Source organism: Protomyctophum bolini, assembly GCF_963924005.1.
Source record: "Protomyctophum bolini genome assembly, chromosome: 7".
NCBI classification, from domain to species: Eukaryota; Metazoa; Chordata; class Actinopteri; order Myctophiformes; family Myctophidae; genus Protomyctophum; species Protomyctophum bolini.
The window spans coordinates 17837274-17909362 of NC_137868.1; the positions used below are offsets into that span (position 1 = coordinate 17837274).

Below are 72089 nucleotides of genomic sequence, written 5' to 3' on the forward strand. Positions count from 1 at the left end.
ACCCAATGTGTATTTGCTGTGCACATTTGACAATTAACAAACCTACCAGTCTTTGTATTATTTTTTTGGTAATATTCTTCTTTCATTATTTATTTCTGTGTGAAAAGATGATCAGTATCTCTTTGGAGGCCATGTTCACTGAGATTACCATGCTGCGTTCAATTTATATATACATGTATACGTATAACACTACAAGTAAACACTAAAGTCTGCACCTAAATTGTTAAGGGACAAAGAGGCAAACACAATTCAACACGCCCTTACTAACAATTACTGACAGTTCAGCCCTACTGATTGATTGATTGATTGATTGAAATTTGTATTCAGTTAGAATGTGTACATATGGTTCAAATGAAGGTACAGGTCAATACAAAAATGCTACGAGGATGAAAGCAGAAAAAGCACTAAGACGTTTATTAAAACATTGTCTGCTGTTAAGTATATGAAAAAGATTAGATTGAAACAGAAATGCCGTGTGTTCGTTTCTGGCTGTCTGTCTAAAGATAATCTTGCAAACCGCCAGACTAAACTTCATATGCACACTGCCAATAGGCCTCATGTTACATCGACTTTTTTCATAGATCGACGACTGACAGATATAGAAGAGGTTTTATGTGGTTTTGCAGTGATACTGGTTCTGTGTTTATAGGTTCGAGAAAATAGGAGGTTTCAAGATGTGTGTCTTAGCAATTCTGAGTAACAGTAGTATGCAGATTGCCATTGTTAGGCATGAATGGCGTTGGTTTGTGTTGGTGAGTGATGTCAGACCAGCCTATATAGAGTGCGGCAGATGGCTTGTCAGGATAGAGATACCTATTACCATCACTACCACCACCATCTAGATTGCCACCTGCCAAACATACTATAGAACCCAGACACCACCGGCATAAACCATTACCAACCGGCAAGCATGAGCGGGGAACAACCACCACAGCCTGCTGCCGATGTAGAGAGCCCATGCACCCTGACAGGCTTAGCTTCCACAGGGGAAAAGAAGGTTATCGCAACAAGAGTCTTGGGTACAGTGAAATGGTTTAATGTCAGGAATGGATACGGTTTCATCAACAGGAATGATTCCAAAAAGGATGTTTTTGTACACCAGACGGACATAAAAAAGAACAACCCAAGGAAATACCTTCGCAGTGTGGGAGATGGAGAGATTGTGGAATTTGATGTGGTTGAAGGGGAGAAGGGAGCAGAGGCAGCCAATGTCACCGGCCCAGGCGGTGTTCCAGTCAAAGGTAGCAAGTATGCCCCTGATTGGATGCCCAATCGCTTCAAACGCTACCCCCGCAGGATTGGCCCATCCCGTGACGGGAACTTTCCAGACAACCACCAGAGTGATGATGTGGGTGAATCTGGTAGTGGAGGTCGGCCAAGGTTCAGACCAAGGGGTCCAACTCATACCAGACTCCAGCAGGACAGAGAGGAGGACAAAGAGAACCAGACTAGCAAGGGTGGCCAGGACCAAGAGACCCTACCAGCACAGCTATCACCAGAACTACGCTCACAGAAACCCAGAGGCTGGCGGCAAGCCAGGGCACTATGACCAGGCACGTGCACACACAGACATCAAAGGGGGCTGAAGGCCCTGCCCTTTACCGGTCTGTAAAAAAGCCCTTTCCAGACCATGAATACAGAACTTACTACGGTGAAAGAAATGTACACGCCACACCCGACGGCAGCATTCAGGAGAATTTGTTCTGTGTAGAAATCCATGTTGCACATGGAGATCTACAATCTCACAACACGTCACATTGTGACGTGTTGTGAGCTTGTAGATCTGCTATTTTCACAATTGTGCCCTTTTAGGGAATTTCAGCTCCTGCCTTTAACATTCTCTGCACGTCCCTGACTATGACAAGGAGGCCAAGACATCGATTTAGAAAAAGTCGGATCCGGAGTACAAAAGAAGGAATCAAAGAGAACTATTCGTGATACTTGTCCTATAGGGCCTCTTTTTGTTCTCATTAGCTCAACATCCGCCATGCCGCAACGGCCGGAGGATTATGTTTTCGCCCCTGTCTGAGCAGCATCTTGACACCACTGCACGCACACTGCCAGTAAGCCATGGAAGAACCGATTAAATAGATTAAAATCAATTAGTTGGCAACTATAATTCAATAGTTTCTCACTTCAGCTAAACGAATGAGCCATTTGTATTTCCTCTGTACATATATACACAGTAGCGACCGTGAAGCAAAATTTCACAGAACTGTCTGAGCCCATAATACAGCGTTGAAAAATCTGGGAGCATTTCACCCTCAACATGATTTTCTGAATAAGATGGACTTTGCTCAGCATGGGAGCACGTCCACAGAGCACATACGGTAGCTTGTTCGATAGCGAAATTGTCCGTGGATCCCGTCTGGGGTGGAAACAAGTTGTGCGTAGTGTTATCTGCTGTGTATGACCAGAAACAGCAGGTCGGCTCTTGGCCGGATCAGAGCACTAAGAGCAGTAAATAGAAACCAGGCTTCCTGAAAAGCCTGATGATGCGAGGTGGTTACTTCTATGGAATATAACTGTATGGATATGAATCCAGTTAAAACTTTCAGCGGAACATCATTTAGTGTTGCTTAGCCACTCATTAATGTTAATATGTTTATTCAGAGAGTCTGTATATGAACGTTTCTTTTTTCAAATGACCCATTTGAGTTTAAAAGAGTAATATTAACCTTTAGCCTATAACAAATGTATTTATAATCAAATGCATGCAGACATAATACGACTATAAGGTACCATGGGTGGCTTTTATTTAGATTTTCTTTGTCTAAAACAGTCTCAGACTAAGACTAAGAGTCATAATCCGATGAATCATTTAAATAATCACAGATTATAAAATACACCTATCAGTTACTTACACATATTACCATACTCAAACTAGTTTGCGTGTCTAGTAGAGTTGCATATATCCTATAGTAAATATTGCTTCCCCCAAATATTTCCCCCCCTGTTTTATTTTTTATGAGACACCAGTACCAGTCTACAGCTAGCCTGGGACGCATACCATTTTTGGGTTTCTGATGCGGTCAGGAGCAGAAATAACTTGTCATGTTGTAGTCACTGGTTTGTAGTCATCAGGCCGGAACCACCAAACCGGTAGCAGAATTACCCTAAATAATTCCCAGCGATAAACATACATCATAATGTTAGGGTTTCTGATCTTCTATTCCAACTCGCAGCGACTGGCGAGACTAAACTATAGTAGTTATACTCGATTCAGCATTTCAATGAGGAATGCCGAAAAACCGAAACCATGCATCAAAAAGGAACCACTGTTTTTTTGCCGTGGCATGGATCACATGGGACAGTTTGGAATGAAGTCCAGCTAGGCTTTCTTCCGACCTGGAAAGTCTGGTGATGCAGGGTTTCTATGGCCATAAAATGATCTATGTAGTGGGTTGAGCTTCACGGGTTGCCCCTAGCAAGATTTATGGGAGCCGTGAACGGCTGGCGTGTAGGTGACATTGTTTGTCTGTTTGTGCGGGGAGTCGTAGGCAGGAGCATCTCTGGAGTCTAGTGCTTGGTATAGAACTATAGATAGCCCTTTAGGCCAACATTAAGCGTGAAGCTTTTAACTGGAACTTGAGTTCATTTTTCCTGCAGCTTAATTGCAGCACATTTGCAACATGGCTCATTCAACAGCTGATCAAAAATGCTAAAATCACTTGAGTTTAGTTTGTTTACTAAAACAAATCAGTTAACAATAATGATTTTAACACTGTAAGAAAGGACATGGGTGTTTTGGTACAGTTAGTTATCCCTGTGCACCAACAACAACTATATTAATGGTAATGTAATTGACTAATGGTGCTCAGATAAAGTTATAGTCATTAAGAGAAGATACAAGTTTTAACTTGACTGTAACTGCCTCTGTGTCAGTCAGTGCAGTATTTCTGAGTTATTTATTTTGGTAGGAACCAAAGTTCTCTAAGGCGGAACCTTTGTCCTTTATTAGCTCGTTTCCGTAAGTACGTATTTTAGCGTAACACTCTCCAAGAATGTCCGCGGATTTAGTACATGTTTCTCAGTGTATATTGCATCTGCAAGCTAGTTCATAGCATCAAGATAGACAATCATAAAGAGTAATACCAAGCTACACAATTCTCCTCATACAATGCAGCTACTAAGGTACAGTTTGCTGACGTTTTGTGTGTTGTTTGTATTGAATTGTTGGATGTTGTTAAACAGCTAAGGGCTAACAAATGTATTTGCTGCAGTCAATTATATGTTGGGCTGTAGTTTGTCAGATGTGGTCTTTGTGTTTAATGTGGATTATGTAACCAAGGTTCATTTGTGTATACAGTAATTGAAAGTGACGACATTATCAAGACAATGTTGAGAGATTACTGTATGTGTTTGTTTATTATTTTGACTAGTGATTATTGTATTTGTGTACATGTTTTTTGATTACAGTTTTCACGGTCTGGATGAACCAATAAATCCTGCCAGTAAATTAAAAACTCGTTGCTGTCGTCTGTACTGAGGGAATTACATTGACAGTAGTCGGGGATCCACAGGCCCAAAAGCTCTTGAAAATGGGTTGAACCTGTGATGTCATGCTATACTTTTTTTTGGTGTTTTTTCTATTAATTTGGTCATTAAGGTCCATAGAATAAGAGGGCTGCTCTGCCGGAAACATCGCGAAAAAAAGTTATGGCCATTTTAGTATAATGAAGCCTTTATTTTTTTGCCCATTTTCGCCTATTGTAAAAAACTAGGTTTCTTTTCTTAAAGTGCTCAGTAGGTTGTGTAGGCTGTCAATAAATGATTCCCAGATACACAGAACACATATGTGAACAACACCAAGTCCAGAAATACACTCTCAAAGCCTTTCCAAATGATTTATAGCCATTTTTGGTACCAAAAATTCATCCGTTTTTTGCATTTTTCCCAATACTTTCATCTTTACTTCAATAGTAATCAACTTTGCCATGGGTTATGACATCAGCCAATGTCTCATTCTTTTCATCAATCTTTATAGTCATTCCACATTTTTTTTAATTAAAATCAACCCTAAATTAAAGGAACTGTGGTGACTTTATTACCCTAATGCTCAAAATTCCCAGAGCCTTTTTTTTCTTGAAAACAACTGTACCCCCACAAAATAAAAGTGTAACACAACAAATTCAAAACAACACAAGTATTTTGTTTGATGTGCACAGCTGATTCTTTATGTTAGTTGAAATATCACACCTAGTGTGAAGTGAGCTGTGCTATTTATGAATACTAATATATATTGTCTCTGTTGTGATAATAGTGATGAAATTGCTATCCTTGATCTTGATTGGCGTACATACATGCTAAACGTCCCATGACGCTTGGAGCTATACTCCTTCCAGAAGCACAGCTCAAAAAAGGAAATTAAACATTGTCTGAATAAAATAATGTCTAATATCACGAAAATGAAAATGATCAGGAAAATGAAAACGACTAACTAATCAACTCACTCACTGTCACTGTCTTCGAGTGTGAGTTCAACTCGTGAACATCTTTTGGGGTCCCCAGTGCAGAGACAGGCAATGACATACTTGACACCGGCTCTTGCACAGGAGCATCCTCTGGCACACTTGCTTTTCTTGCAGTGGCAATATTTGGTGCGCTTGTATTGTGCAGGTTTTGCATCCTTCAGCATCATTGTTGCCACCAGCTTACCATTGACAAGCTCTCTGCCAAAGTTGGTTGCCACAGGGTAGGTTGGCTGAGACATGTGTGCCCTCTTACATACAACCAACTGATGCAGGGCTCTGAGAAGGTGTAATTTGAAGGCAGATCTTCAGTAGGTGGAAGGCAACGCATGTCTCCTTTGATGTTGCCAAAAAGATGGGCTCGCAGTGTATCCAAGTTACCACTGAAGTCACTCCTCTCATACAGTGAAGCCATGTATCATCTAGCCGCTGTCCCGACATCTTGTGTAACATCCAGACTTTCCCCAGAGTCACCATTTTGGCACAGAGGCAGAAGGTCTTTCAGGTGATCTACGGCAGCTTTGTAGGCACGTCTTTTTCCTCTTCTGTAAAGATAGCTCACTGTGTCACATCCAGTCAGTATGTAGGTGCTGAGGAGTATGGATGAAAGATCGGAAGCTTCAACATCATACTTCACTGCCAGGGCATCCACAATTGCATGAGCAGGTAGGTAGATATCCATCTTCTTTACCCATAGCTCCTGTAGGCCATCCATGTGTGTGATGTAATATGCACATCATGATCACATATGTGTCAGTAGCCACAACTACAGCCCGTTCGTGGTGCAGATGTTCTACTGAGTATGCAATGTGGGCAAACATCCTAGTATCTGCCTCCTCATGCTTCTCACAGGACAGTTCTGGAAGCTCAACCTGACAATCTGCTGATAACAAGACATCATAATTGCTCGTGTTATGTCAGGCTCTGCCCAATTAAAAGCACAGATAATTAATCCAATCATGTTCAACAGACTGTAGGGCAGTCCCAGTACTCTGACTCCCTGTGTGCTCACGTAATTAAATAGATTCAGCTGTGCCCCCAGAACTGCCCATCACCTTCAAAACAAAAGCTTTAGCTGCAACAGAAATAATGGATGTAAACAAACCAATTAAGCAAAGCAAATTAAACTAAAAATAAGAAATGCATTAAACATATAACAAATACTGAAATAGCAAATTACTGAATATAGCTCCCACACTGTACTTTAAAGCGCAAATAACATGAATTTTAAAACTGCTTTTAATATCATATTGTCTATGTCCCTCAAAGTTATTTCTAATGGTTTGATCCTCAATCACCACTCTGATATAACCAGTCCTTGTCATTTCTTTCTGGACATCGAAAGCAGTTTTAGCTGCAGTACCACAATGTCCTGAGGTGCAGATATGCAGATTATTTAATATTTGAGTCATTATAATACTGATGCTAGATAAAACCAGGCTTGTTTCCATTCCATGCCAGCTTGGAAATTCTCTAAGCCAAAAAATGGCTTGAAAAAGAACACCATAATGAAACACGTTCCTTAGATCCACCTCTGGGGGGTGCTCCTGGGCTGCTGCTGATCTCTGTCCCAGAGTGTTGCAGCAGCTCGGAGACCCCCAGCAGCTTTCTAGGCTGTACAGTTGGAGGTGCTTGAGTCATTGGCGTGTGAGAACAGTCCACCTGCTCCTCAGACCACAGAGCTGCACTGGCCCTAAACCGGACTCGTACCAGTGTAGACTTGTCTGGGGAGCGGACAGATATTAGCAGCTCAGCCAAAAATCATTGCATGATGTTACTTTGTGCATGTCTGGATATCAATTTTATCATTCCTGAGGAATGGATGTATGGCTAAGTATGAAGAAATATAAAAAATGTCATAGTTTCAAATGTTATACAGTATGTGATATTAGTTGCATGAATAATCCTCATCTACAGTATATGACCTAGCATGAAGTTTTACACCCCCCAATGCCCCCATGATGCATCATCTCAGACCCGATTCTCAATAGTGTCCTTTTCTGTTTTACAGGCAGAAGATATATATTTCTTAACATGAGGAATGCACTGATTCCACCTTTTCCACTCTTAATTCAGAGAAAGATGTCTAAAGGCTTTGTGGTCCACTAATGGCACATTTTAATTTAAATTTGGACTATTACACAGTGCCTTCTCATCACTGGGAAATGAACTGGATAAGTTGTAACCACTATGTCTTTAGAGTGTTTTTTGTCCATATAGTCCTCTGCCAGGGAGTGTCACACTGATATCTCAATCTCTACTTATCCTAATTATATCCTTTTCTGTATCTGCCCCCTGTCGCTCTGCCACTCCAGGTTTCTTTGCCGTCGTGACGAGTGCTGTGGCGGTGGCCGCGGCCGCGTACCTGGGCGTCGACCTCACCTACATCCACAGCCACTTCCTGCAGCTGGGCGCGGCCACCCTCCTGGTCTCTTTCCTGCTCAGCGTCTACCTGTACGTCCGCTCCCGCTATCGGCCTGCGGACCAGCTGGCACTAGGAGGGAACTCTGGTATGGAGAAAAAAGGAAGAGTGTGTGTGTGAGAGAGAGAGAGAGAGAGAGAGAGAGGGGGGGGGGTGGGTGGGGGTTTGGCAGGACTCTCATTAATGTACCTGTACTCGTGAACCATTCTTGACTCTTGATTCTCTTCATGAGTTATGTTACAGAGGAAAGTTTGAAGCACCAGTTAGTAATTGTAGTTTGACGCCCCCTTGTGGTTGTACTGAAATCCTGCAAAAGGACTTCATTGAATTGAAGATATTTTTCACGTTCAATGTACTGAACTTTCAGTGCAAGAGTTGTATATTACATACATATATGTAATATACATCCACGTTTATCCACAGCAGACCATAGTGACATAACATAATGTAAGCCTGCCATCTCATTGCGGAGTCTACAAAGTGAACCGTGTCCAAATAAAGAAAAACTGATGGCTGTGTGGTTAAGTTTAGTGAATGATATGCACCACAGACCAATCAGAAGCCAAGGGTTGATTTAACCCGTCTACCTTGGAGATAGGACCCTTTCCAGACTGAGTAGTGAGTGAAAACACAGATTAACGGAACATAGCGTTTCAGGCTGGAACCCAGGCTAGTGGTTTCTTAGACAATTATTCATCAGCTACGTTGTCAGAGCAAAGCTTTTCGTTTAAAAATGAAAGCAGTACATTAGAATGACACATTTGTAGAACTCTGTCAAATACAGAGAACAATGAACAGTCACTTTGCAAAACTTGGAACTGATAGTTTTATTTTGAGAATTTTTAATCTATCATATCACTCGTCACATCTACAGCTCCAGTAGATGTTAACAATTTTATTTCTCTCATTCTGTTTTTCCAGGCAATGTGGTCTATGACTTCTTCAAAGGACATGAGCTCAACCCACGCATCAAAAACTTTGATCTGAAGTTCTTCTGTGAGATGCGCCCTGGTCTCATTGGCTGGGTGAGTTGTCAATGTCATGGGTACATACACACAGCCTGCATTGATTAAAGTTCAGTCGCCGCGACTGATTTCAGTCATATGGTGTGTGTGTGTGTGTGTGTGGGGGGGTCTCCTTTCACAAATCACACATTAGGGCTTGGCCATACAAACATTTTCAGTCTTGCTTTAATCCATGAGTCTGGGTCACACTTCGTATCATACGCACAAATGTAATCTTCACCACCTGTGTCTTTAAGCATGGATTTCACTTGAAGTCTTTTGTTTTAATATAATAGCATCTTAAAAACAATGTAGCAACATTTCATTTGAAAGTGTCAGTGTTGAAATATCAATTTCTCAAGTCATAAAAATGATAAAAGCATGGCGTGTCCCTTTACTACAAACCCTTTTATAACCAAGGTGTAAATGTATTCCACCAGCTGCGGTTAACCATTCTTACACAGACTGTTCCCATCAAAGGGCAGTTTAGAAAGTGGCTTATTGTGTGTCCAGCTGGCGCAGCGTAATGTGGAGACTGGGGCTCTGTGGATTCCTTCACAGTGCCTTCAAACACTTGACACATTGGTCACAATTGGCCATGTTCTCTGGGTGGCAAGCTGGCTTGGGTTTGTGTTCTGTTCTGTTCTGTATTGCTGCACTAGCGACTTAATTTGCCTGTCAGGGCACCTGTTCACCCGTGAATAGAACTGGGGAGAATAGCATGTTCTACCGCCCACACATACTCTTGGTGAAACCCTTCGCTGTCAGGTGAAAAGAAGCAGCTTGTGACTCAATAAGAGATGTAAGAGATGTGGTTGTCTACAGACCAACAAGGTTTAATTGTTTCAGGAGAATTGGCATGAGAATAATTTGAATTGGGGAGAAAAATAAAAACTTGAAAGTGGCTTTTTAGTTTTTAACAGGTGTGGCAAACTTTAATGGAAAAGTACATCTATATTATACAATAACTCTGAAATGTTGCCAGAGTTATGGTGTACGATTCTAGCTGATGAAGTGCAGCTGACAGCTTTGTAGCCAGCTATTCATCTTGCCCAACATAAACACTGAACAGTGAGTCTGTGCCAGGATTGTTGCTCCACAGTCATTCTGTATATCCTTTGCACCCTCTGGTGGTTAATATGAAACTGCAACCAGCTTTGTTGGATACCCTACTACTACCCTAACCCTTTAGGGTGAAGTTAGCTGCTCAGATTTTGGGACAGTGGCTCAGTGATTTGACTCTGCACACCTATAGGTCTTGAGTATGAAATGGTACAGTAACAATGAAATGGTACTGTAAAACAATGAAACGGAACTGTAACAATGAGACTATGAACTTGAATGTAAGGCTTTTTCATTTTGAACTACAACCTTTCTTGTACACAGTCACACTGATATGTCAGGATATTAAGTGTGTGGACTGATTAAAGTTGTATTCAAATGAAGAACAATTTTTTCAGACCTAAAATGATTTATCTTTTAAGTGTACAACCTTGAACCTACAGTATATAAACTAGCACTAGCAGGCTTTCAATATTGATATGACTACAGGAACAGTTGATGTACACCATTAATGTAATTCATTGATTCATTCCAGGTGGCTTTTCCCTACAGAATCGGTACTAGGCCCAGGGGTGCACAATAGTACTTGTAGCGGCCCTCGATAGTTGAAATGATGATAAAGATCGATGTGGTCTCAACGGGTGTTTATTTGTTACAACACCGTGAAAACTATAAAAGGAAAGAAGCACTGTTATGATCATATCAAACAATTTCATAGCTTTCACTCAACAATAAAAGCTGTGCATTAAGTTCATCACTTCAATATTACAACCAACAATAAAATGGTTAATTCATAGCAATTATAATACAGTGATAAAAGAAATCAGTCCACTTCAATACATGACCAATAAAATACCAAAGGAAAAATGCACAGTAACTAAATATCATACACCAAAACATAGCATAAACAAATACAATTAATTAAGTACCAAACAAATTATGAATGAGACTCTAGTCTAAACCAAAACAAACAAGCATGTACCTCACTCCGCTTTAGTCTGCTTATCAAGGGCGCTAAAGGGCTGCATGAACCAGTTGATCAGGGCACATCATCAAACAGTCACAGGTACACCAAACCAAACAGTCACAACGTAGTGCGACAGGCGCTGTAGAACAATATAAACAACTTCAAATCAATCATTCAATCAACTGTTCAACTGCAAGTTACTGGCAACCTTACTTTGAGTACAAAAGTGCATGATGCATATAAATACCTTGCTGTGCAGTGTAACAAAGTCACAAACAAATGCTGGGGTGTGTCTCTTCCTCTCTGTCACTGACTCAGTGTGTGTGTGAAGCTAGCAGCCTCAGCTAAGTGTGGTGCGGTAACAGGAAGTTTCAAAGTAAAAGTGAACCGAAATACAGGAAGCTTCAAAATAAGATGAACAAAGTAAGAAAAGTAAATAACAAATTAACTTCAACTTAGGAAATGATTGAAGTTCGAATAACCAGTATCCCGGCAGTTACAGTACTTGTATGACCTCACTTAGGAGTCAGACACCACATAAAAAAATTCCATACAATATTTTGTGCAGGTTCCATTCATTTGCATTTGCTATGTGAGTGTATGTATTTTCCCACCCTGAGAGTTGGTGATTAAAAGCAATGGCGTTTTCCATGTCGGGTTCATTTTGCACTGCTCTAGCCTGTTGCCTCCCTTTCCCTGCTATCTTTCTCTCTGCTGGCACACCGGGTTCATGTGTTTGGTCCGACGGAGCATTGGTCCGAACGACAACCTACCTCAAACCCTAACCTCCCTCTTGAGCTTAGTCCAGTTACTCTGGGTAAACAATACATAGTACCTTTCCTTTCCCCCGGGGCAGCACAACTAAACCTAACCCCAACCCTCTCCCGACCCCCAACCCACTCTGACCAATGCGGACCATAGTATGCCTCCCAGCACACCAGCTCTCACTCTCCCTCTCCCACTCCCTCCCTACACTCTAGTTCATATCTCCCTGAACCCCATATGAAACATGCCAAGTTTCACTTCTTTGTCTTGTTTCCTAGAAAATAAATGTTTTTCCCAGGACAGGATTCCTCAATTAGAAAAGAACGTACTCTTGTCAAAGATCAGTTTTACGCTGGCGATGTATTCATGGAATATTTCATCTCCTGGTTTTGGGGGGAAATGGAAGGCGGGGGTTTTCAGAGTAAAATATATATAACACAAATAACACTGACGGATCACACTTTGCACTCAGTAAAACTAAAGCCATTCAAGAATGAAGTAGCTAATGTGAAGAACAAGAGACTTTGTTAGAAAAGCCAGTGGTTGTATACAAAGTATGATTGATAATTGATTGGCTCAATTGCAATATTCTGTGGCAACACTAGTTTTGACTAAATCAAAGTGCTGAGTGCTGGCCAATCGGAGACTCAAACCTCTGTTTGAACATCAATATTTCTTATTGATTCTGACACTTTTTATTTAAAAGCTTGACTACTAACACTTAAAAAAGGTTTATGTCAGTACCATTAGCAATCTTATTTGCCTTGGCCCTTGTGAGACTGAAGGCATGGGGGAAAGGCTGTTTTTTCACTGCAAGGCCCAGTTTTATTTATTTAGGATAAAATGTGTGTATGTGTGGATGGAGGGTGGCTCTGCTTATTGGACCACATGCTTCTTCTGAGTTTTGAGGAACAAGTTTTAATCTTGACCCGTCAAATATTTGTGCACGTCTCCTTTCTCTCTGACCACAATTTCCTGGCACTTTACTCTCTATCTAATAATGCAAAAACAAATTGCCCAAAGAAATAAGCTTTGGAGAAAAGAAAAGGTCTGCAAGGTCCAAGTATCGAGTGTTCGGCAGGCTTCACCAATGCCAAGAACACAAAATTATTCACAATATCAAGTATGAATTTAACTCAATCTCATATGGGTTTTCTTTGTCTGTATCTCCATCTGTCTCTGTCTCTCTCAGTGTGTGATCAACTTTGCTATGGCCTTGGCTGAGATGAAGGTGCAGGGCCTGGAAGCTCCGTCTCACGCCATGATCCTGGTCAACCTGTTCCAGCTGCTCTATGTGGTGGATGGACTCTGGAACGAGGCAAGCTCACTGCAACGCAAATATAGAATTAACACCACTGCTAGTATCGGAACCAAACCTCAGAACCAACCCTATAAGTCATTTGTTTTGATTATGGGTTCAGTAGTGGTGAAATCAGCAAGTGCTGCAAACTACTCATGCAAATAGTGGTAACTCAATAGTGTATTCCACCATCTAGCTCTAGCGGCTCTACTCTCTTTTAATGCATCTTGGCACTTTTGTAGTTGGATACTTAATCCGGCCGGACTTTAAATTGTGTTATTTCCATTATTTCCATTTTACTTTTGACTTTCATTTTGATGAATTGTGCTCCATTTATAGCTGTATTATTATTATCGCACTACAACAAATTCCTAACTGTTCACATTGAGTTAGCAATAACAAGTATTGAATGTGATACTGAACTGTATTCCTTTTCTGTATTTTGCAGGAAGCCATTCTGACCACCATGGACCTGATGCATGATGGCTTTGGCTTCATGCTGGCCTTCGGTGACCTGGTGTGGGTTCCCTTCACCTACTCCCTGCAAGCTTACTACCTGGTGGGCCATCCCAACCCCCTGGGCATGCCTGCACTCCTGGCCATCATCACCATGAAACGTGAGTAGTAGGTGTAGTGGCAGCAGACCAGGGACGTTAAGAATTGACAGAACATTTTAGTGTAAGGCATTTAGTTGATTTATTCAGAGCGACTTGCAGTCCAAGCTGAAGGCTTTGCTGTCTCAGGAGAGGAATTATACATTAATTATACATTACGCCCTTGTGTCTCAAAGGCTGTGTTTGTGTTGCTTGTATAGGAGGCTCTTGAATGATACCATCACGTTGTTTATTGGTTGAAAATGTATTATAAGGCGTCTGTGTGTCCGTCTGTCCGAGGACTAATTTTATGTTTCTATCTTGATTCCTTTTGTATCTCTTAGTCTTCGGTTTCTACATCTTCAGGATGTCTAACTCTCAGAAGAACAACTTCAGGAGAAACCCCACCGACCCCAAACTAGCCCGTAAGATGTGTTGCTGTAACTTGTTCTTTTGTTTTTTAGGGGAATGCACTTTTTTTTTGTCTTTCTGCATCTCTCTCTCTCTCTGGTTGTCTCTTTCTAACTCTCACTCATTGGCTATGTCTTCTCTTTTCTCTCTGTTTCTGTGATTCCAGATCTGAAGACCATCCCCACAGCCACAGGGAAGAGCCTGTTGGTGTCTGGCTGGTGGGGCATGGTGCGTCACCCCAACTATCTTGGAGACCTGATTATGGCTCTGGCCTGGTCCCTTCCTTGTGGTGAGCTTGCATTCACAGCACAATGTATCAATGTTCATCTATGGTGACTCGGGTGATGCTTGGGTTATAATCTGTTGTGGTGAACCTGCATTCACAGCGCAATGTATCAAATGTTACCACCTTTTGTGCTACACATCTTTTCTAATCAAACCGCAGGGTGCCTATGACGTGTATAAGCGTCTTTAGGTCCTTTTTAATTATATCAAACGGGATCGCTGATTTTTGGCCATGCCTTCTTCAGCGATCCTAGACATGTTTCGCGCATGCGCACTGCCGTTCACTTCCTTGTTTACGGCCCGACTAAACGGTCTCTTTACTCCATGGTTTTGATCAAAACGGCAATGTTCTGTCTTTTCTGACTTAACCTAGCATCTCGTTTGGAATATAAACGCTTCTAGAGAGACTTCAGATGGGACAGCACAAGGTAGTAACGGAAGATTATGCCTCCCGGTTTTGGGGTGTAATGGAAGGCGGAGCTTTTCAGAGTAAAATCTGCCTCATCTGCTTGGCACTATGGCGTCATTATTTTTTATTTATAATATACTATATATACTTTAGTTTCCACAATAAATAATTTCTCAATTTACCAATATTTGAATCCTGCATAATAGCAGCATAGTTAGAATTTTGAGCACAAGTTGACTGTTCACTGTGAGGGATCGATGAACAGAGGCACAAAGTGCACATAGAGTAAACAAATATTTCTGTACAACAAAACCATTCAGCCTAATTTCATATCATATCAAATCACACAAATAAATAATTTATATATATATATATATATATATATATATCACATCTGATTCACCCATTTGGAAAGATATTACAGATATTCCTTTTTGGAGTCCATAAGCAATTAAGTAAAATGACTTTTCCCTGGTCTACCCTCAGGTTTCAGCCACCTCCTGCCATGGTACTACATGATCTACTTCATCATCCTGCTGGTGCACAGGAATTCGCGCGACACGAACGACTGCCGGAGGAAGTATGGCTCGGCGTGGGATGAGTACTGCCGGACCGTACGCTACCGGATCATTCCAGGTGTGTACTGAGGTCCTCTCTACCCGACAACCCACCTCCCCACACACCGGACACTCCTAGCTCTGGTCCATAGCTCTAATGCGTGCCTTAGAGCTATGTTACTCTCAACTTCCGCCGCTCGCATGAATGCAGACCAGCCTCTACTCTTTAGTGTAAATAAAAAGAACGTTTTTGCTACTCACCAAAAAAAAGGCGGGTTGTGTCAATAGAAAGACTACTTTCCTTAGTGGAAGCACTCTGAGCCCCCCACCACACGTATAAACTATACTTTTTGGCCAAAAAGGGATTTTGTTTCCACCGGAAAAAAAACATTTTTAGTTACTCCGCTGCGCCCTCTACTGATATTGCCCAGAGAACTGCCTCATAGAGGATATTTTTCCTCCGGTGAAAAAATATCCCTTTTTGGCCAAAAAGTACCGTTTATACGTGTGGTGGGGGGCTCAGAGTGCGTCCACTAAGGAAAGTAGGCTTTCTATTGACACAACCCGTGTTTGTATTGGTGAGTAGGTCAAACGTTCGTGAGATTTCCACTAAAGAGGAGAGGCTGGTCTGATTTCGATTTGAGATTTAATAGGGAAAGTCCCATAGCCTTAATGCAGGAAAGAAATTCGCAGAATCGAAGCATTAAGGCTATGGACCAGAGTTAGGACACTCCCAAGCTTGAGGCCTTTTAGACCCCATATCATCAATTAAGTTGCGTGACAAGAGGCTAATTTGGGACGACAAATTAACATTTTCCATTTTAAACATGGATGGACTGTTTGGGTAAAAGAACATGAGTTTCAAATTATTTTGAAGTTTTAAGGAGCTACGATATGTTATGGATTTTGGTATAAAAAAAACGACAACAACACTGAAATGAAATTTCACTGTTTTACTGTTTGAAAGGCTGCCTTTTGTTTTATTTTTTCACTTGAAAAGCATAGTTTTAAAAGTTTACAAACTCGAAGGAATGACTAACACAAAAAGCCACTGCTGGGAAGTCTTGTTAAGATGTATATTTTTGTATATACAGTACACTTTTTTCTACTCTTTAAGAGACATAAGTACACTTTTCTCTAAACTTAACAATTTCATAAATAATATCTTTTGATAGGCTTTACTTTTCGCACCCACTCAATATTCAAATTATCACAATATCTGCTTGGCTATCATTTTGAAGGAATTTGTAAGTACTTCCCCTATTTGCTTGTGTATATTGAGAAGAATTGTATTAAAATGCTTTTTTTTTATGCCTGTACAGTGGAACTACTAGTATTAACGTTCTCTCTCAGGATCCAGGGCATTGTCATAAAGTTGCATTGGAAGTTTACTTTTCTTTTGTCTTGATAATTTTGTGTATACTTTTATAGCGATGTAGTGTTAAAAACTTGAGTGTAAATTATATTTTTGGTGTTAATGAAAATGCACTATTGCGATAAAAGGCATTGCTTTGGCATTATTATTATTTTTTACATGCATGATCAAATACAAAGTCTAGATTTGGCTTTGCTACCTCAGGTTCCACTCATGCCCTCTGGGGGGCAGCGTTGTATAGTTTTGAGCATGATGTAGTCACTGTTTCAGAAGGAAAATTAGTTACCCTGTTTTTTCACCATGCCCTCCCCTGACAATAATCTGACCTGAGCTGTTAGAAGCTTGCAACACCCCACACCTTGTACTGGGATTTACTTTGTGTTAGAACTTTACAAAGGCTGCTTCGAGCTTACCATAGTTTTTACATACGGGGAAAATGTTTACGTACACTTAACTGCATACATGTGCTTAGAAGACTGTATTCGACCGTCAATACGTACTTTTACAGTTTCAGTTAGTACTTCATAATAATTTGTAAGGAGTATTGTATGCTGGAAAGAGGCCTTTGTAAATTGTTCACCACAATACCCAGTTATCCGTAATTCCTGTGGTTTTTAGAACATGTTTATCATTTCAAAGTGAGCACTTGTTGCTGCCACTGCCATATAGAAATGCTTTTATCCATTTAGCTTTAAGGTTGTATGACAATGACCATCGGAATTAAGCTTACAATTAATACTGTGACATCCTGACTGAACTACGCTCTGCAGTAGTAGGATTGTACAACCAACTATACATGAGCTACTATTTGGCATCCTGTGAATTAGTAAACCCAGGCAATTGTCTTTCTTTATTTTTGCCCGTGCAGCTGTAGATGAGCAAGTAGCAATATGTTTAACTAGACTAGGAAGCTTTTCCTATGCCATGCTGACTGAATGCAATGTAAATACATTTTTTTGTTTTGTTTTTAATTACGATATATTTTAATTATATTAAGAAATAATAGTAGCAACAAATAGATATTGTTTCTTGGTAGGTATTTAAATAGCTTTTTCTGGTTTAAAACTTTGTTTTGTGAAAGCCTAATTTTGGCAACTGTAGCCCGTGTATGTCAACAGCTAGATCTACCTATACTAGGTTTCTGGACCATATTCCAACACACAAGCTGTACCACAAGAAGAAATTGTTGAAAATGGCTTTCCCATCTTGTCGCTTACTCCTTTGTTTTTATTTATTTATTTTTTCATCAGCTCTGATCGCAAACATTTGGACAGGATAGAGAGATGAGTCCGCTACAGTGACTAACCATTATTAGAAGAGAGGTACATAATTTAGATTTAGAAAAGCCTATCCTTGTGTCATTTATCTATCTGACACCAGATAATATTTGTTGATCATGAGCATATTTTTCACACACACACACACACACACACACACACACACACACACACACACACACTGTTTTGTTATATCCGTTTGTTTAATAGTACCTCTAGCAGTATTCATTCTCTGGCTTTTGCTGTCAACGACAAACATTTCGACTTGATTTATACTTTGTTACATGCTGGTGTCGCACACAGAAAATGGCAAATCTACAAGTTCACAGATGAGCTATTGTCGGCATGCAACCAATTATTAATCAGGCTTTCGAGCCAATCACAGTTAATGAAATAAAAAGAAAATTCTGAATGGTTCCAGATGGGACAGGTGTTACATTGGCTAAAAAATAACTTGTACAAATGTTTTGGCTGAAAATAAAGATTTACAGTGTCTTTTTCGCCCCTTCATTTTACAGCACCCTTATGCTGCTTTTCAGGTTGATGAAAGGATATAGTATCCGAGGTCTGCTACGTGATCTAAGTCCTTCTTAGCTTCATTCCGTCGTAACTTGCGTAGGCATTGATATTTATGGTGTTGGGATGTCAAGGGTGATGTCACCCTGACGTCCCGGTTGTGATGTCAGAGAGGCATCGTAACACCCATCGGTTTTTATCCTCGTTTCTCATTATGGGCTATAGCCCATATCGTACGGCATACTATAGCACGCCGTTTTTCACAATTTTTGAGGATTTGGAAAAAATGAAAAAAACGATGGGTTATAGCCCATGTTTTTTTTAATTTTGACCACCATCCCCACCATCTGGAGATGTTCTGGGATGAAAGGGGCGAAACATCAAGGAAGGATGGCTCCCAGCTGATGACCCTGACAGCTGGTACTCGCAATGCTCAGATCATCCATCCACCGAGGATTACCAACACTTGTAACCTGCAACACCTGTAAGTAGCTCTAGCAGATTCTGCTTGTAGCAAAGCATCTTCAATGTTTACTTCACCTATAGCCCATGTTTTTTGAAACTTTGAAAAAAAAAGTTAGCCTCGTTTCTCATCATTTTGGACCATGGGCTATAGCCCATATCGTACGGCATACTATAGCACGCCGTTTTTCATCATTTTTGAGGATTTGAAAAAAATGAAAAAAACGATGGGTTATAGCCCATGTTTTTTGAAATTTTGGAAAAAAAAGTTAGCCTCGTTTCTCATCATTTTGGACCATGGGCTATAGCCCATATCGTACGGCATACTATAGCACGCCGTTTTTCATCATTTTTGAGGATTTGAAAAAAACGATGGGTTATAGCCCATGTTTTTTGAAATTTTGAAACCTGGGCCTGCAGTTATGCACACTGCCTGCCAGTGTTGATTTCGTCGACTAAGGGCCGATTCTTGCTCCTATTTTACCGCTGTAGTGCCAAAATGATTTCGCCTCTAAAATAGGAGTATGAATCGCCCCTAATACTATGACGAAAAATGTTCGTCGACTATCCTTTTTCACTGACTCACTAAATGGAAACTACATGAAAACTAAGCTACGATGACTAAAAGTAAGACTAAATATATTGACAACAAATTAAAACTAGACTAAAATGTTAGGAAGGGACAAGTGGACAAGAAATCCAGTATGAGTAATTTTACACTTGCTTGCATGCTGAAAATAGCAGATCTACAAGCAACGAGTTGTGCTGCGACACGTTGTGAGCTTGTAGATGTTGTACGAATCTACAAGCTTGTAGCCTTAGCCTATGTCTGCTATTTTCACCGAGCAACACTGAAGAAGTATAAATCAGGCTACATGCTTGTGGATGATGATGATGATAATAATACAGACTTTCAACAGATGAGCCATTGAGGAAGCCAGTACCAGTCCACGAACAGACGGTGAAGGATGAGAAGGGCCGTTACAAGAGGTTTCATGGAGCCTTCACTGGAGGCTTTTCTGCTGGATACTTTAACAGCGTTGGCACCAAAGAGGGTTAGTGGTGATATTGATGTTTTTTGGTATATACTGTATATATATCGACACACACAGCTAGGGGGTTTAGATTTCGGCCGAACTGCACCATGGAATACTACTAGTATTTTATATTCCTAGTGGGGGTGGGAGGTGGACATTTTTCTTTGAAGTCATGTTGCACGGATCGGACGGATACAGCCCTTAATGTGAAGTGTGTCGTTCTACGTATTTAAATGACAAAGTCTGATCCATCCTTTGCTCCTCCCAACAGGATGGGCTCCATCGACCTTCGTGTCGTCGCGGGAACAGAAAGCGGAGAAAGGGCGCGCCAGACCTGAGGATTTCATGGATGAGGAGGTCCATAATACTATATACATAATCTGTGTAGATAAAATAATATGCATTTTTACCCTACATGCTATTTAGCAGACGCTCTACCCACTCAAAATAAGCAAAGATAAACGCATCAAATGCAGAGAGACATTGTAGTGCCTGTCTCTCTGTATTTGATGTGTATGACATACTGTGTGTGTGTGTGTGTGTGTGTGTGTGTGTGTGTACTGTATTACATACAGCATACTGTACACACTGCATATAAATGCCTGTGTACATCTAGGGCTCTGTTTTCGTCACCGCTAAACCCCTCATCCCTAAACTTCTTTGCCTTTTTTCTTAAAAAAAAAAAAAAACAATTTTGCAAAACATTTTTTAATAGTTAAATTGGCCACTCTACAAGCTCACAACGTGTCAATGTAGTGTACTATTTAGTTGAACTATTCAAAAATGTTTTGCAAAATGGTTAAAAAAAAAAAAGGCAAAGACGTTTAGGGATAAGGGGTTTAGCGGTGACAGAAATGGAGCCCCTAGTCTAAAAGGCTATACAATACAAAGTGTAAATGAATGTTCCAACCCTCTAGGATGTCTAATGACTATTCTAACGTTGACCGCAGTGTCTACATGGTCTCTCTCTCTCCAGGATTTCAGTGAACATGGCATTGCTCCCAGCGAGATCAGCCGGACAGAGGAGTTTGGCTCAGGGAGGAGAGACCAGCTGCAGGAGAAGGCCAGACTCATCAGCTCTCTGTCAGCTACCATACCCGGAGACACTCTGCTGAAGGAGCTCATCCCTCCAGCCAGGTAAGTACACAACACCAGTGGTTCCCAAAGTGGGGTCCCCAGCTAAATTATAATTAGGAACCAAATGGACCCTTCTGGGTCTGTAACTCTGAGAGTGTACAAATGGAACCTAACAGGTTCCATTTGTACACTCTCAGAGTTAAATTAACATTGATTTTACAATATAAATTGGGGGTTCCAGAGATAGAAATGCCATTAAACGCGGGTCCGTAGACGGCGTAGACTAATGTGCATGTCAAACTGGTTCATGTTTTATGGGTGCAATTTAGCTTAGAAAACCTAAACAAACAGCCCGTACGACGTGTGGGAACGTCATAACTAATCCAACCGACGGATCCAAAGGACGTGTACACACGTCCTAGCGCATTTTCATTGATATCAAACGAGAGAAAAATATTCTGCTTTTGTTTTTGTTGGCCTCTCCTTCTGCACCATACTCCTTGCTCTTTCGCGCATGCACGTTGTCGATCACTTCCCTGTTTACCGCTCAGAAAGAAAGGCTCGGCGTGCGTAATCTAAGGAGCTCTCTGTGGTTTTGACCAGATATACTAAACTCTTCATTTCTGACTTCAACATGCCTCTCATTCAAAATATGAACGGGGGATTATTCAGCGACTTTATCGTAATGTTAGCGAGGTAAGCAAGCAAAAAATATGTCTCCCGTTTTTTGTCCGGAACGGAAGCGGGGGTCTTACAGAGTAAAAGCGGCCATATCTTCCCGGCACCCTGAGTTTCTATTTTGAAAGAAATCCTGGCGCTGATTGTGTCAACGGCAACGCGGTAGTGTCAATCTGTGTTATTTAAAGGAGCTTGTTTGTTTTGCATGTCAGGACCTCCATAGGGGTGGAACTACTGAGGAAAATGGGTTGGAAGGATGGCCAAGGCGTGGGTCCTCGAATGAAAAGGAAGAAAGGCAAGCAGAAAACGAGTATGTTACCCATGGAGACAGACAGGGTGATTTCACCTGTACCAGATTCTCACTTTGAGTGATTCTCACTAAACATACTCTTTCTCTCCTGTTAGAATCATCTGGTAACAGGATATACCGCTGTGCTCCACCTCGCGCTGGCTCAGAGGACTCTGAGGTACTGTATGTCTGCATTACTGTGTGCGCAAAACGGGCATTTCCTGGGAACTATATTCACATTCGTATTCGTAACCAGGGACTGTGTGGTCGCAAATTAGCCTCGGCTATAAACCCCATATACAATGCAACAGTTTCATGTTTTATAACTTGATACATTGTTTTTTTGTATTGTCTCTGTTAAATAAACGTATAAAAATAAAAAAACTGGCTGATGGCCAGTGACGTGCCAGACGTAGTGAAATCATTAATACATATTTTATCGAATATATTCCCCCCCTCTCCCTGTTGTCCAGGAGGATGATGAGGACGATGAAGAGTTTGCCCCAGAGAACGTGACCTTTGCCCCCAAAGATGTCGCGCCCATTGACTTCACCCCTAAGGAGAACGTCCACGGGTTGGGGTACAGCGGTCTCAACCCCCTCAAGGCCCTGCTGGGATCCTCCGGGTCCAGCTCTGCCTCTGGACACATCAATCTGTTCTCCCTGGACTCGGACAGAACCACACAGCTGTTTGGACAACAGGGAGGAGCGCACAGGAGTAGGAAAGGCCCGACGGGACAGGTAATGAAATGGCTATGTTGGTTATTATTTATATGTTGGTCATGGTCAATGAAATGAATGGGCTGTCACTGGTGTCTAGATGATTGATTGACGGGCACCTGTTCACCTGCTGAGCACACAGTGAGAGAGAGGGGGTGTGTGGGACTCCGTACTTTTGTTGACCGCTTTACACCGCTTTAATATGGTTTTATTTTATTAACTTTATTTAAGTTGAAGCTTTATTTTTGCTTTACGTTTGAGCACCGTTATGAGTCATTTATATTGCTTTAAAAGTAAAACCCTGGATCCAGCGAATTCCTTTTGTTTGCGGCGGAGAGCGTCTGACAACATGGCGCATCCCATCGCCTCTCAGCGACTTTAAGTTTATTTCTCATGTAGTCGCTTTACAGGTAAGCTGTGTGCGCGCCTACAGTAGGTGCATTTATTTTGTCCTGGATTGCTTATTGTCGCATTTTCTCGAATCTTCCTTTTATTAAACAATTCAACCAGACCACTCCATGTTTTATGTCTTTGTTGAAATCAGACTTCTGAGTTCAGGGGGGAGAAGATTAAGATCAGATGATTTGGGTGAATCGCCTTTCTTTCCGGTGTTGAAATGTGCAATGAAAATGATATTAAATTTGTCATTAATATTGTGCTTACACTGATATACTGCATCAAATTGGAGAATTCAATATAATTGCCCGGCAACACACAATCTGTTTTCTGATGCTCACTTCTGACCTTTTACCTTTTTAGGCATTTGGGGTGGGGGCGATGGAGGACGATGATGAAGACGTGTACCACAGAGACTCCATGTCCAACTATGACAGGGTCCTGGGGGGGAAGGAGTCAGGGGACGGACTCTATGGATGGACCGCCCCCCAGCAGTACAAGAAAAACAAGACAAGTGAGACTATTCAAACATAATGTAGTGCTATAGCGACGATGAATCAGCCATTATTATACAAAGAAATACTTGTACAATATCAGCATCAGCATTGATACAATTATACAACTTTTTCGATAATAAACAAATACTAAATGGCTAATTTACAAGCTCCATAAATATAGCAAGCTCAAGCGCTTTGCCATAAGTTATTTATGCTCACTTTTGGTTTACTGCTGTTCAGCTGTGTTGTCACTGTTGTTTTAGTCGACTAAAAGAAAAAAAGTTTGTCGACTTCCTTTTTTCACTGACGAAACGAAATGAAAACTAAGCTATGATGACTAAGACTAAATATACTGTACTGACAATTTCTAAAGCCTAAAACTAGACTAAAATGTTAGGAAGGGACTAGTGGACAAGAGATCCAGTATAAGTAATTTTACACTTTGTTGCATGCTGAAAATAGCACATCTACAAGCTCACAAAGCGTCATACTGCGACACGTGAGCTTGTAGATGTGTAAAAGTGTAAAATCAGTCATTATGACGGCATCAAGGCCCGCCAAAATACATTTTAGTTAACTAAATCAACTGTACATTTAGTCGACAAAAATCTTAGACTAACTAAATAACACTAAAACCTTCCAGGTGACTAAAATGTGACTCAAACTAAATGAAAACTATTCAAGAGACTATGACTAAAACTAAAATCAAAATGTTCTGCCAAAAACAACACTGTTGTCACTCCCTTCAGTAGAAATGATTCTCTCCAAGAGAGATTGACATTACTAATTTGGTCGTACTGTTTATCCCGGTTTTATCTGGATTTCTTAAACGGCCTAAGTCGTTGTGTAACAACTGGTCTCGTAAACCTAGGGTATGTTCCCAGCTGTATCATCAGTGGGACTTGAGACCAGCTATTAGTTTTCACCACATCACTCAGCTGCATTATTCCTCCTTCCTTTGTCCCAGGCATGAGTGTAGATGCAGCTTATCTGGGGAAGATTCTGGAAGGATTCACTCTGTCCTCTCTGGCGGTTGAGCAGAAAACAGTGAGTGTTCAACCTCATTGAGTGAACATACAGTGTCTTCTTTTCAATATTATACTTTCTCACATATCTTCCTACGTTTCATTTTTCATTTTCTCTTCCACTTTCCATCCCTTTCCTCTTCCTCCTACCGCTTCCTTTATCTTTCTCCTCCATCTCTCTCAATACATCTCTTCGTCCCTCTGTCTCTCCTCCCTCTCTCTCTGTCATGCTACTCAAGGTCTTTCCACCTCCAGTCCTGCCCAGTGACTATCGTCCAGTTCATTACTTCCGCCCGGTGTTCAATGTGTCTGGTGTGAGTCCTGCCCTTGCCCAGGCTTCCAAAGGCCAGCTGACCACAGACAGTGGCCCTCAGCCAGGCAGACACCAGCTAGATTCAGCCCAGAGAGGACAGCTGCTGGGAGAGACAGCCCTACAAGGTACTAATCAGCCTTGTACATAAAAAATAAAAAAAACGATGGGTTATAGCCCATGTTTTTTGAAATTTTGAAAAAAAAAAGTTATCTTTGTTTCTCATCATTTTGGACCATGTGCTATAGCCCATATCGTACGGCATACTATGGCACGCCGTTTTTCATCATTTTTGAGGATTTGAAAAAAATGAAAAAAACGATCGGTTATAGCTCATGTTTTTTGAAATTTTGAAACAACCAAAAGTGTCAAATAATTGTTAGAAGCTGTTTTTCAACAACCAAAAGTGTAAAATAATGGTTAGAGAAAGTTAAAAAAAATCAAAGCAAATACAGGTAATTCGAAAATGTTATTTTTGTACTTTTGTGTTTCTCTTCTTTATATATTACTTTACTGTTGAAATGTAAAATTTACATGATGAAAAACAGCGCGCTATAGTATGCCGTACGATATGGGCTATAGCCCATGGTCCAAAATGATGAGAAACGAGGCTAACTTTTTTTTTTTAATTTAAAAAAACATGGGCTATAACCCATCGTTTTTCATTTTTTTCATTTTTGTCAAATCATCAAAAATGATGAAAAACGGCGCGCTATAGTATGCCGTACGATATGGGCTATAGCCCATGGTCCAAAATGATGAGAAACGAGGCTAACTTTTTTTTTCAAAATTTCAAAAAACATGGGCTATAACCCATCGTTTTTTTCATTTTTTCATTTTTGTCAAATCATCAAAAATGATGAAAAACGGCGCGCTATAGTATGCCGTACGATATGGGCTATAGCCCATGGTCCAAAATGATGAGAAACGAGGCTAACTTTTTTTTTCAAAATTTCAAAAAACATGGGCTATAACCCATCGTTTTTTTCATTTTTTCATTTTTGTCAAATCATCAAAAATGATGAAAAACGGAGCGCTATAGTATGCCGTACGATATGGGCTATAGCCCATGGTCCAAAATGATGAGAAACGAGGCTAACTTTTTTTTTTCAAAATTTCAAAAAACATGGGCTATAACCCATCGTTTTTTTCATTTTTTCATTTTTGTCAAATCATCAAAAATGATGAAAAACGGAGCGCTATAGTATGCCGTACGATATGGGCTATAGCCCATGGTCCAAAATGATGAGAAACGAGGCTAACTTTTTTTTTCAAAATTTCAAAAAACATGGGCTATAACCCATCGTTTTTTTCATTTTTTCATTTTTGTCAAATCATCAAAAATGATGAAATACGGCGCGCTATAGTATGCCGTACGATATGGGCTATAGCCCATGGTCCAAAATGATGAGAAACGAGGCTAACTTTTTTTTTTTTAATTTCAAAAAACATGGGCTATAACCCATCATTTTTTCATTTTTTCATTTTTGTCAAATCATCAAAAATGATGAAAAACGGAGCGCTATAGTATGCCGTACGATATGGGCTATAGCCCATGGTCCAAAATGATGAGAAACGAGGCTAACTTTTTTTTTTCAAAATTTCAAAAAACATGGGCTATAACCCATCGTTTTTTTCATTTTTTCATTTTTGTCAAATCATAAAAAATGATGAAAAACGGAGCGCTATAGTATGCCGTACGATATGGGCTATAGCCCATGGTCCAAAATGATGAGAAACGAGGCTAACTTTTTTTTTCAAAATTTCAAAAAACATGGGCTATAACCCATCGTTTTTTTCATTTTTTCATTTTTGTCAAATCATCAAAAATGATGAAAAACGGCACGCTATAGTATGCCGTACGATATGGGCTATAGCCCATGGTCCAAAATGATGAGAAACGAGGCTAACTTTTCTTTTCAAAATTTCAAAAAACATGGGCTATAACCCATGGTTTTTTTTATTTTCCCGTCTCATCCACGCTCAGAACGGCCTTATGGGACACCTGTAGAAGAACCAGGAAGGTGTGGTGAAAAGATCTTTGACTACACTTGAACATTGTCTTGTCTGTAGAAATACTTCAGTTTAATAGATCTATAGAATTTAAACATTTCAACTTTAAGTTTGAAAGGATCAAGTTTAGGTGTAGGTACATACGACAGACCTTTGTTGAGAAGGCCTTTTTAGAAGACGACCAGGCCTCGGCTCCACAAGGCCCACCACGGCCCAACGACCACGCCCATGCACAACGAGGCCCACAGAGGTCCAACGAGACACGGCGACCCACCAGATACAGAAGAAACGACGCCGGGGCAAAAGAGGCTCGAGACAACCCACGACGATCGGAACGACGACCCAACAAGGGCAGGGACTGATCTACAACCTGTCGGACAGTCCTCTTTCTGGTCCTGAACAAGGCCTTCTCAACAAAGGTCTGTCGTATGTACCTACACCTAAACTTGATCCTTTCAAACTTAAAGTTGAAATGTTTAAATTCTATAGATCTATTAAACTGAAGTATTTCTACAGACAAGACAATGTTCAAGTGTATTCACCATCGAACACTCCCCCTTTGAGAGTCAAAAGTAAATTTTGCCCTCCAGTCAATGCCCCTACCATTGATACATTCATGAAATTGGTAGACAAAGATATTGACAATCTAACAAAGAACAACAATCAGAGAGATGTGGGGAGAAATGAACGTGATATGCTTATAGCTTTGTCTAAAAAACAAGATGTGATTTGTCGTCCAGCCGACAAAGGTGGAGGCCTATGTGTACTAAATAGAACAGATTATGTCAATGAAGCTCTGTCTCAACTTTCTAACACTTCTTACTATGTCAAATTAGACAAAGATCCTACACCTTCCTATAAGAAGGAAATAGACAACTTCCTCCAGGATTCATTGCTGGAGGGTTGTATAACTCCGGCAGAGTGCAAATTTCTAACCAAAGACAAACCCTCTGTCCCTCTATTTTACTGTGTTCCAAAAATTCACAAATCTCTTTCTCACCCTCCAGGCAGACCCATAGTGGCTTCTAATGACAGCCTTACAGAGCCCCTCTCTCAGTTTGTTGATCGCCACATGAGACCCATTGTAACCAAATTGCCCTCTTATTTAAGAGACACAGGAGACTTCATACAACAACTTTCAGAGGTAAATATTCTCAATTCCACTGCCAATATTATTTTGGCTACCCTTGATGTGGTCTCCCTATACACTAATATCCCCCATGATCTAGGCACAGAGTCATTAAGATTCTATTTAGACTTAAGGGATGAATTGACACCTCCAACTAACTTTCTGGTAGAAATGACATCCATGATTTTACACCAAAACTATTTTCTATTTGAGAACTCCTATCATCTCCAACTGCAGGGGGCACCAATGGGCTCAGTATTCAGTCCAGATTATGCAGGCATTGCCTTGGGCTTCCTTGAACACAATTCAGTGTGGCACAACAATCCTTATGCCCACAATATGTTGTTATTTAAGAGATACATTGATGACATTATCCTTATCTGGCAAGGTACTGAGGAAGAGCTTCATAGCTTTGTGTCCTACCTGAACAATCTGGCACCTACCATTAAATTCAACATGGAATTCAGCAAACATGAAATTCCATTTCTAGACACCCGTGTACTTTTTCAGGATGGCAAATTGTCCACCACTCTGTACACCAAACCAACAGACAAGAATAGTCTTTTACATGCCACCAGTGCACATCCCCCTGCTCTGAAGAAAGGTTTACCATATTCTCAATTCCTCAGACTGAAACGAATCTGTAACAGTCAGTCAGATTTTGAAAAAGAGAGAGACATCATGTACAGAAACTTTGTTGATAGAGGGTACCCCAGAAAATGGCTTGACTCTGCTTTAACTAAATTAAATAATCCTAACCAGGTTGCAAAGACCAAAAAGAAACACTCATGTGCCTGCATTACTACTTATAATCTTTTGAGCAATGATATACGTAGCATCATAGAGAAACACTGGCATGTTTTGTCAGCTGATCCTGAAGGTGCTAAAGTGTTTACTGACCCTCCTCTTTTCTCTCATTATAGATCTCAAAGCATCAGAGACTATATGGTGAAAGCAGACTGCTATATACCCCCCCAGCAACACACGGGGCGGTTGGATGGAGTCACCGGCTTCTACCCTTGTCTACATTGCGTGGCCTGTAAAAACTCCAAGAAAACTAACACATTTACTAGTGCAGTTACTAACAAACAATACACTATCAGACAATTTGTAAATTGTAGTTCCTCGAATGTAGTCTACATGATTACATGTAAATGTAATCTGCAGTACGTAGGCAAAACATCCAGGGCAGTCCGCACACGCATCATAGAACACATGAGTGCCATCAGACGCAAGGACATCAAATCTCCTGTCGCCAGACACTTCAATGAAGCCGGTCACTCCATAGCAGATCTGTCTTACACAGTCATTGATCAAGTTAAGAAATCTAGAAGAGGGGGTGATTTAGACACCAAACTCCTCCAAACTGAATCTAGATGGATTTTTTATTTGAAGTCTGTCAATCCAGGTGGCTTGAATGAGGATCTCTCCCTCCAGTGCTACCTATAGAGTAAAAAGTTATATTCAAAAAGTGATTATATAAGTCTGTCAACATGTGATGTATGCAATATTTTTGTTTCATATATAACTTTGATTTTGTATATTTATCTCTTCTGTAATGTCGTCCACGCCCACAATCTGGTGATGTCACCAATTAGTAATGCACAGCACCTGAGCTGTATTATTTGGAAGCTGTTTAAAAGCAAGTTCTTTGTCTGTAAAAAACCATAGCACTGACGAAGGTCTGAGGACCGAAAACGTTTTGCTTTTTAATCTCACCATGAGCACAGAGCACCATGAGCACAGCATCTTAAAATAAAAGAAAATATATTTTTCTAAGTCTCAAGTCTAAGGAGTTTTACTTCTTTGTTTATACGGTGAGCGAGTCTTTTCCTGTCAAAGTTCCTTTATGTTTTTGAGACCACCGCTACCGTAGTCAACTTTAAAGAGAAAAAAAGGAGGAAGAAAGGCGCAACAGTTTTCTCAGTGAAAAAAAAAGTTAGCCTCGTTTCTCATCATTTTGGACCATGGGCTATAGCCCATATCGTACGGCATACTATAGCGCGCAGTTTTTCATCATTTTTGAAGATTTGAAAAAAATGACGAAATGACAAAAACGATGGGTTTATAGCCCATGTTTTTTGAAATTTTGAAAAAAAAGTTAGCCTCGTTTCTCATCATTTTGGACCATGGGCTATAGCCCATATGGTACGGCATACTATAGCGCGCCGTTTTTCATCATTTTTGAGGATTTAAAAAAAATGACGAAATGACAAAAACGATGGGTTATAGCCCATGTTTTTTGAAATTTTGAAAAAAAAAGTTAGCCTCGTTTCTCATCATTTTGGACCATGGGCTATAGCCCATATCGTACGGCATACTATAGCGCGCAGTTTTTCATCATTTTTGAAGATTTGAAAAAAATGACGAAATGACAAAAACGATGGGTTTATAGCCCATGTTTTTTGAAATTTTGAAAAAAAAGTTAGCCTCGTTTCTCATCATTTTGGACCATGGGCTATAGCCCATATGGTACGGCATACTATAGCGCGCCGTTTTTCATCATTTTTGAGGATTCAAAAAAAATGACGAAATGACAAAAACGATGGGTTATAGCCCATGTTTTTTGAAATTTTGAAAAAAAAAGTTAGCCTCGTTTCTCATCATTTTGGACCATGGGCTATAGCCCATATCGTACGGCATACTATAGCGCGCAGTTTTTCATCATTTTTGAAGATTTGAAAAAAATGACGAAATGACAAAAACGATGGGTTATAGCCCATGTTTTTTGAAATTTTGAAAAAAAAAGTTAGCCTCGTTTCTCATCATTTTGGAACATGGGCTATAGCCCATATCGTACGGCATACTATAGCGCGCCGTTTTTCATCATTTTTGAGGATTCGAAAAAAATGACGAAATGACAAAAACGATGGGTTATAGCCCATGTTTTTTGAAATTTTGAAAAAAAAAGTTAGCCTCGTTTCTCATCATTTTGGACCATGGGCTATAGCCCATATCGTACGGCATACTATAGCGCGCCGTTTTTCATCATTTTTGAAGATTCGAAAAAAATGACGAAATGACAAAAACGACGGGTTATAGCCCATGTTTTTTGAAATTTTGAAAAAAAAAGTTAGCCTCGTTTCTCATCATTTTGGACCATGGGCTATAGCCCATATCGTACGGCATACTATAGCGCGCAGTTTTTCATCATTTTTGAAGATTTGAAAAAAATGACGAAATGACAAAAACGATGGGTTATAGCCCATGTTTTTTGAAATTTTGAAAAAAAAAGTTAGCCTCGTTTCTCATCATTTTGGACCATGGGCTATAGCCCATATGGTACGGCATACTATAGCGCGCCGTTTTTCATCATTTTTGAGGATTCGAAAAAAATGACGAAATGACAAAAACGATGGGTTATAGCCCATGTTTTTTTAAATTTTGAAAAAAAAAGTTAGCCTCGTTTCTCATCATTTTGGACCATGGGCTATAGCCCATATCGTACGGCATACTATAGCGCGCAGTTTTTCATCATTTTTGAAGATTTGAAAAAAATGACAAAATGACAAAAACGATGGGTTATAGCCCATGTTTTTTGAAATTTTGAAAAAAAAAGTTAGCCTCGTTTCTCATCATTTTGGACCATGGGCTATAGCCCATATGGTACGGCATACTATAGCGCGCCGTTTTTCATGATTTTTGAGGATTCGAAAAAAATGACGAAATGACAAAAACGATGGGTTATAGCCCATGTTTTTTGAAATTTTGAAAAAAAAAGTTAGCCTCGTTTCTCATCATTTTGGACCATGGGCTATAGCCCATATCGTACGGCATACTATAGCGCGCAGTTTTTCATCATTTTTGAAGATTTGAAAAAAATGACGAAATGACAAAAACGATGGGTTATAGCCCATGTTTTTTGAAATTTTGAAAAAAAAAGTTAGCCTCGTTTCTCATCATTTTGGACCATGGGCTATAGCCCATATCGTACGGCATACTATAGCGCGCAGTTTTTCATCATTTTTGAAGATTTGAAAAAAATGACGAAATGACAAAAACTATGGGTTATAGCCCATGTTTTTTGAAATTTTGAAAAAAAAAGTTAGCCTCGTTTCTCATCATTTTGGACCATGGGCTATAGCCCATATGGTACGGCATACTATAGCGCGCCGTTTTTCATCATTTTTGAGGATTCGAAAAAAATGACGAAATGACAAAAACGATGGGTTATAGCCCATGTTTTTTGAAATTTTGAAAAAAAAAAGTTAGCCTCGTTTCTCATCATTTTGGACCATGGGCTATAGCCCATATCGTACGGCATACTATAGCGCGCAGTTTTTCATCATTTTTGAAGATTTGAAAAAAATGACAAAATGACAAAAACGATGGGTTATAGCCCATGTTTTTTGAAATTTTGGAAAAAAAAGTTAGCCTCGTTTCTCATCATTTTGGACCATGGGCTATAGCCCATATGGTACGGCATACTATAGCGCGCCGTTTTTCATGATTTTTGAGGATTCGAAAAAAATTACGAAATGACAAAAACGATGGGTTATAGCCCATGTTTTTTGAAATTTTGAAAAAAAAAGTTAGCCTCGTTTCTCATCATTTTGGACCATGGGCTATAGCCCATATCGTACGGCATACTATAGCGCGCAGTTTTTCATCATTTTTGAAGATTTGAAAAAAAGGACGAAATGACAAAAACGATGGGTTATAGCCCATGTTTTTTGAAATTTTGAAAAAAAAAGTTAGCCTCGTTTCTCATCATTTTGGACCATGGGCTATAGCCCATATCGTACGGCATACTATAGCGCGCAGTTTTTCATCATTTTTGAAGATTTGAAAAAAATGACGAAATGACAAAAACGATGGGTTATAGCCCATGTTTTTTTAAATTTTGAAAAAAAAAGTTAGCCTTGTTTCTCATCATTTTGGACCATGGGCTATAGCCCATATCGTACGGCATACTATAGCGCGCAGTTTTTCATCATTTTTGAAGATTTGAAAAAAATGACGAAATGACAAAAACGATGGGTTATAGCCCATGTTTTTTGAAATTTTGAAAAAAAAAGTTAGCCTCGTTTCTCATCATTTTGGACCATGGGCTATAGCCCATATGGTACGGCATACTATAGCGCGCCGTTTTTCATCATTTTTGAGGATTCGAAAAAAATGACGAAATGACAAAAACGATGGGTTATAGCCCATGTTTTTTGAAATTTTGAAAAAAAAAGTTAGCCTCGTTTCTCATCATTTTGGACCATGGGCTATAGCCCATATGGTACGGCATACTATAGCGCGCCGTTTTTCATCATTTTTGAGGATTCGAAAAAAATGACGAAATGACAAAAACGATGGGTTATAGCCCATGTTTTTTGAAATTTTGAAAAAAAAAAGTTAGCCTCGTTTCTCATCATTTTGGACCATGGGCTATAGCCCATATCGTACGGCATACTATAGCGCGCAGTTTTTCATCATTTTTGAAGATTTGAAAAAAATGACAAAATGACAAAAACGATGGGTTATAGCCCATGTTTTTTGAAATTTTGGAAAAAAAAGTTAGCCTCGTTTCTCATCATTTTGGACCATGGGCTATAGCCCATATGGTACGGCATACTATAGCGCGCCGTTTTTCATGATTTTTGAGGATTCGAAAAAAATTACGAAATGACAAAAACGATGGGTTATAGCCCATGTTTTTTGAAATTTTGAAAAAAAAAGTTAGCCTCGTTTCTCATCATTTTGGACCATGGGCTATAGCCCATATCGTACGGCATACTATAGCGCGCAGTTTTTCATCATTTTTGAAGATTTGAAAAAAAGGACGAAATGACAAAAACGATGGGTTATAGCCCATGTTTTTTGAAATTTTGAAAAAAAAAGTTAGCCTCGTTTCTCATCATTTTGGACCATGGGCTATAGCCCATATCGTACGGCATACTATAGCGCGCAGTTTTTCATCATTTTTGAAGATTTGAAAAAAATGACGAAATGACAAAAACGATGGGTTATAGCCCATGTTTTTTTAAATTTTGAAAAAAAAAGTTAGCCTTGTTTCTCATCATTTTGGACCATGGGCTATAGCCCATATCGTACGGCATACTATAGCGCGCAGTTTTTCATCATTTTTGAAGATTTGAAAAAAATGACGAAATGACAAAAACGATGGGTTATAGCCCATGTTTTTTGAAATTTTGAAAAAAAAAGTTAGCCTCGTTTCTCATCATTTTGGACCATGGGCTATAGCCCATATGGTACGGCATACTATAGCGCGCCGTTTTTCATCATTTTTGAGGATTCGAAAAAAATGACGAAATGACAAAAACGATGGGTTATAGCCCATGTTTTTTGAAATTTTGAAAAAAAAAGTTAGCCTCGTTTCTCATCATTTTGGACCATGGGCTATAGCCCATATGGTACGGCATACTATAGCGCGCCGTTTTTCATCATTTTTGAGGATTCGAAAAAAATGACGAAATGACAAAAACGATGGGTTATAGCCCATGTTTTTTGAAATTTTGAAAAAAAAAGTTAGCCTCGTTTCTCATCATTTTGGACCATGGGCTATAGCCCATATCGTACGGCATACTATAGCGCGCAGTTTTTCATCATTTTTGAAGATTTAAAAAAAATGAGAAAATGACAAAAACGATGGGTTATAGCCCATGTTTTTTGAAATTTTGAAAAAAAAAGTTAGCCTCGTTTCTCATCATTTTGGACCATGGGCTATAGCCCATATGGTACGGCATACTATAGCGCGCCGTTTTTCATGATTTTTGAGGATTCGAAAAAAATGACGAAATGACAAAAACGATGGGTTATAGCCCATGTTTTTTGAAATTTTGAAAAAAAAAGTTAGCCTCGTTTCTCATCATTTTGGACCATGGGCTATAGCCCATATCGTACGGCATACTATAGCGCGCAGTTTTTCATCATTTTTGAAGATTTGAAAAAAATTACGAAATGACAAAAACGATGGGTTATAGCCCATGTTTTTTGAAATTTTGAAAAAAAAAGTTAGCCTCGTTTCTCATCATTTTGGACCATGGGCTATAGCCCATATCGTACGGCATACTATAGCGCGCGGTTTTTCATCATTTTTGAAGATTTGAAAAAAATGACGAAATGACAAAAACTATGGGTTATAGCCCATGTTTTTTGAAATTTTGAAAAAAAAAGTTAGCCTCGTTTCTCATCATTTTGGACCATGGGCTATAGCCCATATGGTACGGCATACTATAGCGCGCCGTTTTTCATCATTTTTGAGGATTCGAAAAAAATGACGAAATGACAAAAACGATGGGTTATAGCCCATGTTTTTTGAAATTTTGAAAAAAAAAGTTAGCCTCGTTTCTCATCATTTTGGACCATGGGCTATAGCCCATATCGTACGGCATACTATAGCGCGCAGTTTTTCATCATTTTTGAAGATTTGAAAAAAATGACAAAATGACAAAAACGATGGGTTATACCCCATGTTTTTTGAAATTTTGGAAAAAAAAGTTAGCCTCGTTTCTCATCATTTTGGACCATGGGCTATAGCCCATATGGTACGGCATACTATAGCGCGCCGTTTTTCATGATTTTTGAGGATTCGAAAAAAATTACGAAATGACAAAAACGATGGGTTATAGCCCATGTTTTTTGAAATTTTGAAAAAAAAAGTTAGCCTCGTTTCTCATCATTTTGGACCATGGGCTATAGCCCATATCGTACGGCATACTATAGCGCGCAGTTTTTCATCATTTTTGAAGATTTGAAAAAAAGGACGAAATGACAAAAACGATGGGTTATAGCCCATGTTTTTTTAAATTTTGAAAAAAAAAGTTAGCCTTGTTTCTCATCATTTTGGACCATGGGCTATAGCCCATATCGTACGGCATACTATAGCGCGCAGTTTTTCATCATTTTTGAAGATTTGAAAAAAATGACGAAATGACAAAAACGATGGGTTATAGCCCATGTTTTTTGAAATTTTGAAAAAAAAAGTTAGCCTCGTTTCTCATCATTTTGGACCATGGGCTATAGCCCATATGGTACGGCATACTATAGCGCGCCGTTTTTCATCATTTTTGAGGATTCGAAAAAAATGACGAAATGACAAAAACGATGGGTTATAGCCCATGTTTTTTGAAATTTTGAAAAAAAAAGTTAGCCTCGTTTCTCATCATTTTGGACCATGGGCTATAGCCCATATCGTACGGCATACTATAGCGCGCAGTTTTTCATCATTTTTGAAGATTTGAAAAAAATGACGAAATGACAAAAACGATGGGTTATAGCCCATGTTTTTTGAAATTTTGGAAAAAAAAGTTAGCCTCGTTTCTCATCATTTTGGAACATGGGCTATAGCCCATATGGTACGGCATACTATAACGCGCCGTTTTTCATCATTTTTGAGGATTCGAAAAAAATGACGAAATGACAAAAACGATGGGTTATAGCCCATGTTTTTTGAAATTTTGAAAAAAAAAGTTAGCCTCGTTTCTCATCATTTTGGACCATGGGCTATAGCCCATATCGTACGGCATACTATAGCGCGCAGTTTTTCATCATTTTTGAAGATTTGAAAAAAATGACGAAATGACAAAAACGATGGGTTATAGCCCATGTTTTTTTAAATTTTGAAAAAAAAAGTTAGCCTCGTTTCTCATCATTTTGGACCATGGGCTATAGCCCATATCGTACGGCATACTATAGCGCGCAGTTTTTCATCATTTTTGAAGATTCGAAAAAAATGACGAAATGACAAAAACGATGGGTTATAGCCCATGTTTTTTGAAATTTTGGAAAAAAAAGTTAGCCTCGTTTCTCATCATTTTGGACCATGGGCTATAGCCCATATCGTACGGCATACTATAGCGCGCAGTTTTTCATAATTTTTGAAGATTTGAAAAAAATGACGAAATGACAAAAACGATGGGTTATAGCCCATGTTTTTTGAAATTTTGAAAAAAAAAGTTAGCCTCGTTTCTCATCATTTTGGACCATGGGCTATAGCCCATATCGTACGGCATACTATAGCGCGCCGTTTTTCATCATTTTTGAGGATTCGAAAAAAATGACGAAATGACAAAAACGATGGGTTATAGCCCATGTTTTTTTAAATTTTGAAAAAAAAAGTTAGCCTTGTTTCTCATCATTTTGGACCATGGGCTATAGCCCATATCGTACGGCATACTATAGCGCGCAGTTTTTCATCATTTTTGAAGATTTGAAAAAAATGACGAAATGACAAAAACGATGGGTTATAGCCCATGTTTTTTGAAATTTTGAAAAAAAAAGTTAGCCTCGTTTCTCATCATTTTGGACCATGGGCTATAGCCCATATGGTACGGCATACTATAGCGCGCCGTTTTTCATCATTTTTGAGGATTCGAAAAAAATGACGAAATGACAAAAACGATGGGTTATAGCCCATGTTTTTTGAAATTTTGAAAAAAAAAGTTAGCCTCGTTTCTCATCATTTTGGACCATGGGCTATAGCCCATATGGTACGGCATACTATAGCGCGCCGTTTTTCATCATTTTTGAGGATTCGAAAAAAATGACGAAATGACAAAAACGATGGGTTATAGCCCATGTTTTTTGAAATTTTGAAAAAAAAAGTTAGCCTCGTTTCTCATCATTTTGGACCATGGGCTATAGCCCATATCGTACGGCATACTATAGCGCGCAGTTTTTCATCATTTTTGAAGATTTAAAAAAAATGAGAAAATGACAAAAACGATGGGTTATAGCCCATGTTTTTTGAAATTTTGAAAAAAAAAGTTAGCCTCGTTTCTCATCATTTTGGACCATGGGCTATAGCCCATATGGTACGGCATACTATAGCGCGCCGTTTTTCATGATTTTTGAGGATTCGAAAAAAATGACGAAATGACAAAAACGATGGGTTATAGCCCATGTTTTTTGAAATTTTGAAAAAAAAAGTTAGCCTCGTTTCTCATCATTTTGGACCATGGGCTATAGCCCATATCGTACGGCATACTATAGCGCGCAGTTTTTCATCATTTTTGAAGATTTGAAAAAAATTACGAAATGACAAAAACGATGGGTTATAGCCCATGTTTTTTGAAATTTTGAAAAAAAAAGTTAGCCTCGTTTCTCATCATTTTGGACCATGGGCTATAGCCCATATCGTACGGCATACTATAGCGCGCGGTTTTTCATCATTTTTGAAGATTTGAAAAAAATGACGAAATGACAAAAACTATGGGTTATAGCCCATGTTTTTTGAAATTTTGAAAAAAAAAGTTAGCCTCGTTTCTCATCATTTTGGACCATGGGCTATAGCCCATATGGTACGGCATACTATAGCGCGCCGTTTTTCATCATTTTTGAGGATTCGAAAAAAATGACGAAATGACAAAAACGATGGGTTATAGCCCATGTTTTTTGAAATTTTGAAAAAAAAAGTTAGCCTCGTTTCTCATCATTTTGGACCATGGGCTATAGCCCATATCGTACGGCATACTATAGCGCGCAGTTTTTCATCATTTTTGAAGATTTGAAAAAAATGACAAAATGACAAAAACGATGGGTTATAGCCCATGTTTTTTGAAATTTTGGAAAAAAAAGTTAGCCTCGTTTCTCATCATTTTGGACCATGGGCTATAGCCCATATGGTACGGCATACTATAGCGCGCCGTTTTTCATGATTTTTGAGGATTCGAAAAAAATTACGAAATGACAAAAACGATGGGTTATAGCCCATGTTTTTTGAAATTTTGAAAAAAAAAGTTAGCCTCGTTTCTCATCATTTTGGACCATGGGCTATAGCCCATATCGTACGGCATACTATAGCGCGCAGTTTTTCATCATTTTTGAAGATTTGAAAAAAAGGACGTAATGACAAAAACGATGGGTTATAGCCCATGTTTTTTTAAATTTTGAAAAAAAAAGTTAGCCTTGTTTCTCATCATTTTGGACCATGGGCTATAGCCCATATCGTACGGCATACTATAGCGCGCAGTTTTTCATCATTTTTGAAGATTTGAAAAAAATGACGAAATGACAAAAACGATGGGTTATAGCCCATGTTTTTTGAAATTTTGAAAAAAAAAGTTAGCCTCGTTTCTCATCATTTTGGACCATGGGCTATAGCCCATATGGTACGGCATACTATAGCGCGCCGTTTTTCATCATTTTTGAGGATTCGAAAAAAATGACGAAATGACAAAAACGATGGGTTATAGCCCATGTTTTTTGAAATTTTGAAAAAAGAAGTTAGCCTCGTTTCTCATCATTTTGGACCATGGGCTATAGCCCATATCGTACGGCATACTATAGCGCGCAGTTTTTCATCATTTTTGAAGATTTGAAAAAAATGACGAAATGACAAAAACGATGGGTTATAGCCCATGTTTTTTGAAATTTTGGAAAAAAAAGTTAGCCTCGTTTCTCATCATTTTGGAACATGGGCTATAGCCCATATGGTACGGCATACTATAACGCGCCGTTTTTCATCATTTTTGAGGATTCGAAAAAAATGACGAAATGACAAAAACGATGGGTTATAGCCCATGTTTTTTGAAATTTTGAAAAAAAAAGTTAGCCTCGTTTCTCATCATTTTGGACCATGGGCTATAGCCCATATCGTACGGCATACTATAGCGCGCAGTTTTTCATCATTTTTGAAGATTTGAAAAAAATGACGAAATGACAAAAACGATGGGTTATAGCCCATGTTTTTTTAAATTTTGAAAAAAAAAGTTAGCCTCGTTTCTCATCATTTTGGACCATGGGCTATAGCCCATATCGTACGGCATACTATAGCGCGCAGTTTTTCATCATTTTTGAAGATTCGAAAAAAATGACGAAATGACAAAAACGATGGGTTATAGCCCATGTTTTTTGAAATTTTGGAAAAAAAAGTTAGCCTCGTTTCTCATCATTTTGGACCATGGGCTATAGCCCATATCGTACGGCATACTATAGCGCGCAGTTTTTCATAATTTTTGAAGATTTGAAAAAAATGACGAAATGACAAAAACGATGGGTTATAGCCCATGTTTTTTGAAATTTTGAAAAAAAAAGTTAGCCTCGTTTCTCATCATTTTGGACCATGGGCTATAGCCCATATCGTACGGCATACTATAGCGCGCCGTTTTTCATCATTTTTGAGGATTCGAAAAAAATGACGAAATGACAAAAACGATGGGTTATAGCCCATGTTTTTTGAAATTTTGAAAAAAAAAAGTTAGCCTCGTTTCTCATCATTTTGGACCATGGGCTATAGCCCATATCGTACGGCATACTATAGCGCGCAGTTTTTCATCATTTTTGAAGATTTGAAAAAAATGACGAAATGACAAAAACGATGGGTTATAGCCCATGTTTTTTGAAATTTTGAAAAAAAAAAGTTAGCCTCGTTTCTCATCATTTTGGACCATGGGCTATAGCCCATATGGTACGGCATACTATAGCGCTCCGTTTTTCATCATTTTTGAGGATTCGAAAAAAATGACGAAATGACAAAAACGATGGGTTATAGCCCATGTTTTTTGAAATTTTGAAAAAAAAAGTTAGCCTCGTTTCTCATCATTTTGGACCATGGGCTATAGCCCATATCGTACGGCATACTATAGCGCGCATTTTTTCATCATTTTTGAAGATTTGAAAAAAATGACAAAATGACAAAAACGATGGGTTATAGCCCATGTTTTTTGAAATTTTGAAAAAAAAAGTTAGCCTCGTTTCTCATCATTTTGGACCATGGGCTATAGCCCATATGGTACGGCATACTATAGCGCGCCGTTTTTCATGATTTTTGAGGATTCGAAAAAAATGACGAAATGACAAAAACGATGGGTTATAGCCCATGTTTTTTGAAAATTTGAAAAAAAAAGTTAGCCTCGTTTCTCATAATTTTGGACCATGGGCTATAGCCCATATCGTACGGCATACTATAGCGCGCAGTTTTTCATCATTTTTGAAGATTTGAAAAAAAGGACGAAATGACAAAAACGATGGGTTATAGCCCATGTTTTTTGAAATTTTGAAAAAAAAAGTTAGCCTCGTTTCTCATCATTTTGGACCATGGGCTATAGCCCATATCGTACGGCATACTATAGCGCGCAGTTTTTCATCATTTTTGAAGATTTGAAAAAAATGACGAAATGACAAAAACGATGGGTTATAGCCCATGTTTTTTGAAATTTTGAAAAAAAAAGTTAGCCTCGTTTCTCATCATTTTGGACCATGGGCTATAGCCCATATGGTACGGCATACTATAGCGCGCCGTTTTTCATCATTTTTGAGGATTCGAAAAAAATGACGAAATGACAAAAACGATGGGTTATAGCCCATGTTTTTTGAAATTTTGAAAAAAAAAGTTAGCCTCGTTTCTCATCATTTTGGACCATGGGCTATAGCCCATATCGTACGGCATACTATAGCGCGCCGTTTTTCATCATTTTTGAGGATTCGAAAAAAATGACGAAATGACAAAAACGATGGGTTATAAGCCCATGTTTTTTTAAATTTTGAAAAAAAAAGTTAGCCTCGTTTCTCATCATTTTGGACCATGGGCTATAGCCCATATGGTACGGCATACTATAGCGCGCCGTTTTTCATCATTTTTGAGGATTCGAAAAAAATGACGAAATGACAAAAACGATGGGTTATAGCCCATGTTTTTTGAAATTTTGAAAAAAAAAGTTAGCCTCGTTTCTCATCATTTTGGACCATGGGCTATAGCCCATATCGTACGGCATACTATAGCGCGCAGTTTTTCATCATTTTTGAAGATTTGAAAAAAATTACGAAATGACAAAAACGATGGGTTATATGTTTTTTGAAATTTTGGAAAAAAAAGTTAGCCTCGTTTCTCATCATTTTGGACCATGGGCTATAGCCCATATCGTACGGCATACTATAGCGCGCAGTTTTTCATCATTTTTGAAGATTTGAAAAAAATGACGAAATGACAAAAACGATGGGTTATAGCCCATGTTTTTTGAAATTTTGAAAAAAAAAGTTAGCCTCGTTTCTCATCATTTTGGACCATGGGCTATAGCCCATATGGTACGGCATACTATAGCGCGCCGTTTTTCATCATTTTTGAGGATTCGAAAAAAATGACGAAATGACAAAAACGATGGGTTATAGCCCATGTTTTTTGAAATTTTGAAAAAAAAAGTTAGCCTCGTTTCTCATCATTTTGGACCATGGGCTATAGCCCATATCGTACGTCATACTATAGCGCACAGTTTTTCATCATTTTTGAAGATTTGAAAAAAATGACGAAATGACAAAAACGATGGGTTATAGCCCATGTTTTTTTGAAATTTTGAAAAAAAAAGTTAGCCTCGTTTCTCATCATTTTGGACCATGGGCTATAGCCCATATGGTACGGCATACTATAGCGCGCCGTTTTTCATCATTTTTGAGGATTCGAAAAAAATGACGAAATGACAAAAACGATGGGTTATAGCCCATGTTTTTTGAAATTTTGGAAAAAAAAGTTAGCCTCGTTTCTCATCATTTTGGACCATGGGCTATAGCCCATATCGTACGGCATACTATAGCGCGCAGTTTTTCATCATTTTTGAAGATTTGAAAAAAATGACGAAATGACAAAAACGATGGGTTATAGCCCATGTTTTTTGAAATTTTGAAAAAAAAAGTTAGCCTCGTTTCTCATCATTTTGGACCATGGGCTATAGCCCATATCGTACGGCATACTATAGCGCGCAGTTTTTCATCATTTTTGAAGATTTGAAAAAAATGACGAAATGACAAAAACGATGGGTTATAGCCCATGTTTTTTGAAATTTTGAAAAAAAAAGTTAGCCTCGTTTCTCATCATTTTGGACCATGGGCTATAGCCCATATGGTACGGCATACTATAGCGCGCCGTTTTTCATCATTTTTGAGGATTCGAAAAAAATGACGAAATGACAAAAAACGATGGGTTATAGCCCATGTTTTTTGAAATTTTGAAAAAAAAAGTTACCCTCGTTTCTCATCATTTTGGACCATGGGCTATTGCCCATATCGTACGGCATACTATAGCGCGCCGTTTTTCATCATTTTTGAGGATTAGAAAAAAATGACGAAATGACAAAAACGATGGGTTATAAGCCCATGTTTTTTTTAATTTTGAAAAAAAAAGTTAGCCTCGTTTCTCATCATTTTGGACCATGGGCTATAGCCCATATGGTACGGCATACTATAGCGCGCCGTTTTTCATCATTTTTGAGGATTCGAAAAAAATGACGAAATGACAAAAACGATGGGTTATAGCCCATGTTTTTTGAAATTTTGAAAAAAAAAGTTAGCCTCGTTTCTCATCATTTTGGACCATGGGCTATAGCCCATATCGTACGGCATACTATAGCGCGCAGTTTTTCATCATTTTTGAAGATTTGAAAAAAATTACGAAATGACAAAAACGATGGGTTATAGCCCATGTTTTTTGAAATTTTGGAAAAAAAAGTTAGCCTCGTTTCTCATCATTTTGGACCATGGGCTATAGCCCATATCGTACGGCATACTATAGCGCGCAGTTTTTCATCATTTTTGAAGATTTGAAAAAAATGACGAAATGACAAAAACGATGGGTTATAGCCCATGTTTTTTGAAATTTTGAAAAAAAAAGTTAGCCTCGTTTCTCATCATTTTGGACCATGGGCTATAGCCCATATGGTACGGCATACTATAGCGCGCCGTTTTTCATCATTTTTGAGGATTCGAAAAAAATGACGAAATGACAAAAACGATGGGTTATAGCCCATGTTTTTTGAAATTTTGAAAAAAAAAGTTAGCCTCGTTTCTCATCATTTTGGACCATGGGCTATAGCCCATATCGTACGGCATACTATAGCGCACAGTTTTTCATCATTTTTGAAGATTTGAAAAAAATGACGAAATGACAAAAACGATGGGTTATAGCCCATGTTTTTTTGAAATTTTGAAAAAAAAAGTTAGCCTCGTTTCTCATCATTTTGGACCATGGGCTATAGCCCATATGGTACGGCATACTATAGCGCGCCGTTTTTCATCATTTTTGAGGATTCGAAAAAAATGACGAAATGACAAAAACGATGGGTTATAGCCAAGGGGCCAGCTATGCACTCCAATGTTGAAGCGCTGGGCCCTAGTGGTAAGAGGAAGGACTGCAGGCGGACCCGTGGATTCTTGACGAGGAAACCCCGTGCAACCGAGCGCCCAATGTAAAGCCCAGGTGCACTCTGGGTGCACTTCCGCATTTGGACACCAAAATTTGGTGTCCAAATGCGGAAGTGAAATGCTGAATCAGCGAAAAGACAGTACTTCCGGCAGCCTTCCGGGTGCTTCAAAACGCCACTGAGCAACTTCCACTGACATGAATAGCGGAGGGGGCGGAGCTTCGCGCTAGTTTAGTCTCTATCCTTTTAATACTCTATGGTTATAGCCAGTGTTTTTTGAAATTTTGAAAAAAAAAGTTAGCCTCGTTTCTCATCATTTTGGACCATGGGCTATAGCCCATATGGTACGGCATACTATAGCGCGCCGTTTTTCATCATTTTTGAGGATTCGAAAAAAATGACGAAATGACAAAAACGATAGGTTATAGCCCATGTTTTTTGAAATTTTGAAAAAAAAAGTTAGCCTCGTTTCTCATCATTTTGGACCATGGGCTATAGCCCATATCGTACGGCATACTATAGCGCGCAGTTTTTCATCATTTTTGAAGATTTGAAAAAAATGACGAAATGACAAAAACGATGGGTAATAGCCCATGTTTTTTGAAATTTTGAAAAAAAAAGTTAGCCTCGTTTCTCATCATTTTGGACCATGGGCTATAGCCCATATCGTACGGCATACTATAGCGCGCAGTTTTTCATCATTTTTGAAGATTTGAAAAAAATGACGAAATGACAAAAACGATGGGTTATAGCCCATGTTTTTTGAAATTTTGAAAAGAAAAGTTAGCCTCGTTTCTCATCATTTTGGACCATGGGCTATAGCCCATATGGTACGGCATACTATAGCGCGCCGTTTTTCATAATTTGTGAGGATTCGAAAAAAATGACGAAATGACAAAAACGATGGGTTATAGCCCATGTTTTTTGAAATTTTGAAAAAAAAAGTTAGCCTCGTTTCTCATCATTTTGGACCATGGGCTATAGCCCATATGGTACGGCATACTATAGCGCGCCGTTTTTCATCATTTTTGAGGATTCGAAAAAAATGACGAAATGACAAAAACGATGGGTTATAGCCCATGTTTTTTGAAATTTTGAAAAAAAAAGTTAGCCTCGTTTCTCATCATTTTGGACCATGGGCTATAGCCCATATCGTACGGCATACTATAGCGCGCAGTTTTTCATCATTTTTGAAGATTTGAAAAAAATTACGAAATGACAAAAACGATGGGTTATAGCCCATGTTTTTTGAAATTTTGGAAAAAAAAGTTAGCCTCGTTTCTCATCATTTTGGACCATGGGCTATAGCCCATATCGTACGGCATACTATAGCGCGCAGTTTTTCATCATTTTTGAAGATTTGAAAAAAATGACGAAATGACAAAAACGATGGGTTATAGCCCATGTTTTTTGAAATTTTGAAAAAAAAAGTTAGCCTCGTTTCTCATCATTTTGGACCATGGGCTATAGCCCATATGGTACGGCATACTATAGCGCGCCGTTTTTCATCATTTTTGAGGATTCGAAAAAAATGACGAAATGACAAAAACGATGGGTTATAGCCCATGTTTTTTGAAATTTTGAAAAAAAAAGTTAGCCTCGTTTCTCATCATTTTGGACCATGGGCTATAGCCCATATCGTACGGCATACTATAGCGCACAGTTTTTCATCATTTTTGAAGATTTGAAAAAAATGACGAAATGACAAAAACGATGGGTTATAGCCCATGTTTTTTTGAAATTTTGAAAAAAAAAGTTAGCCTCGTTTCTCATCATTTTGGACCATGGGCTATAGCCCATATGGTACGGCATACTATAGCGCGCCGTTTTTCATCATTTTTGAGGATTCGAAAAAAATGACGAAATGACAAAAACGATGGGTTATAGCCAAGGGGCCAGCTATGCACTCCAATGTTGAAGCGCTGGGCCCTAGTGGTAAGAGGAAGGACTGCAGGCGGACCCGTGGATTCTTGACGAGGAAACCCCGTGCAACCGAGCGCCCAATGTAAAGCCCAGGTGCACTCTGGGTGCACTTCCGCATTTGGACACCAAAATTTGGTGTCCAAATGCGGAAGTGAAATGCTGAATCAGCGAAAAGACAGTACTTCCGGCAGCCTTCCGGGTGCTTCAAAACGCCACTGAGCAACTTCCACTGACATGAATAGCGGAGGGGGCGGAGCTTCGCGCTAGTTTAGTCTCTATCCTTTTAATACTCTATGGTTATAGCCAGTGTTTTTTGAAATTTTGAAAAAAAAAGTTAGCCTCGTTTCTCATCATTTTGGACCATGGGCTATAGCCCATATGGTACGGCATACTATAGCGCGCCGTTTTTCATCATTTTTGAGGATTCGAAAAAAATGACGAAATGACAAAAACGATAGGTTATAGCCCATGTTTTTTGAAATTTTGAAAAAAAAAGTTAGCCTCGTTTCTCATCATTTTGGACCATGGGCTATAGCCCATATCGTACGGCATACTATAGCGCGCAGTTTTTCATCATTTTTGAAGATTTGAAAAAAATGACGAAATGACAAAAACGATGGGTAATAGCCCATGTTTTTTGAAATTTTGAAAAAAAAAGTTAGCCTCGTTTCTCATCATTTTGGACCATGGGCTATAGCCCATATCGTACGGCATACTATAGCGCGCAGTTTTTCATCATTTTTGAAGATTTGAAAAAAATGACGAAATGACAAAAACGATGGGTTATAGCCCATGTTTTTTGAAATTTTGAAAAGAAAAGTTAGCCTCGTTTCTCATCATTTTGGACCATGGGCTATAGCCCATATGGTACGGCATACTATAGCGCGCCGTTTTTCATAATTTGTGAGGATTCGAAAAAAATGACGAAATGACAAAAACGATGGGTTATAGCCCATGTTTTTTGAAATTTTGAAAAAAAAAGTTAGCCTCGTTTCTCATCATTTTGGACCATGGGCTATAGCCCATATGGTACGGCATACTATAGCGCGCCGTTTTTCATCATTTTTGAGGATTCGAAAAAAATGACGAAATGACAAAAACGATGGGTTATAGCCCATGTTTTTTGAAATTTTGAAAAAAAAAGTTAGCCTCGTTTCTCATCATTTTGGACCATGGGCTATAGCCCATATCGTACGGCATACTATAGCGCGCAGTTTTTCATCATTTTTGAAGATTTGAAAAAAATGACGAAATGACAAAAACGATGGGTTATAGCCCATGTTTTTTTAAATTTTGAAAAAAAAAGTTAGCCTCGTTTCTCATCATTTTGGACCATGGGCTATAGCCCATATCGTACGGCATACTATAGCGCGCAGTTTTTCATCATTTTTGAAGATTTGAAAAAAATGACGAAATGACAAAAACGATGGGTTATAGCCCATGTTTTTTGAAATTTTGAAAAAAAAAGTTAGCCTCGTTTCTCATCATTTTGGACCATGGGCTATAGCCCATATGGTACGGCATACTATAGCGCGCTGTTTTTCATCATTTTTTAGGATTCGAAAAAAATGACGAAATGACAAAAACGATGGGTTATAGCCCATGTTTTTTGAAATTTTGAAAAAAAAAGTTAGCCTCGTTTCTCATCATTTTGGACCATGGGCTATAGCCCATATCGTACGGCATACTATAGCGCGCAGTTTTTCATCATTTTTGAAGATTTAAAAAAAATGACGAAATGACAAAAACGATGGGTTATAGCCCATGTTTTTTGAAATTTTGAAAAAAAGAGTTAGCCTCGTTTCTCATCATTTTGGACCATGGGCTATAGCCCATATGGTACGGCATACTATAGCGCGCCGTTTTTCATCATTTTTGAGGATTTGAAAAAAAGTGACGAAATGACAAAAACGATGGTTTATAGCCCATGTTTTTTGAAATTTTGAAAAAAAAAGTTAGCCTCGTTTCTCATCATTTTGGACCGTGGGCTATAGCCCATATCGTACGGCATACTATAGCGCGCAGTTTTTCATCATTTTTGAAGATTTGAAAAAAATGACGAAATGACAAAAACGATGGGTTATAGCCCATGTTTTTGGAAAAAAAAAAAAAAAAAAAAATAGCCTCGTTTCTCATCATTTTGGACCGTGGGCTATATCCCATATCGTACGGCATACTATAGCGCGCAGTTTTTCATCATTTTTGAGGATTTGAAAAAATGACGAAATGACAAAAACGATGGGTTATAGCCCATGTTTTTTGAAATTTTGAAAAAAAAAGTTAACCTCTTTTTTCATCATTTTGGACCATGGGCTATAGCCCATATCGTACGGCATACTATAGCGCGCCGTTTTTCATCATTTTTGAGGATTTGAAAAAATGACGAAATGACAAAAACGATGGGTTATAGCCCATGTTTTTTGAAATTTTGAAAAAAAAAGATAGCCTCGTTTCTCATCATTTTGGACCATGGGCTATAGCCCATATCGTACGGCATACTATAGCGCGCCGTTTTTCATCATTTTTGAGGATTTGAAAAAAGTGACGAAATGACAAAAACGATGGGTTATAGCCCATGTTTTTTGAAATTTTGAAAAAAAAAGTTAGCCTCGTTTCTCATCATTTTGGACCGTGGGCTATAACCCATATCGTACGGCATACTATAGCGCGCAGTTTTTCATCATTTTTGAAGATTTGAAAAAAATGACGAAATGACAAAAACGATGGGTTATAGCCCATGTTTTTTGAAATTTTGAAAAAAAATAAATAGCCTCGTTTCTCATCATTTTGGACCGTGGGCTATATCCCATATCGTACGGCATACTATAGCGCGCAGTTTTTCATCATTTTTGAGGATTTGAAAAAATGACGAAATGACAAAAACGATGGGTTATAGCCCATGTTTTTTGAAATTTTGAAAAAAAAAGTTATCCTCTTTTTTCATCATTTTGGACCATGGGCTATAGCCCATATCGTACGGCATACTATAGCGCGCCGTTTTTCATCATTTTTGAGGATTTGAAAAAATGACGAAATGACAAAAACGATGGGTTATAGCCCATGTTTTTTGAAATTTTGAAAAAAAAAGTTAGCCTCGTTTCTCATCATTTTGGACCGTGGGCTATAGCCCATATCGTACGGCATACTATAGCGCGCAGTTTTTCATCATTTTTGAAGATTTGAAAAAAATTACGAAATGACAAAAACGATGGGTTATAGCCCATGTTTTTGGAAATTTTGAAAAAAAAAGTTAGCCTCGTTTCTCATCATTTTGGACCATGGGCTATAGCCCATATCGTACGGCATACTATAGCGCGCCGTTTTTCATCATTTTTGAGGATTCGAAAAAAATGACGAAATGACAAAAACGATGGGTTATAAGCCCATGTTTTTTTAAATTTTGAAAAAAAAAGTTAGCCTCGTTTCTCATCATTTTGGACCATGGGCTATAGCCCATATGGTACGGCATACTATAGCGCGCCGTTTTTCATCATTTTTGAGGATTCGAAAAAAATGACGAAATGACAAAAACGATGGGTTATAGCCCATGTTTTTTGAAATTTTGAAAAAAAAAGTTAGCCTCGTTTCTCATCATTTTGGACCATGGGCTATAGCCCATATCGTACGGCATACTATAGCGCGCAGTTTTTCATCATTTTTGAAGATTTGAAAAAAATTACGAAATGACAAAAACGATGGGTTATATGTTTTTTGAAATTTTGGAAAAAAAAGTTAGCCTCGTTTCTCATCATTTTGGACCATGGGCTATAGCCCATATCGTACGGCATACTATAGCGCGCAGTTTTTCATCATTTTTGAAGATTTGAAAAAAATGACGAAATGACAAAAACGATGGGTTATAGCCCATGTTTTTTGAAATTTTGAAAAAAAAAGTTAGCCTCGTTTCTCATCATTTTGGACCATGGGCTATAGCCCATATGGTACGGCATACTATAGCGCGCCGTTTTTCATCATTTTTGAGGATTCGAAAAAAATGACGAAATGACAAAAACGATGGGTTATAGCCCATGTTTTTTGAAATTTTGAAAAAAAAAGTTAGCCTCGTTTCTCATCATTTTGGACCATGGGCTATAGCCCATATCGTACGTCATACTATAGCGCACAGTTTTTCATCATTTTTGAAGATTTGAAAAAAATGACGAAATGACAAAAACGATGGGTTATAGCCCATGTTTTTTTGAAATTTTGAAAAAAAAAGTTAGCCTCGTTTCTCATCATTTTGGACCATGGGCTATAGCCCATATGGTACGGCATACTATAGCGCGCCGTTTTTCATCATTTTTGAGGATTCGAAAAAAATGACGAAATGACAAAAACGATGGGTTATAGCCCATGTTTTTTGAAATTTTGGAAAAAAAAGTTAGCCTCGTTTCTCATCATTTTGGACCATGGGCTATAGCCCATATCGTACGGCATACTATAGCGCGCAGTTTTTCATCATTTTTGAAGATTTGAAAAAAATGACGAAATGACAAAAACGATGGGTTATAGCCCATGTTTTTTGAAATTTTGAAAAAAAAAGTTAGCCTCGTTTCTCATCATTTTGGACCATGGGCTATAGCCCATATCGTACGGCATACTATAGCGCGCAGTTTTTCATCATTTTTGAAGATTTGAAAAAAATGACGAAATGACAAAAACGATGGGTTATAGCCCATGTTTTTTGAAATTTTGAAAAAAAAAGTTAGCCTCGTTTCTCATCATTTTGGACCATGGGCTATAGCCCATATGGTACGGCATACTATAGCGCGCCGTTTTTCATCATTTTTGAGGATTCGAAAAAAATGACGAAATGACAAAAAACGATGGGTTATAGCCCATGTTTTTTGAAATTTTGAAAAAAAAAGTTACCCTCGTTTCTCATCATTTTGGACCATGGGCTATTGCCCATATCGTACGGCATACTATAGCGCGCCGTTTTTCATCATTTTTGAGGATTAGAAAAAAATGACGAAATGACAAAAACGATGGGTTATAAGCCCATGTTTTTTTTAATTTTGAAAAAAAAAGTTAGCCTCGTTTCTCATCATTTTGGACCATGGGCTATAGCCCATATGGTACGGCATACTATAGCGCGCCGTTTTTCATCATTTTTGAGGATTCGAAAAAAATGACGAAATGACAAAAACGATGGGTTATAGCCCATGTTTTTTGAAATTTTGAAAAAAAAAGTTAGCCTCGTTTCTCATCATTTTGGACCATGGGCTATAGCCCATATCGTACGGCATACTATAGCGCGCAGTTTTTCATCATTTTTGAAGATTTGAAAAAAATTACGAAATGACAAAAACGATGGGTTATAGCCCATGTTTTTTGAAATTTTGGAAAAAAAAGTTAGCCTCGTTTCTCATCATTTTGGACCATGGGCTATAGCCCATATCGTACGGCATACTATAGCGCGCAGTTTTTCATCATTTTTGAAGATTTGAAAAAAATGACGAAATGACAAAAACGATGGGTTATAGCCCATGTTTTTTGAAATTTTGAAAAAAAAAGTTAGCCTCGTTTCTCATCATTTTGGACCATGGGCTATAGCCCATATGGTACGGCATACTATAGCGCGCCGTTTTTCATCATTTTTGAGGATTCGAAAAAAATGACGAAATGACAAAAACGATGGGTTATAGCCCATGTTTTTTGAAATTTTGAAAAAAAAAGTTAGCCTCGTTTCTCATCATTTTGGACCATGGGCTATAGCCCATATCGTACGGCATACTATAGCGCACAGTTTTTCATCATTTTTGAAGATTTGAAAAAAATGACGAAATGACAAAAACGATGGGTTATAGCCCATGTTTTTTTGAAATTTTGAAAAAAAAAGTTAGCCTCGTTTCTCATCATTTTGGACCATGGGCTATAGCCCATATGGTACGGCATACTATAGCGCGCCGTTTTTCATCATTTTTGAGGATTCGAAAAAAATGACGAAATGACAAAAACGATGGGTTATAGCCAAGGGGCCAGCTATGCACTCCAATGTTGAAGCGCTGGGCCCTAGTGGTAAGAGGAAGGACTGCAGGCGGACCCGTGGATTCTTGACGAGGAAACCCCGTGCAACCGAGCGCCCAATGTAAAGCCCAGGTGCACTCTGGGTGCACTTCCGCATTTGGACACCAAAATTTGGTGTCCAAATGCGGAAGTGAAATGCTGAATCAGCGAAAAGACAGTACTTCCGGCAGCCTTCCGGGTGCTTCAAAACGCCACTGAGCAACTTCCACTGACATGAATAGCGGAGGGGGCGGAGCTTCGCGCTAGTTTAGTCTCTATCCTTTTAATACTCTATGGTTATAGCCAGTGTTTTTTGAAATTTTGAAAAAAAAAGTTAGCCTCGTTTCTCATCATTTTGGACCATGGGCTATAGCCCATATGGTACGGCATACTATAGCGCGCCGTTTTTCATCATTTTTGAGGATTCGAAAAAAATGACGAAATGACAAAAACGATAGGTTATAGCCCATGTTTTTTGAAATTTTGAAAAAAAAAGTTAGCCTCGTTTCTCATCATTTTGGACCATGGGCTATAGCCCATATCGTACGGCATACTATAGCGCGCAGTTTTTCATCATTTTTGAAGATTTGAAAAAAATGACGAAATGACAAAAACGATGGGTAATAGCCCATGTTTTTTGAAATTTTGAAAAAAAAAGTTAGCCTCGTTTCTCATCATTTTGGACCATGGGCTATAGCCCATATCGTACGGCATACTATAGCGCGCAGTTTTTCATCATTTTTGAAGATTTGAAAAAAATGACGAAATGACAAAAACGATGGGTTATAGCCCATGTTTTTTGAAATTTTGAAAAGAAAAGTTAGCCTCGTTTCTCATCATTTTGGACCATGGGCTATAGCCCATATGGTACGGCATACTATAGCGCGCCGTTTTTCATAATTTGTGAGGATTCGAAAAAAATGACGAAATGACAAAAACGATGGGTTATAGCCCATGTTTTTTGAAATTTTGAAAAAAAAAGTTAGCCTCGTTTCTCATCATTTTGGACCATGGGCTATAGCCCATATGGTACGGCATACTATAGCGCGCCGTTTTTCATCATTTTTGAGGATTCGAAAAAAATGACGAAATGACAAAAACGATGGGTTATAGCCCATGTTTTTTGAAATTTTGAAAAAAAAAGTTAGCCTCGTTTCTCATCATTTTGGACCATGGGCTATAGCCCATATCGTACGGCATACTATAGCGCGCAGTTTTTCATCATTTTTGAAGATTTGAAAAAAATGACGAAATGACAAAAACGATGGGTTATAGCCCATGTTTTTTTAAATTTTGAAAAAAAAAGTTAGCCTCGTTTCTCATCATTTTGGACCATGGGCTATAGCCCATATCGTACGGCATACTATAGCGCGCAGTTTTTCATCATTTTTGAAGATTTGAAAAAAATGACGAAATGACAAAAACGATGGGTTATAGCCCATGTTTTTTGAAATTTTGAAAAAAAAAGTTAGCCTCGTTTCTCATCATTTTGGACCATGGGCTATAGCCCATATGGTACGGCATACTATAGCGCGCTGTTTTTCATCATTTTTTAGGATTCGAAAAAAATGACGAAATGACAAAAACGATGGGTTATAGCCCATGTTTTTTGAAATTTTGAAAAAAAAAGTTAGCCTCGTTTCTCATCATTTTGGACCATGGGCTATAGCCCATATCGTACGGCATACTATAGCGCGCAGTTTTTCATCATTTTTGAAGATTTGAAAAAAATGACGAAATGACAAAAACGATGGGTTATAGCCCATGTTTTTTGAAATTTTGAAAAAAAGAGTTAGCCTCGTTTCTCATCATTTTGGACCATGGGCTATAGCCCATATGGTACGGCATACTATAGCGCGCCGTTTTTCATCATTTTTGAGGATTTGAAAAAAAGTGACGAAATGACAAAAACGATGGGTTATAGCCCATGTTTTTTGAAATTTTGAAAAAAAAAAGTTAGCCTCGTTTCTCATCATTTTGGACCGTGGGCTATAGCCCATATCGTACGGCATACTATAGCGCGCAGTTTTTCATCATTTTTGAAGATTTGAAAAAAATGACGAAATGACAAAAACGATGGGTTATAGCCCATGTTTTTGGAAAAAAAAAAAAAAAAAAAAATAGCCTCGTTTCTCATCATTTTGGACCGTGGGCTATATCCCATATCGTACGGCATACTATAGCGCGCAGTTTTTCATCATTTTTGAGGATTTGAAAAAATGACGAAATGACAAAAACGATGGGTTATAGCCCATGTTTTTTGAAATTTTGAAAAAAAAAGTTAACCTCTTTTTTCATCATTTTGGACCATGGGCTATAGCCCATATCGTACGGCATACTATAGCGCGCCGTTTTTCATCATTTTTGAGGATTTGAAAAAATGACGAAATGACAAAAACGATGGGTTATAGCCCATGTTTTTTGAAATTTTGAAAAAAAAAGATAGCCTCGTTTCTCATCATTTTGGACCATGGGCTATAGCCCATATCGTACGGCATACTATAGCGCGCCGTTTTTCATCATTTTTGAGGATTTGAAAAAAGTGACGAAATGACAAAAACGATGGGTTATAGCCCATGTTTTTTGAAATTTTGAAAAAAAAAGTTAGCCTCGTTTCTCATCATTTTGGACCGTGGGCTATAGCCCATATCGTACGGCATACTATAGCGCGCAGTTTTTCATCATTTTTGAAGATTTGAAAAAAATGACGAAATGACAAAAACGATGGGTTATAGCCCATGTTTTTTGAAATTTTGAAAAAAAATAAATAGCCTCGTTTCTCATCATTTTGGACCGTGGGCTATATCCCATATCGTACGGCATACTATAGCGCGCAGTTTTTCATCATTTTTGAGGATTTGAAAAAATGACGAAATGACAAAAACGATGGGTTATAGCCCATGTTTTTTGAAATTTTGAAAAAAAAAGTTATCCTCTTTTTTCATCATTTTGGACCATGGGCTATAGCCCATATCGTACGGCATACTATAGCGCGCCGTTTTTCATCATTTTTGAGGATTTGAAAAAATGACGAAATGACAAAAACGATGGGTTATAGCCCATGTTTTTTGAAATTTTGAAAAAAAAAGTTAGCCTCGTTTCTCATCATTTTGGACCGTGGGCTATAGCCCATATCGTACGGCATACTATAGCGCGCAGTTTTTCATCATTTTTGAAGATTTGAAAAAAATTACGAAATGACAAAAACGATGGGTTATAGCCCATGTTTTTGGAAATTTTGAAAAAAAAAAAATAGCCTCGTTTCTCATCATTTTGGACCGTGGGCTATAGCCTATATCGTACGGCATACTATAGCGCGCAGTTTTTCATCATTTTTGAGGATTTGAAAAAAATGACGAAATGACAAAAACGATGGGTTATAGCCCATGTTTTTTGAAATTTTGAAAAAAAAAGTTAGCCTCGTTTCTCATCATTTTGGACCGTGGGCTATAGCCCATATCGTACGGCATACTATAGCGCGCAGTTTTTCATCATTTTTGAAGATTTGAAAAAAATGACGAAATGACAAAAACGATGGGTTATAGCCCATGTTTTTTGAAATTTAAAAAAATAAAAAATAGCCTCGTTTCTCATCATTTTGGACCGTGGGCTATATCCCATATCGTACGGCATACTATAGCGCGCAGTTTTTCATCATTTTTGAGGATTTGAAAAAATGACGAAATGACAAAAACGATGGGTTATAGCCCATGTTTTTTGAAATTTTGAAAAAAAAAGTTATCCTCTTTTTTCATCATTTTGGACCATGGGCTATAGCCCATATCGTACGGCATACTATAACGCGCCGTTTTTCATCATTTTTGAGGATTTGAAAAAATGACGAAATGACAAAAACGATGGGTTATAGCCCATGTTTTTTGAAATTTTGAAAAAGAAAGTTAGCCTCGTTTCTCATCATTTTGGACCGTGGGCTATAGCCCATATCGTACGGCATACTATAGCGCGCCGTTTTTCATCATTTTTGAGGATTTGAAAAAAAGTGACGAAATGACAAAAACGATGGGTTATAGCCCATGTTTTTTGAAATTTTGAAAAAAAAAGTTAGCCTCGTTTCTCATCATTTTGGACCGTGGGCTATAGCCTATATCGTACGGCATACTATAGCGCGCAGTTTGTCATCATTATTGAGGATTTGAAAAAAATGACGAAATGACAAAAACGATGGGTTATAGCCCATGTTTTTTGATTTTTGAAAAAAAAAGTTAGCCTCGTTTCTCATCATTTTGGACCGTGGGCTATAGCCCATATCGTACGGCATACTATAGCGCGCCGTTTTTCATCATTTTTGAGGATTTGAAAAAAAGTGACGAAATGACAAAAACGATGGGTTATAGCCCATGTTTTTTGAAATTTTGAAAAAAAAAGTTAGCCTCGTTTCTCATCATTTTGGACCGTGGGCTATAGCCTATATCGTACGGCATACTATAGCGCGCAGTTTGTCATCATTATTGAGGATTTGAAAAAAATGACGAAATGACAAAAACGATGGGTTATAGCCCATGTTTTTTGATTTTTGAAAAAAAAAGTTAGCCTCGTTTCTCATCATTTTGGACCGTGGGCTATAGCCCATATCGTACGGCATACTATAGCGCGCAGTTTTTCATCATTTTTGAAGACTTGAAAAAAATGACGAAATGACAAAAACGATGGGTTATAGCCCATGTTTTTTGAAATTTTGAAAAAAAAAATTAGCCTCGTTTCTCATCATTTTGGACCGTGGGCTATAGCCTATATCGTACGGCATACTATAGCGCGCAGTTTTTCATCATTTTTGAGGATTTGAAAAAAATGACGAAATGACAAAAACGGTGGGTTATAGCCCATGTTTTTTGAAATTTTGAAAAAAAAAGTTAGCCTCGTTTCTCATCATTTTGGACCGTGGGCTATAGCCCATATCGTACGGCATACTATAGCGCGCAGTTTTTCATCATTTTTGAAGATTTGAAAAAAATGACGAAATGACAAAAACGATGGGTTATAGCCCATGTTTTTGGAAATTTTGAAAAAAAAAAATTAGCCTCGTTTCTCATCATTTTGGACCGTGGGCTATAGCCCATATCGTACGGCATACTATAGCGCGCCGTTTTTCATCATTTTTGAGGATTTGAAAAAATGACGAAATGACAAAAACTATGGGTTATAGCCCATGTTTTTTGAAATTTTGAAAAAAAAAGTTAGCCTCGTTTCTCATCATTTTGGACCGTGGGCTATAGCCTATATCGTACGGCATACTATAGCGCGCAGTTTTTCATCATTTTTGAGGATTTGAAAAAAATGACGAAATGACAAAAACGATGGGTTATAGCCCATGTTTTTTGAAATTTTGAAAAAAAAAGTTAGCCTCGTTTCTCATCATTTTGGACCGTGGGCTATAGCCCATATCGTACGGCATACTATAGAGCGCAGTTTTTCATCATTTTTGAAGATTTGAAAAAAATGACGAAATGACAAAAACGATGGGTTATAGCCCATGTTTTTTGAAATTTTGAAAAAAAAAGTTAGCCTCGTTTCTCATCATTTTGGACCGTGGGCTATAGCCCATATCGTACGGCATACTATAGCGCGCAGTTTTTCATCATTTTTGAAGATTTGAAAAAAATGACGAAATGACAAAAACGATGGGTTATAGCCCATGTTTTTGGAAATTTTGAAGAAAAAAAAATTGCCTCGTTTCTCATCATTTTGGACCGTGGGCTATAGCCCATATCGTACGGCATACTATAGCGCGCCGTTTTTCATCATTTTTGAAAAAAATGACGAAATGACAAAAACGATGGGTTATAGCCCATGTTTTTTGAAATTTTGGAAAAAAAGTTAGCCTCGTTTCTCATAATTTTGTACCGTGGGCTATAGCCTATATCGTACGGCATACTATAGCGCGCAGTTTTTCATCATTTTTGAGGATTTGAAAAAAATGACGAAATGACAAAAACGGTGGGTTATAGCCCATGTTTTTTGAAATTTTGAAAAAAAAAGTTAGCCTCGTTTCTCATCATTTTGGACCGTGGGCTATAGCCCATATCGTACGGCATACTATAGCGCGCAGTTTTTCATCATTTTTGAAGATTTGAAAAAAATGACGAAATGACAAAAACGATGGGTTATAGCCCATGTTTTTTGAAATTTTGAAAAAAAAAGTTAGCCTCGTTTCTCATCATTTTGGACCGTGGGCTATAGCCCATATCGTACGGCATACTATAGCGCGCCGTTTTTCATCATTTTTGAGGATTTTAAAAAAATGACGAAATGACAAAAACGATGGGTTATAGCCCATGTTTTTTGAAATTTTGAAAAAAAAAGTTAGCCTCGTTTCTCATCATTTTGGACCATGGGCTATAGCCCATATCGTACGGCATACTATAGCGCGCAGTGTTTCATCATTTTTGAAGATTTGAAAAAAATGACGAAATGACAAAAACGATGGGTTATAGCCCATGTTTTTTGAAATTTTGAAAAAAAAAGTTAGCCTCGTTTCTCATCATTTTGGAACATGGGCTATAGCCCATATGGTACGGCATACTATAGCGCGCCGTTTTTCATCATTTTTGAGGATTCGAAAAAAATGACGAAATGACAAAAACGATGGGTTATAGCCCATGTTTTTTGAAATTTTGAAAAAAAAAGTTAGCCTCGTTTCTCATCATTTTGGACCATGGGCTATAGCCCATATCGTACGGCATACTATAGCGCGCAGTTTTTCATCATTTTTGAAGATTTGAAAAAAATGACGAAATGACAAAAACGATGGGTTATAGCCCATGTTTTTTGAAATTTTGAAAAAAAAAGTTAGCCTCGTTTCTCATCATTTTGGACCATGGGCTATAGCCCATATCGTACGGCATACTATAGCGCGCAGTTTTTCATCATTTTTGAAGATTTGAAAAAAATGACGAAATGACAAAAACGATGGGTTATAGCCCATGTTTTTTGAAATTTTGAAAAAAAAAGTTAGCCTCGTTTCTCATCATTTTGGACCATGGGCTATAGCCCATATGGTACGGCATACTATAGCGCGCCGTTTTTCATCATTTTTGAAGATTTGAAAAAAATGACGAAATGACAAAAACGATGGGTTATAGCCCATGTTTTTTGAAATTTTGAAAAAAAAGGTTAGCCTCGTTTCTCATCATTTTGGACCATGGGCTATAGCCCATATGGTACGGCATACTATAGCGCGCCGTTTTTCATCATTTGTGAGGATTCGAAAAAAATGACGAAATGACAAAAACGATGGGTTATAGCCCATGTTTTTTGAAATTTTGAAAAAAAAAGTTAGCCTCGTTTCTCATCATTTTGGACCATGGGCTATAGCCCATATGGTACGGCATACTATAGCGCGCTGTTTTTCATCATTTTTTAGGATTCGAAAAAAATGACGAAATGACAAAAACGATGGGTTATAGCCCATGTTTTTTAAAATTTTGAAAAAAAAAGTTAGCCTCGTTTCTCATCATTTTGGACCATGGGCTATAGCCCATATCGTACGGCATACTATAGCGCGCAGTTTTTCATCATTTTTGAAGATTTGAAAAAAATGAAAAAAACGATGGGTTATAGCCCATGTTTTTTGAAATTTTGAAAAAAAAAGTTAGCCTCGTTTCTCATCATTTTGGACCATGGGCTATAGCCCATATGGTACCGCATACTATAGCGCGCTGTTTTTCATCATTTTTTAGGATTCGAAAAAAATGACGAAATGACAAAAACGATGGGTTATAGCCCATGTTTTTTAAAATTTTGAAAAAAAAAGTTAGCCTCGTTTCTCATCATTTTGGACCATGGGCTATAGCCCATATCGTACGGCATACTATAGCGCGCAGTTTTTCATCATTTTTGAAGATTTGAAAAAAATGACGAAATGACAAAAACGATGGGTTATAGCCCATGTTTTTTGAAATTTTGAAAAAAAAAGTTAGCCTCGTTTCTCATCATTTTGGACCATGGGCTATAGCCCATATGGTACGGCATACTATAGCGCGCCGTTTTTCATCATTTTTGAGGATTCGAAAAAAATGACGAAATGACAAAAACGATGGGTTATAGCCCATGTTTTTTGAAATTTTGAAAAAAAAAGTTAGCCTCGTTTCTCATCATTTTGGACCATGGGCTATAGCCCATATCGTACGGCATACTATAGCGCGCAGTTTTTCATCATTTTTGAAGATTTGAAAAAAAATGACGAAATGACAAAAACGATGGGTTATAGCCCATGTTTTTTGAAATTTTGAAAAAAAAAGTTAGCCTCGTTTCTCATCATTTTGGACCATGGGCTATAGCCCATATCGTACGGCATACTATAGCGCGCAGTTTTTCATCATTTTTGAAGATTTGAAAAAAAATGACGAAATGACAAAAACGATGGGTTATAGCCCATGTTTTTTGAAATTTTGAAAAAAAACAGTTAGCCTCGTTTCTCATCATTTTGGACCATGGGCTATAGCCCATATGGTACGGCATACTATAGCGCGCCGTTTTTCATCATTTTTGAGGATTCGAAAAAAATGACGAAATGACAAAAACGATGGGTTATAGCCCATGTTTTTTGAAATTTTGAAAAAAAAAGTTAGCCTCGTTTCTCATCATTTTGGACCATGGGCTATAGCCCATATCGTACGGCATACTATAGCGCGCAGTTTTTCATCATTTTTGAAGATTTGAAAAAAATGACGAAATGACAAAAACGATGGGTTATAGCCCATGTTTTTTAAAATTTTGAAAAAAAAAGTTAGCCTCGTTTCTCATCATTTTGGACCATGGGCTATAGCCCATATCGTACGGCATACTATAGCGCGCAGTTTTTCATCATTTTTGAAGATTTGAAAAAAATGAAAAAAACGATGGGTTATAGCCCATGTTTTTTGAAATTTTGAAAAAAAAAGTTAGCCTCGTTTCTCATCATTTTGGACCATGGGCTATAGCCCATATGGTACCGCATACTATAGCGCGCTGTTTTTCATCATTTTTTAGGATTCGAAAAAAATGACGAAATGACAAAAACGATGGGTTATAGCCCATGTTTTTTAAAATTTTGAAAAAAAAAGTTAGCCTCGTTTCTCATCATTTTGGACCATGGGCTATAGCCCATATCGTACGGCATACTATAGCGCGCAGTTTTTCATCATTTTTGAAGATTTGAAAAAAATGACGAAATGACAAAAACGATGGGTTATAGCCCATGTTTTTTGAAATTTTGAAAAAAAAAGTTAGCCTCGTTTCTCATCATTTTGGACCATGGGCTATAGCCCATATGGTACGGCATACTATAGCGCGCCGTTTTTCATCATTTTTGAGGATTCGAAAAAAATGACGAAATGACAAAAACGATGGGTTATAGCCCATGTTTTTTGAAATTTTGAAAAAAAAAGTTAGCCTCGTTTCTCATCATTTTGGACCATGGGCTATAGCCCATATCGTACGGCATACTATAGCGCGCAGTTTTTCATCATTTTTGAAGATTTGAAAAAAAATGACGAAATGACAAAAACGATGGGTTATAGCCCATGTTTTTTGAAATTTTGAAAAAAAAAGTTAGCCTCGTTTCTCATCATTTTGGACCATGGGCTATAGCCCATATCGTACGGCATACTATAGCGCGCAGTTTTTCATCATTTTTGAAGATTTGAAAAAAAATGACGAAATGACAAAAACGATGGGTTATAGCCCATGTTTTTTGAAATTTTGAAAAAAAACAGTTAGCCTCGTTTCTCATCATTTTGGACCATGGGCTATAGCCCATATGGTACGGCATACTATAGCGCGCCGTTTTTCATCATTTTTGAGGATTCGAAAAAAATGACGAAATGACAAAAACGATGGGTTATAGCCCATGTTTTTTGAAATTTTGAAAAAAAAAGTTAGCCTCGTTTCTCATCATTTTGGACCATGGGCTATAGCCCATATCGTACGGCATACTATAGCGCGCAGTTTTTCATCATTTTTGAAGATTTGAAAAAAATGACGAAATGACAAAAACGATGGGTTATAGCCCATGTTTTTTGAAATTTTGAAAAAAAAAGTTAGCCTCGTTTCTCATCATTTTGGACCATGGGCTATAGCCCATATGGTACGGCATACTATAGCGCGCCGTTTTTCATCATTTTTGAAGATTTGAAAAAAATGACGAAATGACAAAAACGATGGGTTATAGCCCATGTTTTTTGAAATTTTGAAAAAAAAAGTTAGCCTCGTTTCTCATCATTTTGGACCATGGGCTATAGCCCATATGGTACGGCATACTATAGCGCGCCGTTTTTCATCATTTGTGAGGATTCGAAAAAAATGACGAAATGACAAAAACGATGGGTTATAGCCCATGTTTTTTGAAATTTTGAAAAAAAAAGTTAGCCTCGTTTCTCATCATTTTGGACCATGGGCTATAGCCCATATCGTACGGCATACTATAGCGCGCTGTTTTTCATCATTTTTTAGGATTCGAAAAAAATGACGAAATGACAAAAACGATGGGTTATAGCCCATGTTTTTTAAAATTTTGAAAAAAAAAGTTAGCCTCGTTTCTCATCATTTTGGACCATGGGCTATAGCCCATATGGTACGGCATACTATAGCGCGCCGTTTTTCATCATTTTTGAGGATTCGAAAAAAATGACGAAATGACAAAAACGATGGGTTATAGCCCATGTTTTTTGAAATTTTGAAAAAAAAAGTTAGCCTCGTTTCTCATCATTTTGGACCATGGGCTATAGCCCATATGGTACGGCATACTATAGCGCGCTGTTTTTCATCATTTTTTAGGATTCGAAAAAAATGACGAAATGACAAAAACGATGGGTTATAGCCCATGTTTTTTGAAATTTTGAAAAAAAAAGTTAGCCTCGTTTCTCATCATTTTGGACCATGGGCTATAGCCCATATCGTACGGCATACTATAGCGCGCAGTGTTTCATCATTTTTGAAGATTTGAAAAAAATGACGAAATGACAAAAACGATGGGTTATATAGCCCATGTTTTTTGAAATTTTGAAAAAAAAAGTTAGCCTCGTTTCTCATCATTTTGGACCATGGGCTATAGCCCATATCGTACGGCATACTATAGCGCGCAGTTTTTCATCATTTTTGAAGATTTGAAAAAAATGACGAAATGACAAAAACGATGGGTTATAGCCCATGTTTTTTAAAATTTTGAAAAAAAAAGTTAGCCTCGTTTCTCATCATTTTGGACCATGGGCTATAGCCCATATCGTACGGCATACTATAGCGCGCAGTTTTTCATCATTTTTGAAGATTTGAAAAAAATGAAAAAAACGATGGGTTATAGCCCATGTTTTTTGAAATTTTGAAAAAAAAAGTTAGCCTCGTTTCTCATCATTTTGGACCATGGGCTATAGCCCATATGGTACCGCATACTATAGCGCGCTGTTTTTCATCATTTTTTAGGATTCGAAAAAAATGACGAAATGACAAAAACGATGGGTTATAGCCCATGTTTTTTAAAATTTTGAAAAAAAAAGTTAGCCTCGTTTCTCATCATTTTGGACCATGGGCTATAGCCCATATCGTACGGCATACTATAGCGCGCAGTTTTTCATCATTTTTGAAGATTTGAAAAAAATGACGAAATGACAAAAACGATGGGTTATAGCCCATGTTTTTTGAAATTTTGAAAAAAAAAGTTAGCCTCGTTTCTCATCATTTTGGACCATGGGCTATAGCCCATATGGTACGGCATACTATAGCGCGCCGTTTTTCATCATTTTTGAGGATTCGAAAAAAATGACGAAATGACAAAAACGATGGGTTATAGCCCATGTTTTTTGAAATTTTGAAAAAAAAAGTTAGCCTCGTTTCTCATCATTTTGGACCATGGGCTATAGCCCATATCGTACGGCATACTATAGCGCGCAGTTTTTCATCATTTTTGAAGATTTGAAAAAAAATGACGAAATGACAAAAACGATGGGTTATAGCCCATGTTTTTTGAAATTTTGAAAAAAAAAGTTAGCCTCGTTTCTCATCATTTTGGACCATGGGCTATAGCCCATATCGTACGGCATACTATAGCGCGCAGTTTTTCATCATTTTTGAAGATTTGAAAAAAAATGACGAAATGACAAAAACGATGGGTTATAGCCCATGTTTTTTGAAATTTTGAAAAAAAACAGTTAGCCTCGTTTCTCATCATTTTGGACCATGGGCTATAGCCCATATGGTACGGCATACTATAGCGCGCCGTTTTTCATCATTTTTGAGGATTCGAAAAAAATGACGAAATGACAAAAACGATGGGTTATAGCCCATGTTTTTTGAAATTTTGAAAAAAAAAGTTAGCCTCGTTTCTCATCATTTTGGACCATGGGCTATAGCCCATATCGTACGGCATACTATAGCGCGCAGTTTTTCATCATTTTTGAAGATTTGAAAAAAATGACGAAATGACAAAAACGATGGGTTATAGCCCATGTTTTTTGAAATTTTGAAAAAAAAAGTTAGCCTCGTTTCTCATCATTTTGGACCATGGGCTATAGCCCATATGGTACGGCATACTATAGCGCGCCGTTTTTCATCATTTTTGAAGATTTGAAAAAAATGACGAAATGACAAAAACGATGGGTTATAGCCCATGTTTTTTGAAATTTTGAAAAAAAAAGTTAGCCTCGTTTCTCATCATTTTGGACCATGGGCTATAGCCCATATGGTACGGCATACTATAGCGCGCCGTTTTTCATCATTTGTGAGGATTCGAAAAAAATGACGAAATGACAAAAACGATGGGTTATAGCCCATGTTTTTTGAAATTTTGAAAAAAAAAGTTAGCCTCGTTTCTCATCATTTTGGACCATGGGCTATAGCCCATATCGTACGGCATACTATAGCGCGCTGTTTTTCATCATTTTTTAGGATTCGAAAAAAATGACGAAATGACAAAAACGATGGGTTATAGCCCATGTTTTTTAAAATTTTGAAAAAAAAAGTTAGCCTCGTTTCTCATCATTTTGGACCATGGGCTATAGCCCATATGGTACGGCATACTATAGCGCGCCGTTTTTCATCATTTTTGAGGATTCGAAAAAAATGACGAAATGACAAAAACGATGGGTTATAGCCCATGTTTTTTGAAATTTTGAAAAAAAAAGTTAGCCTCGTTTCTCATCATTTTGGACCATGGGCTATAGCCCATATGGTACGGCATACTATAGCGCGCTGTTTTTCATCATTTTTTAGGATTCGAAAAAAATGACGAAATGACAAAAACGATGGGTTATAGCCCATGTTTTTTGAAATTTTGAAAAAAAAAGTTAGCCTCGTTTCTCATCATTTTGGACCATGGGCTATAGCCCATATCGTACGGCATACTATAGCGCGCAGTGTTTCATCATTTTTGAAGATTTGAAAAAAATGACGAAATGACAAAAACGATGGGTTATATAGCCCATGTTTTTTGAAATTTTGAAAAAAAAAGTTAGCCTCGTTTCTCATCATTTTGGAACATGGGCTATAGCCCATATGGTACGGCATACTATAGCGCGCCGTTTTTCATCATTTTTGAGGATTCGAAAAAAATGACGAAATGACAAAAACGATGGGTTATAGCCCATGTTTTTTGAAATTTTGAAAAAAAAAGTTAGCCTCGTTTCTCATCATTTTGGACCATGGGCTATAGCCCATATCGTACGGCATACTATAGCGCGCAGTTTTTCATCATTTTTGAAGATTTGAAAAAAATGACGAAATGACAAAAACGATGGGTTATAGCCCATGTTTTTTGAAATTTTGAAAAAAAAAGTTAGCCTCGTTTCTCATCATTTTGGACCATGGGCTATAGCCCATATCGTACGGCATACTATAGCGCGCAGTTTTTCATCATTTTTGAAGATTTGAAAAAAATGACGAAATGACAAAAACGATGGGTTATAGCCCATGTTTTTTGAAATTTTGGAAAAAAAAGTTAGCCTCGTTTCTCATCATTTTGGACCATGGGCTATAGCCCATATGGTACGGCATACTATAGCGCGCCGTTTTTCATCATTTTTGAAGATTTGAAAAAAATGACGAAATGACAAAAACGATGGGTTATAGCCCATGTTTTTTGAAATTTTGAAAAAAAAAGTTAGCCTCGTTTCTCATCATTTTGGACCATGGGCTATAGCCCATATGGTACGGCATACTATAGCGCGCCGTTTTTCATCATTTGTGAGGATTCGAAAAAAATGACGAAATGACAAAAACGATGGGTTATAGCCCATGTTTTTTGAAATTTTGAAAAAAAAAGTTAGCCTCGTTTCTCATCATTTTGGACCATGGGCTATAGCCCATATGGTACGGCATACTATAGCGCGCTGTTTTTCATCATTTTTTAGGATTCGAAAAAAATGACGAAATGACAAAAACGATGGGTTATAGCCCATGTTTTTTTAAATTTTGAAAAAAAAAGTTAGCCTCGTTTCTCATCATTTTGGACCATGGGCTATAGCCCATATCGTACGGCATACTATAGCGCGCAGTTTTTCATCATTTTTGAAGATTCGAAAAAAATGAAAAAAACGATGGGTTATAGCCCATGTTTTTTGAAATTTTGAAAAAAAAAGTTAGCCTCGTTTCTCATCATTTTGGACCATGGGCTATAGCCCATATCGTACGGCATACTATAGCGCGCAGTTTTTCATCATTTTTGAAGATTTGAAAAAAATGACGAAATGACAAAAACGATGGGTTATAGCCCATGTTTTTTGAAATTTTGAAAAAAAGAAGTTAGCCTCGTTTCTCATCATTTTGGAACATGGGCTATAGCCCATATAGTACGGCATACTATAGCGCGCCGTTTTTCATCATTTTTGAGGATTCGAAAAAAATGACGAAATGACAAAAACGATGGGTTATAGCCCATGTTTTTTGAAATTTTGAAAAAAAAAGTTAGCCTCGTTTCTCATCATTTTGGACCATGGGCTATAGCCCATATGGTACGGCATACTATAGCGCGCCGTTTTTCATCATTTTTGAGGATTCGAAAAAAATGAAAAAATGAAAAAAAAAGAATCCGCAATTTCCGCAATTCCGCAATTTGACAAAAACGATGGGTTATAGCCCATGTTTTTTGAAATTTCGGAAAAAAAAGTTAGCCTCGTTTCTCATCATTTTGGACCATGGGCTATAGCCCATATCGTACGGCATACTATAGCGCGCCATTTTTCATCATTTTTGAGGATTCGAAAAAAATGACGAAATGACAAAAACGACGGGTTATAGCCCATGTTTTTTGAAATTTTGGAAAAAAAAAGTTTGCCTCGTTTCTCATCATTTTGGACCATGGGCTATAGCCCATATGGTACGGCATACTATAGCGCGCCGTTTTTCATCATTTTTGAGGATTCGAAAAAAATGACGAAATGACAAAAACGATGGGTTATAGCCCATGTTTTTTGAAATTTTGAAAAAAAAAGTTATTCTCGTTTCTCATCATTTTGGACCATGGGCTATAGCCCATATCGTACGGCATACTATAGCGCGCAGTTTTTCATCATTTTTGAAGATTTGAAAAAAATGACGAAATGACAAAAACGATGGGTTATAGCCCATGTTTTTTGAAATTTTGAAAAAAAAAGTTAGCCTCGTTTCTCATCATTTTGGACCATGGGCTATAGCCCATATCGTACGGCATACTATAGCGCGCAGTTTTTCATCATTTTTGAAGATTTGAAAAAAAATGACGAAATGACAAAAACGATGGGTTATAGCCCATGTTTTTTGAAATTTTGAAAAAAAAAGTTAGCCTTGTTTCTCATCATTTTGGACCATGGGCTATAGCCCATATGGTACGGCATACTATAGCGCGCCGTTTTTCATGATTTTTGAGGATTCGAAAAAAATGACGAAATGACAAAAACGATGGGTTATAGCCCATGTTTTTTGAAATTTTGAAAAAAAAAGTTAGCCTCGTTTCTCATCATTTTGGACCATGGGCTATAGCCCATATCGTACGGCATACTATAGCGCGCAGTTTTTCATCATTTTTGAAGATTTGAAAAAAAATGACGAAATGACAAAAACGATGGGTTATAGCCCATGTTTTTTGAAATTTTGAAAAAAAACAGTTAGCCTCGTTTCTCATCATTTTGGACCATGGGCTATAGCCCATATGGTACGGCATACTATAGCGCGCCGTTTTTCATCATTTTTGAGGATTCGAAAAAAATGACGAAATGACAAAAACGATGGGTTATAGCCCATGTTTTTTGAAATTTTGAAAAAAAAAGTTAGCCTCGTTTCTCATCATTTTGGACCATGGGCTATAGCCCATATCGTACGGCATACTATAGCGCGCAGTTTTTCATCATTTTTGAAGATTTGAAAAAAATGACGAAATGACAAAAACGATGGGTTATAGCCCATGTTTTTTGAAATTTTGAAAAAAAAAGTTAGCCTCGTTTCTCATCATTTTGGACCATGGGCTATAGCCCATATGGTACGGCATACTATAGCGCGCCGTTTTTCATCATTTGTGAGGATTCGAAAAAAATGACGAAATGACAAAAACGATGGGTTATAGCCCATGTTTTTTGAAATTTTGAAAAAAAAAGTTAGCCTCGTTTCTCATCATTTTGGACCATGGGCTATAGCCCATATCGTACGGCATACTATAGCGCGCTGTTTTTCATCATTTTTTAGGATTCGAAAAAAATGACGAAATGACAAAAACGATGGGTTATAGCCCATGTTTTTTAAAATTTTGAAAAAAAAAGTTAGCCTCGTTTCTCATCATTTTGGACCATGGGCTATAGCCCATATGGTACGGCATACTATAGCGCGCCGTTTTTCATCATTTTTGAGGATTCGAAAAAAATGACGAAATGACAAAAACGATGGGTTATAGCCCATGTTTTTTGAAATTTTGAAAAAAAAAGTTAGCCTCGTTTCTCATCATTTTGGACCATGGGCTATAGCCCATATGGTACGGCATACTATAGCGCGCTGTTTTTCATCATTTTTTAGGATTCGAAAAAAATGACGAAATGACAAAAACGATGGGTTATAGCCCATGTTTTTTGAAATTTTGAAAAAAAAAGTTAGCCTCGTTTCTCATCATTTTGGACCATGGGCTATAGCCCATATCGTACGGCATACTATAGCGCGCAGTGTTTCATCATTTTTGAAGATTTGAAAAAAATGACGAAATGACAAAAACGATGGGTTATACGTAGCCCATGTTTTTTGAAATTTTGAAAAAAAAAGTTAGCATCGTTTCTCATCATTTTGGAACATGGGCTATAGCCCATATGGTACGGCATACTATAGCGCGCCGTTTTTCATCATTTTTGAGGATTCGAAAAAAATGACGAAATGACAAAAACGATGGGTTATAGCCCATGTTTTTTGAAATTTTGAAAAAAAAAGTTAGCCTCGTTTCTCATCATTTTGGACCATGGGCTATAGCCCATATCGTACGGCATACTATAGCGCGCAGTTTTTCATCATTTTTGAAGATTTGAAAAAAATGACGAAATGACAAAAACGATGGGTTATAGCCCATGTTTTTTGAAATTTTGAAAAAAAAAGTTAGCCTCGTTTCTCATCATTTTGGACCATGGGCTATAGCCCATATCGTACGGCATACTATAGCGCGCAGTTTTTCATCATTTTTGAAGATTTGAAAAAAATGACGAAATGACAAAAACGATGGGTTATAGCCCATGTTTTTTGAAATTTTGAAAAAAAAAGTTAGCCTCGTTTCTCATCATTTTGGACCATGGGCTATAGCCCATATGGTACGGGATACTATAGCGCGCCGTTTTTCATCATTTTTGAAGATTTGAAAAAAATGACGAAATGACAAAAACGATGGGTTATAGCCCATGTTTTTTGAAATTTTGAAAAAAAAAGTTAGCCTCGTTTCTCATCATTTTGGACCATGGGCTATAGCCCATATGGTACGGCATACTATAGCGCGCCGTTTTTCATCATTTGTGAGGATTCGAAAAAAATGACGAAATGACAAAAACGATGGGTTATAGCCCATGTTTTTTGAAATTTTGAAAAAAAAAGTTAGCCTCGTTTCTCATCATTTTGGACCATGGGCTATAGCCCATATGGTACGGCATACTATAGCGCGCTGTTTTTCATCATTTTTTAGGATTCGAAAAAAATGACGAAATGACAAAAACGATGGGTTATAGCCCATGTTTTTTAAAATTTTGAAAAAAAAAGTTAGCCTCGTTTCTCATCATTTTGGACCATGGGCTATAGCCCATATCGTACGGCATACTATAGCGCGCAGTTTTTCATCATTTTTGAAAAAAATGAAAAAAACGATGGGTTATAGCCCATGTTTTTTGAAATTTTGAAAAAAAAAGTTAGCCTCGTTTCTCATCATTTTGGACCATGGGCTATAGCCCATATGGTACGGCATACTATAGCGCGCTGTTTTTCATAATTTTTTAGGATTCGAAAAAAATGACGAAATGACAAAAACGATGGGTTATAGCCCATGTTTTTTAAAATTTTGAAAAAAAAAGTTAGCCTCGTTTCTCATCATTTTGGACCATGGGCTATAGCCCATATCGTACGGCATACTATAGCGCGCAGTTTTTCATCATTTTTGAAGATTTGAAAAAAATGACGAAATGACAAAAACGATGGGTTATAGCCCATGTTTTTTGAAATTTTGAAAAAAAAAGTTAGCCTCGTTTCTTATCATTTTGGACCATGGGCTATAGCCCATATGGTACGGCATACTATAGCGCGCCGTTTTTCATCATTTTTGAGGATTCGAAAAAAATGACGAAATGACAAAAACGATGGGTTATAGCCCATGTTTTTTGAAATTTTGAAAAAAAAAGTTAGCCTCGTTTCTCATCATTTTGGACCATGGGCTATAGCCCATATCGTACGGCATACTATAGCGCGCAGTTTTTCATCATTTTTGAAGATTTGAAAAAAAATGACGAAATGACAAAAACGATGGGTTATAGCCCATGTTTTTTGAAATTTTGAAAAAAAAAGTTAGCCTTGTTTCTCATCATTTTGGACCATGGGCTATAGCCCATATGGTACGGCATACTATAGCGCGCCGTTTTTCATGATTTTTGAGGATTCGAAAAAAATTACGAAATGACAAAAACGATGGGTTATAGCCCATGTTTTTTGAAATTTTGAAAAAAAAAGTTAGCCTCGTTTCTCATCATTTTGGACCATGGACTATAGCCCATATCGTACGGCATACTATAGCGCGCAGTTTTTCATCATTTTTGAAGATTTGGAAAAAAATGACGAAATGACAAAAACGATGGGTTATAGCCCATGTTTTTTGAAATTTTGAAAAAAAACAGTTAGCCTCGTTTCTCATCATTTTGGACCATGGGCTATAGCCCATATGGTACGGCATACTATAGCGCGCCGTTTTTCATCATTTTTGAGGATTCGAAAAAAATGACGAAATGACAAAAACGATGGGTTATAGCCCATGTTTTTTGAAATTTTGAAAAAAAAAGTTAGCCTCGTTTCTCATCATTTTGGACCATGGGCTATAGCCCATATCGTACGGCATACTATAGCGCGCAGTTTTTCATCATTTTTGAAGATTTGAAAAAAATGACGAAATGACAAAAACGATGGGTTATAGCCCATGTTTTTTGAAATTTTGAAAAAAAAAGTTAGCCTCGTTTCTCATCATTTTGGACCATGGGCTATAGCCCATATGGTACGGCATACTATAGCGCGCCGTTTTTCATCATTTTTGAGGATTCGAAAAAAATGACGAAATGACAAAAACGATGGGTTATAGCCCATGTTTTTTGAAATTTTGAAAAAAAAAGTTAGCCTCGTTTCTCATCATTTTGGACCATGGGCTATAGCCCATATCGTACGGCATACTATAGCGCGCAGTTTTTCATCATTTTTGAAGATTTGAAAAAAATGACAAAATGACAAAAACGATGGGTTATAGCCCATGTTTTTTGAAATTTTTAAAAAGAAAGTTAGCCTTGTTTCTCATCATTTTGGACCATGGGCTATAGCCCATATGGTACGGCATACTATAGCGCGCCGTTTTTCATGATTTTTG

General features: G+C 38.1%; 2 protein-coding genes across 2 annotated transcripts; both read left to right on the top strand.

The window, feature by feature from the left end:
- Nucleotides 1–910: 910 nt before the first annotated feature.
- Nucleotides 911–15355, top strand: LOC308318598 (delta(14)-sterol reductase TM7SF2-like; the record flags this gene model as incomplete). The annotated part of the gene is made up of 8 exons (XM_080768214.1): nucleotides 911–1523; nucleotides 7787–7981; nucleotides 8815–8918; nucleotides 12884–13009; nucleotides 13440–13608; nucleotides 13929–14009; nucleotides 14162–14284; nucleotides 15176–15355. The coding sequence occupies 8 exons, from the start codon at nucleotides 911–913 to the stop codon at nucleotides 15334–15336; spliced, it is 1572 nt and encodes a 523-aa protein (XP_080624340.1). The 3' UTR covers nucleotides 15337–15355.
- A 3412-nt stretch (nucleotides 15356–18767) lies between these two features.
- Nucleotides 18768–27279, top strand: LOC308318599 (G patch domain-containing protein 1-like; the record flags this gene model as incomplete). The annotated part of the gene is made up of 11 exons (XM_080768215.1): nucleotides 18768–18898; nucleotides 19786–19931; nucleotides 20185–20270; nucleotides 20890–21050; nucleotides 21881–21978; nucleotides 22074–22135; nucleotides 22437–22697; nucleotides 23436–23586; nucleotides 24537–24616; nucleotides 24834–25032; nucleotides 26978–27279. The coding sequence occupies 11 exons, from the start codon at nucleotides 18768–18770 to the stop codon at nucleotides 27277–27279; spliced, it is 1677 nt and encodes a 558-aa protein (XP_080624341.1).
- Nucleotides 27280–72089: the final 44810 nt, after the last annotated feature.